General features: G+C 45.1%; 5 protein-coding genes across 5 annotated transcripts; all 5 read left to right on the forward strand.

The window, feature by feature from the left end:
• The first annotated feature begins 9,891 nt into the window (after positions 1-9,891).
• On the forward strand, positions 9,892-26,239 carry LOC115331936 (glycine-rich protein 5-like). The gene is made up of 4 exons (XM_042287225.1): positions 9,892-9,907; positions 15,139-15,260; positions 25,589-25,673; positions 25,797-26,239. The coding sequence occupies exons 1-4, from the start codon at positions 9,892-9,894 to the stop codon at positions 26,237-26,239; spliced, it is 666 nt and encodes a 221-aa protein (XP_042143159.1).
• A 3,779-nt stretch (positions 26,240-30,018) lies between these two features.
• LOC8037983 (acanthoscurrin-2-like) lies at positions 30,019-30,642 on the forward strand. The gene is made up of 2 exons (XM_040206108.2): positions 30,019-30,057; positions 30,214-30,642. Exons 1-2 carry the CDS (start codon positions 30,019-30,021, stop codon positions 30,640-30,642), a joined length of 468 nt encoding a protein of 155 aa, XP_040062042.2.
• A 12,575-nt stretch (positions 30,643-43,217) lies between these two features.
• Positions 43,218-43,904, forward strand: LOC8052891 (acanthoscurrin-2-like). Its single transcript, XM_029994210.3, has 2 exons — positions 43,218-43,292; positions 43,476-43,904. Exons 1-2 carry the CDS (start codon positions 43,218-43,220, stop codon positions 43,902-43,904), a joined length of 504 nt encoding a protein of 167 aa, XP_029850070.3.
• An 11,052-nt stretch (positions 43,905-54,956) lies between these two features.
• LOC115331937 (adult-specific cuticular protein ACP-20-like) lies at positions 54,957-55,985 on the forward strand. The gene is made up of 2 exons (XM_029994211.3): positions 54,957-55,031; positions 55,557-55,985. The coding sequence occupies exons 1-2, from the start codon at positions 54,957-54,959 to the stop codon at positions 55,983-55,985; spliced, it is 504 nt and encodes a 167-aa protein (XP_029850071.2).
• Positions 55,986-61,221: 5,236 nt separating this feature from the next.
• On the forward strand, positions 61,222-63,636 carry LOC115331939 (acanthoscurrin-1-like). Its single transcript, XM_029994212.3, has 2 exons — positions 61,222-61,233; positions 63,175-63,636. The coding sequence occupies exons 1-2, from the start codon at positions 61,222-61,224 to the stop codon at positions 63,634-63,636; spliced, it is 474 nt and encodes a 157-aa protein (XP_029850072.3).
• The last annotated feature ends 7,816 nt before the right edge of the window (positions 63,637-71,452 follow it).

Raw genomic sequence — 71,452 nt, forward strand, 5'->3', positions numbered from 1 at the left:
CGTACTTCTTTTTTTTTTATTTCTTATGTCAATTCAGTTGAGAAGCCATTGATTGGTACGACGAGTGCGCTATGCTGCACTCGAGCGTTCGTTGCAGCATTCCACACGTAAGCCACGTCATTTATGAAAAACTTATCATGAGAAGTTTATCACCTGGGATGCAGATTACCATCCGCATCCCGAGTTCATTTTTGTCCTCAGGACTAAAATCCACGCTGTTTTTAACTTCTGAAGTATGTACCAACTCGCCCAAGCCTCAACTTTAGCTCAGGACTAAAATAAGAAATAATGGAATCGAAAACTTCGACCGTCTGAGGTTACCGCGGTTGCAGCGTAAATAAATTGTACGCCTCCCCCCCCCCCCCCCCCCCCCTTCCCTCCCTTTTTTTTTTGTCAGGTGATGTTTTAATGAGAGGCTTTCCCAATATATTCGCCGATGACATTTTCCGTTTCTCGTGCGGAGACTACATCGCCATTAATTATTCCAGGGAAACCTCATTACTCGCATCTCTGTCTTCTCTATTCTTGCTGCACAGCGCCATTGATTTTCGTAACACTTTCCTCTTTCATTCAGGCACTATTGCGTCTAAGTCCGCCTTCCGAGGACGACAAAAAACAAACAAAAAAAAAAAACGCCTAGTTGGCGTAACTGTGCCGAAATCACAGAAGCACTAAGCCGACACTTGCTACAGCGTGTAAGCCGGACATGCATTATTGGGCCGCAGTAAGGCAGCAAAAACAAGATTCCAAAGCGTCTCCACGAGCTGAAGTTTTACAGCGGTAGCTGTTAGTGCCTCTTCCCGGGAAACAAAAATACACATGTACGAACGCAAACCCCACTCTACAGACAGGCACTGCTCTCGCCCGCCACGACGTTTCTCACAGATCCACGCCAAATGCGGCAAGACTCTCTCTCGCTCCCCCTTCCCCCCCCCCCCCCTCCCCCCCTGTAGACGGCCGCTGTACCGAAAAACCCACGTGATCACGGCGAGAACGCTTACCGCCTCCCGATCGTTTCTGCTACATCCACGTACTCTCCAACAACGCTCCCCCTTCCGGCAGTCGCCGTTGTGAAATACCCACGTGGTCGCGCAGTGCGGACACGCTCCCTCGCCTCCCCACTGCCGCCGCCCATGTTCCGCTCCCGTCTGCTCTCCGTACCTCCACAGAATAGGGGCTCTGACCTCGACACTTGGCGAAAAGTTGGCGAAGAATCCGGTGGCCGTGATCGTCCGGAGACGCGCTTGATCTTGGCACCGGAAAATCACGGTAATCGAATTCCTCGAAAGTGTTTTTTTTTTTTGTCAAGTATCCAGAGCCCTAAGGGCTTTTATCTGGGGATCTAATTTGGACAGTTGGGCCTCTAAACTCGTCCAACACAAGTTTGGTGTCGAAGTTGATGGAGCGCACCGATTGGCTTATAACGATGATGACTTCGCGCTTTTTTCGCCGACGTCCAATCGGCGCGTTTCGCGAACTTTCAGAGCCAACTTTGTGTTTGACGAGTTTAGGGACCTTGGCAAAAAAGTCTGCGAGGAATTCGACCGCCGAGATTGTCCGGTGCCAAGGTCAAGCGCGGCACCCGCCAGTCACTGCCGCCGGATTCCTCGGCGACTATTTCACCGAGTGTCAAGATTAGTGTCCTACCTTGCGTACGTACTTTCGCTTCAACCTCCGCAGGCGTGATTCAACACCCCCCCCCCCCCCCCCCGAAAACGAAAAAAAGACAAAAATACATACAGATCTTAATGTTTTTTTTTAACTCATGCAATATCTCGCACAATCGTTCCACCAAAGCACAGATCTCCTCACCACACGTCTCCTACATCCATTCCACTGAAAACAAATAACCCATTGCAAACATTGTAGAGCACACTGCCAAATCTCCTTCACCATGTTTTTCCACAATGCAGCTCAACCGCTGTCAATCGCAGCGCACTTTGTGTGGTCGTTTGCCATTTTTTTTTTGTTCTTTCTTCCCTTTCTTATAAGTCGTCGATATGTTAAAATGCTCAAGATGTAATCTGTTGAACGCCTAGATCCTAATAGAAAGTGTAATCCAAGAAAGCTATGCGGTTCGCATGAAAGATTTGCTGGAAGCACTGTAGGCTGGAATGAAGCGAAAAGTAGGGACTCTAACCAAAAATTTAATAAACATTTACCCGACGTTTCGGGACCAGTTCGGTCCCTTGCTCACGGGCGAGTGACGAAAAGAACACGTGTCGTCTAAGTGCACATACGGATGTAGGGGGCTTTGCTCACGTCGCACAGACCCGAGACGTAGCTGCTGGGCTGCCCAGCAGCTACGTCTCGGGACTGCGCGACGTGACCAAAGCCCCCTACATCCGTATGTGCACTTAGACGACACGTGTTTTTTTCGTCACTCGCCCGTGAGCAAGGGACCGAACTGGTCCCGAAACGTCGGGTAAATGTTTATTAAATTTTTGGTTAGAGTCCCTACTTTTCGCTTCATGTCTACTCCTAACCAGGCAGAGGGCTACCGAACGTTTACCTTCTAGGCTGGAATATTCTGTATGCATATTTCGTTGCATCGCGCTTTGGCGTTTTGGCGCCTTGGCTGTACGTGCTTTCTTTCTCATTTTCTCTTGCCCTCACTCTTTCTTGGTCTTGAACTTGCAGAAAAGTGGCGTAATATTTTTAATTATGTTTTGCCGAATCTGTGTTCCGGAACAACAAAATAAACAAAATACATTCTTAAAACAGAAACGCGACGGAATATTGCCACATTCTTTATACATATTACCTATGTAAATACTGAGAAAAAAGCCTTCGGGAGTTATCAGACCATCTAAAACATTTCTCGACTAAGCGTGCTAAACAAAAACATGTAATATCAGACTGAGCGTTCGATTACCTAGCGATGGGTGTTTTCTTTTTGTAATATAAAAGCGGCATTAGGCGCAGTGTCATGATTTTGCCATTATGAATAGTCACAAGCCAGCTTGGTTTTGTTTTCTTCTTGAGTATCACTAATTTTTTTCTTATTTGCTTATTTTTGCCCGAGGTTAATTGATATTAGAATTTCACGGCATTAACTTTGTGTGCATTCACTGCGTACCAGGCGCCTGGCGTAATTTTTAATTGGTATCGGGTTCTGGCGACCTCCTTAACGTCGGGTCTAATTGAGGCCAGTCAGTTTTTCTTTTTTTTTACAATCCCCAACGATTTTCTCCTTTTTTTTTCTTTTTTGTTAGCTGGTGGCGAGGGACGGAAAAAAGTTCTCGGGCAGCGACTCTGTTTTTAAAGGTTCGATCACGACCGGGAGATAATCACGAGCGCTCCTGCAATCTAAACGAGCAGTTTTCCTGGTCACTTTCTTTGTTTTTAAGAACGTGCACATGTGTTCGACTTCTCGGATTCACAAGAGCATTTGGAGAATGGAGCAGAATTCTTAATAATTGCGTCGTTCGAACACTGGACTGAGATCGTGACATCTTTTAGCGGCGCGATCTGGGGGAAACACAAATTGGTAAAATTTCCATATCGTCTTATGTTGCTGTTGGCTTTTAACTCTTCATTTCGTTTCTGAGTTCTCTTCACATTTGTATATAATACAACAAAAAATAGTCTGTGTGTGCTCCCGAAGGGTCGCCGTTAAATTTAAATAAAAACAACTCCGACGCGTATCATTAATTGAAGGATTCTTATATTACAAGTTAATCCTCAATTTGTGGTATGCTATTTGTACGATTTATCTCACCAATGTGCTAGTTTTTTTCACACACAATTTTTGAGCTCCAAGGACTGTCTGCGGCAGTTCCAAATCCCAGTAAAAGTATCAGTAATCTGATTAAAGCTCATTGCTGGGTTGTTTGCTTCAGTGAACAATCTCAAGAGGTTCATATGAATCCGTGCTCTTTCACTGCGGCGTTTAGGCCCTTCGCGGGTTCGGAACATAGACTCTTGAAGTTTCAATTCATATTTTGTATTAAGTGTATTATCTCGGCTTCATTTGGCAAGTCTAGATTGCTAAACGCCATTCAAAGTTTCAATTCCACAAGAAATTTTAGTTGCCTTGCGTTTCTGTCAAACAAAAGCAAGATCTGAATTTTGAAACTTCATTCTAATTTCGAACTTTCCATCAGAAGTCGTTGGCCTTGCTGCTAAGCACGTGCCTTCTGAACCATGCAATTGACACATTGTTTTTCTCGGGAAAAATAAGTAAATGGCCACAATCATGGTACGTTGACGTAACGTGCAAGCACGCGTTTGCAAGTTGCCGATTGTGTGTCACAAAAAAAGGGTCAAGAATGATACAAATTCTTTCTTTCCGAACTTTGTATGGTGCCCTCCGGTGAACGTGCTGCATTCGTCAGGTCATCTCTATCAATCCTGTGCAAAACGACTGCAGACCGACCCGCTGATGTCAAAGAAAACGACCGGAGCAGTGTTTATTGAACAAAGAAGTGATCCAACCAGTCCATCAATATACTAACGATGTTTGAAATCTAAGGCGTTAAGAAGAAATGTGCTCCTCTGTTTTTCTTGAGAACATAAACAGTGTATCATGACTTGAGCTATAATTACTTTTTATTTATACATTTGTTTAGAATCTATATATGTGTGTACACCGTGTCTTCCAGCGAAGACTGACAGAAATTTCTAAAATTAGTATATTCTAGGGGAAAGGATAATTTTCTCGGGACCGCAGTGCGGACGTCAGGAAATGAGTGATACTAATTAGTTCGCTAATGAATTAAAACTGACTAGTTAACTTTTCAATTGGTGAAAGTAGACGTATGGTTCTAATTAGAAACTTGCTGAGCGTCACCGAAACCCACTAAATCTGTAATTTTCGGACAGACTTTGAGCCTGTGAGATGCGTAGTAGTGCGTTAAAGTTACCACTCCTGGAGCAGGTACAAGGATGTGGCTCTGAGAAGAGACAGAAAAATCCGAGCGGGGGCCTCATATATATTCCTAAACGCTCGCCGCTATGGAACCTCATCGAAGTTTTTGTGAAGTTTAACCTCTCGATGGAAGGTCAGTGTCGACTTCGGAAACAAACAAGCTTTCTGAGGGCGAAAACCGCCGAGAACTGTACTTCGTAAAACAGTGCGTGTCTGCCTCCTCGCCACTTGTTTCTTTTAATATTTACCCTTTCGGTCTCCCGTGTATTGATCCGCTACTTGTTGAAAGAAAGATACGTCTGCACCGTATGCTGTCAATTGAGCGGCTTCCATATCTTACAGAGAATTGTAAGTTTGTGATTTACAAGAACTGAATGCTTAATGTGCATGGAGATGATCACGTACTGTTACTCTGGTATTAAAAATAAAGTCGCTAAACGCCTAACTTTGTCGTTGTTGTCAACTTCCAAAACACGGAACGTTTACCCTTAAAATACGTTGCTACTATTTTTGATTAGTTTGTTTCGTTCATTTTCCTCATTTCTCATCGGAGCATCATTTGGCCTTGAGTGAGCATGTTTCTAAAGCGGCGTCAGGTGTACACAGCAGGCAAATTTCGTAGGACAAATTCTTCTTAGCATAGATTCCCTCTCAGTAAAGTTCACTTGGTGAGGTGAGCGCCCAGTTGCACCGAGCTCATTTCCACGCCCCCTATGTTTCCCCGTGGGGTTAGGACAGGGCCATTTCCGCGGCAATCTTGAGCTGACGGAACAATCCCTGGGCGAAACCGGTGCTTCTTGGCCGTCTTCGAGTCTCGCTCCATACAGTATAGACGTCGTATGCGTCTCGGAAACTGCCTCCGCGGCGTCTCTAGAATTCCGTTCTCTCAACCCCAGCCCTTTCAGAACAATACGCGGTCTTGGTGGGCACTCGAGAGGGAGAGAGAGAGAAAAAGAACGCACAGCTACTGCGTTCGCGAAGTAAAGCTGGGGACGTAACGCGCGCGGAGCACGGGGTTCCCCGCTCGGAGCGCCATCTTTAAGACCACCAGACACGACTTGAACTGGTTGCGACGGCGCAGGGACGCTCCTTATTTATACGCCAGGCGGATGCCGCCGAGCGCCCGACTCCGTCTGCTGGCACGGCGCTTATCGGCCGCCTAACGGAAACATTTCTGAGCCTGATCGAAATCGACGTTCGGTACTCGCGTACGTGCGGTCCTGGTATAGGCTTCAGCAACATCCTTTCTAGCGAGGTACACTTTACGATTCCGACGTGACCGGGCTTGCCTTAGATTCTGCGCGCGGTTCGTTTCGAAATAGCTTCGGGGCGAGAGACTGCGCCCGTACGATTAGGCTGGTTCGAATATCAAGCAGCAGCGGGCTCGCCGAACGTCATTCTCCTCCCGTGCTGTACGGAAATGTGAGAACAAAAAGTACAAAGAACAATGGACTCTTTTTTTTTTTTTCGTTAGTAAGAGTTTAGCGCACGGGCCTCGCATGTTTGCAGGACAAAGCCGATAGTCTAGGGATATAATTCAGATCTCCAGTATTTTCCTATTTCCGCGAATACACACAGTGTCTGTTAGCGGCCCAGACAAAACTTCCCGCTCTATTTAAACTTTGGTTACCAAAAGGTTCGAAAACTATTTATCCGGCTCAGCTTACTTCAGCGCCCTATGGCCCTCGTCCCACCATGCACCAACAGACCGCAAAGACTGGTCACAGTCGTCTCGAATGCACCTTGGAAGCAAGTAATTTTACACTTGAGCGTCAACCAGTCATCACACTATAACACGGGAGTAAAAAGGATGATCTGCGAACGCCAAATATTTAGTTATGTTCTGTGAATAAAGGTAGGTATTTAACGCTGTGGGGTGAACTTAGCTGAACGGGTCAAGAAGGTTGGGTTCTTTTAGCCTTGAAGCCTTGTTCAACTGACCAGAGGATTTTCTTAAATTTTCTAATTAATACGTACAATAGATCGAACTCACCAAGCGTTCGGCGCATGCGTGACGCCGCCATAACTTTACTTCACAGGAGGCAGGCGCCGCGGCAGTGCACATGCCGTCACGTGCTCTGCTCACGCAGACCTTCACCGAGGCTGTCGCACGCGGAGAAAGACTAAAGTTCCGTCCATGCACTGTAGCAGCAGTGGCGTAGTCAAACTGGCTGGTGAGATTGGTATATTGATCGCATTCACTGACCGTCATAGTTGTGTCCGCTGCCGAGGAATGTGTGCTGGCTACAACTACACATCCTGCAACATGCTTTTCGCGCCATAAACACTGTCAACTTTGGTAAACGCTGAGCAACCTTTTTTTATGAGAAGGAGGTGATCAACAACAAGCCCCCCGCGTCTGCAAGCCTGCATGGGGAGATATCTCCGGCCAGATTACTATCGCGTGTGCTTGCCCGCTCGAGTAGGACATGGAAAAAGACGAAACGTCTTGTTGTTTAATGGTTCGCGGCACTATGTACTAGCCGCATCGAACGCTGGTCGGAGCGGTCAAAAAATTGCCTTGATCATTCTGATAAACCAGGGGAGCACAAAATGTGTCGTGCGTGTATTAGGCGTGGGTAATGGTTTTCTCTGCTTGGTTGTGGGAAACGTTTGGTGGTTTCGGATGTGCTGCACACACGACAAACTCTCGTGATCTCCGGGTTCATCACCATGATCGAGACAAGCTTAAATGTATTCAGGAGGGGAGTGTGTCACGATCATGGTGTTAATGAGAAGCTTCCCATTAATTTTTTGTGCTCTTGGATTGGGAAGAGCCCATTGTGGTAACTAAAATAATCACGAGGGGAGGAGGTTCACCGTGTGCTTTAGACTATCAATTGACTGCTATCAGTAGTTGTGACGTCATACTCCCGCAGCGCTATCCCTTCACTCTAAGAAATTCCTGCGCGCCTAATTACCCACAAAACACTCAAAGAGCCAGTCTCTGCGATCTACAAAATCAGCTCAGCGAATGAGGAGGCGGAACATCTGTTTAAACCTCAAAAATAAGTCTGAGGCGTGCACTACTCGGAGATGTGAGGGTGAGATAATTTAACGGGTTGTGATCAGTGACCACATTAACTTTACTCCCAAGTAGCCAGGTTTCGAGCTTGGACAGTGCCCACACAATGGCAAACGCATCTCGTTCGATTGTTGCCCAGCGGGTCTCTGTCGGGGTCAACTTTATGCTCAGAAAGCTATGAGTCGTGTCCTCCCCTCCTTGTCCACTTGAAAAAGACAGGTGCCAACCACAAAGTTCGACACGTCTGTCGTCAGCAAAAACTCCGTTGCCACATCTGGCGCGGCCAGCTGGGGTGCCCCGAGGAGTTTTTCTTGAACGGCGTTGAATGCAGCATCAGCACTAACGTCCCATGGAATTTGGTTTGCCACTCCTTTTGCTTTCAGTTTTGTCAGCGGAAGCACCAGCTCTGCAAAGCGAGCTACGTTGTAGCGGTAATAGTTGAAGAGCCCCAACACGCTTCTTAATTCCTTCTTCGTTTTGGGTCGCTGTATATCCTGCATTACCCGTGTGCGCTCGGGGTCTGGGGAATAAGAGTCTCCTCCAATTACATAACCAAGATATTTTGCCTCCTTCTAGCCAAACTGGCATTTCCCCAGGTTAACTGTAAGCCCCGCCTCTCCGATGGTCTGTAGTACCGCTGCGAAGTGGCTCACGTGTTCGTCCCGAGTTTCAGAGAAGGTGCGACATTGTCTACATAGGGGCATACATACGAGGAGTGGGACGGGAGCAAATGGTTCATGACCCTCTGGAATGTAGCAGAAGAGTTCCGTAGCTCAAAGGGTATCACTCTCCACGGATACAAACGAAGAGGGGTCGGAAAGGCAGTACATGACTGTGATTCGAGTTCTACGGGGACCTGCCAGTTACCGCGAGTCATATCAAGAACCGAAATTAAGTTTGCCTTGGATGTCTGCCACAGCAGCTCCGTTGGCGCCTTCATGGGGAACGCGTCAGGTTCGGTCATTGAGTTCAGACATCGGTAAACAACGCTCATTCTCACCGTGCCGTCTTTCTTCATGACGCACACCACCGAGTGACTGAACGGACTCTCGATCGAATAAATTAGGCCCCAGCTGGTCTACCTATTTGTACACCTCTGCTCTGGGTTTCGTCAGAATCTTGTGCGCCCACAAGAAATAAAAAAATAAGAAAAGAAAAGAAAAAAAGAAAAAGGATTTTTTTCCTTTTTGCTTTTCCTTTTTTATTTCTTGTTTGTTATTATTCTTTGTTTTATTTTATTTAACAAATTTTTTAACTTTTTTATTTTTGCTTTATGATATTTAGTATATAATTACAAAAAGCATCCTTCTGTTCCCTATCTGATTTTTTTATCTTCCTTCTTGTTTTTCCATCTCCTTTTCCTGTCTTTGAAATGCCTCACTTTTCGTCTTCTTTTCTCTTGTAAATAAAACGCCAGTTGTCAGTAGCGCCCTTTCCTGTCTCTCGTCCTTCCCTCCGTCGTCCTTGCGCTATTTTTTAATTATGCAGTAACAACACCCAGCAAGTGTCATACCTTCGCCCAAACATAAATCAGTTTGCGAATTCTTTTTTTATTAAAACAGCAAAAGATTGAAACGATCTTCCTGAAAACATAGTAGAGCTTAGGAACTTGGATGAATTCAAAGAAGCTCTTATAGCGCTGGATCACTCATAGTTTCATAATTGTGAATTTCATGCCTGCAATTCTGTTCTCTCTTCTGTCCTTCTTAATATAGATGTTCTCTTTTTATATTCTTTTTTTATTCTGTCCACCTCAATTTTTTTGTTCTGTCCACCACACAGCAATTTTGCTGTGTAACGCCCACCTCTCATGTAATACACCCTCTTTCGGGGGCCTTTGAGGAAAACAAAATAAATAAATAAATGAATTTGCTGGTTCACCATTGCATTCTCACGTGGCAGATCGTCGGCCTCCTTCATCCCTCCTCTAAGATGCAGGAGATATGATTCAGCGGAGGTGTTAAGTCCCACTGGGGCAACCCATTCTCCAGTCGTAATGCCGGCTCAGCAAGGTAAGTGGACCGCGTGGAGTTCTGCCGAACAACATCTCAAAGGATGACACACCTGTTGTCCCATTGGGCACTTCAATATAGGCCCAAAGAAAACATGGAATGTACATCTCCCATTGTCTCCTGTGATCTTGAATCATGTAGCGTAATATGGCCTTTAATGTCCCATTCCGCTTTTCAATCAGATTATTGCTTTGAGGGTGATCTGAAGTTGAGAACCTCAATTCCACCCCCATTCGCTGTGCCAGCAATCACATCAATTTGGCCACAAAGTTTGTCACTTGATCTGAGCAGATCAGTAGCGGCGTTCCGAATCTGCCGAACTCACTTATCAAAGCGTCATACGTAGCCTCGGCTGTTAGAAATCTCAAACACACCACATCCATCCACCACGTGCACATATCGACTATACACAGCGCGTACCGTTGACCTCGAACTGAGGGAGGATAAGGTGGCCCCCTTACAATAGACGAAGATTGTTTGAAATGGTATCTCAGGTCGGCGAAAGTGGTGTGATTGGCGCTCTATGTTTGCTCTCGACGGCACCTAACATCCGTGACAAGACTGGCAGTGCCTCTTGACATCTTGTGTCATTGTCGGCCAGAAGAACGCGCTTCTAATTCTTTGTATGGTCTTCTGTGAAAAATGACCACCACAAGGTGAATCACGCGCCAACTCAAGCACATTTTTATGTCTGGAAGCCGGTAACACCACTTGCTCACATAGACGGCCATTAATGCCGCCCCGGTGATAGAGTAGCCCCCCGCGGACAACCATGCCATGCGTCTCGTCCTCCGTTACTTGAGAAGTAACCGTTACTTTTCTGATTACTTCAGATTTTCAGAACGACAATTCTTCTGCCGGTTTGAAAACGGTTATTATGAAGTGTTCAATATTGGATAATAATCACCGAATTATAAACTACTTACCTTTTAATCAAGCAATGTTAATGAACATTTTTCTTGTCGCAGACTTGATTCCAGGTTTCATTGGCAAGAAACTTGCCCAAACAAAGGGCGCCAGTTGAAAGGGGTGGACAAAATAGTGGCGGTTACAAGTAATTTTAGTACTTCCAAAAGTAATCGGATTACCCTCAGCCAGGGCCGTAACCAGGGGGGGGGGGGGGGGGGGGTTAGGGGGTTCTGACCCCCCCCCCCCCCCCGAAATTTTTTTCTGGGTACAGCCCTGGTCGGTGCACTGGCAGCCAGCCTATGTTAATCTCCACCTCTGCGCACGCGCAGTGGCGCCGGTCGGCTACCGGGTACCAAACCGGGACCGGTTCTCCGGTTTGCTGTAACTCTCCATTATATGCCACCGATGCACATGATTCATAGGCGAAAATAAGACAATAGACACTTTCAAAATGGCCGCCATTGTCCCCGAAACCCCCCCCCCCCCCCCCCCCCCCCCCCCGAAATTTTTTTCTGGGTACGGCCCTGCCCTCACCTCCTAATAAATGTACAAATGATTCCAAAATTACTCCAGAAACTAATCGATTGCAAGTAATTCCATCACTTGTAATGAGTCTGGCTAGACGGCTGCAGAGTGGAGTTGGCTGAAATCGTCGTACCGCAGCAAACATGTGGGATTAAAGGTCGCAGTATTTGCACAGACATACACACAGCGTGAAGTTTTATGGAATGTTGCGACGCTGAATACCGGAAAGTTGCAACGCTCCAGATTGACCTGGAAAAGGCATTTGATCGCGTGTGTCATGATGCTCTATTTTGTGTTTTCGAGTACATAGGGGTTGGAAATGTTATTTTTGAAGGGGTAAAAATGGCTTATTTATACAGTAAAATCAAATACCGTGGAAGCCAATACTGGCAACTCCCGCGGAAAACGGGCGAAAAGTGATTGCAGCGCCCCTGGCGAGCTCGGAGTCTCCGCTGGCAGACAAATTCTCCGAAATGCATTGGTTTTGCCTATCTCCGTGCGAGGTGACCAACGAAAAAAAATTGTCACGGACATTCGCTGCTTTGAAAGTTAAAAAATGGGTGCCAGCTCATGAGTGAAAGACATTCTCTTCCCGTGGAAAAGATGTTACAGCTTTCTGGGTGCAATTTCGGAGTTCTCCCGAAGAAAACATTCTGTCACAACTTATGTAAGCCAAGCAAAGCACGAATGTATGCCTTCGCGCTGTTTAGTGAAAAAGGGAAATGTACAAACATTTCAGAACATAGCTTCGTTTCAACTTTATTGTTCTTATCAGTCAATTCGTTTTGTCGTTGCTATTCCCATTTCTCATGAGTGTCTTGCTTTTAACCGTTTCGTCGAACAAGCGAGCTGGCTAATCCCGTTAAGATCGTCTCCGGATGAAGAAGCAGAAGTCAATTTCGAACCACGTACGTTACGGCGATGTCAGTATGCTCCGAAAGAAGGCGTTGTGCATATGCAAAGCTGACGCGATTATAGATTAACAAAAGCGGAGTTACGAAAAAAAGCAGACTTCTCGCGCTTCCAAAGAAAGAAGAGGAGAGCGTCGTAGCCCCGCGAAAAAAGATGATTTCAGTCACGTTATTTACAGTGCACAAATTCCGATTGTTAGCGCGGGGACTACCAACATCTTCTGCTTCGCTGCTTCTTTACTTCTACGATAAAGGCCGACACCCGTTGAACCGTCTCCACTCTTTTCATTTTTGAGTCTTCTTTCTTTTATATTTTTGAGGCGACGGCACTCTGCCGCGTTATTTCTTCCTTCTGCTTATATGTTGCTGTGTATATTTTTTTTTTGTTTGCTTTTTGCTTTTTTTTTTTTTTTTTGCACGACGTGTAAAAAATCGCGTATCCTTGCTTTGTTTGGCTTAGTTTTTACTCCCTTTCCTTCGCTTCGGCGCTTACTACCACCGCGGTTCGTCTGCGCTAGGCCCGGGCATTTTGAGGGCCGTCTGCAACTTTGCTGTTGTGTTTGTTGTTTTCTTCCACTGTCGTCTCCGATAACCTCTTATTTTCGCCTTCGATTGAGTTTCTAATCCAAAATCGTCATACGTGCTTTTTGATATTTATTAAATATATTAAGAAGTGTAAGCTCGTTACCCATATTTATTCGAATTTTATTTGTGTACTCCGGCCGGCACGTCTGCTACGGGTCATCGTTTGTTGATCAACCGGCCGCATTCAAGAACAAGTTTGTGCGATGTGGTGGAAAATCTTCTGCTTCCTACATCGACCTACGGACATCTACGCCAACAAGTACTTGAATGCACTTTTAAACTGCTTCGTCAAGCGAGCGAACGAACAACCCGCCAAAGTCACTGGAAAAAGAAATTCGAAAGCAAAAAAAAGGTTACTCACTGCTAGCACATATAGAAGATTGCCGCCTGCGACCAAAACATTTCTGCGACTCTTTTTTACCGGGCAGTGTGAGCTGCACTACGTTATTTATTTCCCCTGTTTTGTTTTTAGTTCGTACCTACGCCGCGAAAGCAAATAAAGAAATGTACAACAAGCCGCTGAAAAACAAAAAGGGTCGCTTTCTTCTTTTTTCATTGGTTTCGTCTGTTGCTTCCGCTTTGTTTGTCGTGAACTCAACACCGGTGGCGACCACCAGCTATTCATTTGCTGCTTTCCATTTTTCTTTCTTTTTTTCTATAAGCGCCGCAACGATCGTCGTCGTTAAAAGAGTTTTTTGCTAGCTTCTTTGTTTTATTTGCCGTTGTTCGCTTCTCTTTCCCGTTTCTTCTTATTTTCGTCGGGAATGGCGACACCATTTTTTCTGCAAAGTTCGGTAAGTGTTTGCACGTTCATTTTTATCCTTATTTTTTGTTTTGTTTTTATGCTCCAGCAGCTCGTGCGCTTGCTCTGCTAATATTAACATGCCGTTTTTGCATGTTTTAACGATTACGACGTAGTTCGAGTAGCTAAACGCCTTTTTTTCGCTTCCCAGACGCGTTTCAAACGCGTGTGATCCCCTGAGAGGCGTTTGAGACCGCTAAATAAACTGCTCTATCTTTGTTTATGCGCGCGTTGTTATTCGATTGTCGTTGCAGTTGCGATCAGTGGATTCCACTTTGCAAGCGAACTGACCGTAATAAGTTGTTTCTACTGTTAGGGTGACGATACGGGGCTTGTAAAGCTCGAGGACGTCGCGGAGCCTATACTTTTCCATTGCGACGACTGCTTCCGTAGACTCCGAGTCCGCTAGAGGCGCCACTGTCACGTTCGCCGCCGCTCCTATGTGTTTCCGGAGGAGTTTCCAGTATTGGCGAAGCTATATTGTATTTGGTAAAATGAATATTGTTGTTAACAAAAATGTTAGTACGGAGATAAGCATTCGTTTTTGGTGCAACGATCTCTGTTATTTGTTGCGACTTTTGGCAATCTATCTAGAGCCTCTCTGTCGTTATGTTATTTAATGTAATGAATATCAATGGTTTCACCTTGCACGCGAGCGAAGAGAAAATATTAGCCTACGAGGATGATGTCGTGATTTTTTGTGCTGACTCTCAAAGCGTCTCCAAGGTTGTCAAAGTGACGGAGTTTTCGCAAGGTCACCTGCGTGTACCACTAAGAAAGAGCTCCGATTGACCTTATCTGAAATCCGCTACATAACAACTGACATCGAACCGGTGCCGTACGACGTAATTATGCTCATTGGACTCCACAGTATATGGAGTACAATGACAGTACGGCACTCAGACGTAAATGCTTGTACAGTCAAGGAGTATTTCATTGAAAGCATCAAGAGTTTGCGAGAATGCTACAAAAAGATCAACAACGAGACCGAGTGTTCGCTGATTGTCGATGAGTTGGTAACATTAAGACCCTTTTAACCCCCCCCCCCCCTCCCTCCTCCCCCATTCCCCCTGTTGCATAGCTATATCAGCCAAAACACTGGCTGGTTGATTTTAAAGTTGTGGTTGTCTATTGAGTGTACCACGTGTTTCTTATGCCACGTGGTTCCAGCTCTTTGCACTGTTTGTTACCGTCTGGCACTAAAACAAAATCCATGCTTGTGGCGCCATGCAAAAGACGTCAAACGGCGAATCGCATGGTCCGGAGTTGGATTGCTGTTCATTTCCTTCGTGAATCTCTCATGTTTCTACTAATTGTACCTAGTTATGATTATGCGTTACTTAACGTCTTCTGTATATTTTGGAAACTTATGCATTGCCTGCTACGGACTATGGAGGCTTGCCTTGGCCTGACGCTTTTTCGTCCTACTCGAGCGTTACACTTTTCGCATTCAATCCATAAGCACATTCTGTGTTAAAATCCCGCATCGGGCGCCCCAGGCGCCATAAGCCGCTGGGGCGAGATCGCCCAATTCATCAACGGATGGGGCTGGCAGTATTGGCAAACACTCCCTCTTCGCACTGTGAGCTTCAACTGCATACATATGCTTGTCGGGCCGAAGGTTAGTGCTGATGTAACATTTGGAGAGTCGCACGCTTATTATTGTTTTTATTTTCGTTCAGGATTACAAATAATAGTTTTGTTAGCAGCGGATGCGCGGCTTCTTAATTATACCAACACATGAATTCGCGGCGGTTCGATCCAGTCTCACTCCTAGTGGTTTATCGAACCGGGGGACGCCCCAGCGGGATTTTTATCCTTCCGGCCGGCGTTCCGTTAAGCTACATAGTGCAAAAGACTGTACAAGCTCTGAAATGCACAAATATACAGAAATGTGTTTTATGCACATGGAAAAGAGAACACGTGCTCTTGAAGGACTGAATATTCACAAGTGGTCTACCAATAAATGGAAAACATGAAGAAGGGGCGATCTCTATACGCGCTGACCAGGAAGTCAAGCCAGCACCGTCATTGCATGAGATAAATGGGAAACTACATCACGTTATTGCGTTTAACTGATATATGTATATACTATAATAAAGCACGACTGCCAGCCCCTTTTCCTCTAAAACAAAAACCAGAACAGCTGCAATCAGCGATCGCAAGATGCTGCTGTATCCGCGCTGCCCAACGACGCAACGAATGGGTACGGCGGTCGATTGCTACAGACAATTCCATTTATCCCCACTAGAGGGTGTTGAATGGCGCATTGAGCAAACAGGTATGAAGCGACCGGAAGTAAGCGACTTGTCCCGGAAGTGAGCGCTTGGCAGGCTTTGTAACCCTTCCGAGTGCTGGTTCAAAAAGCGTCGAGGGCGCAGGACAAGAGAGCCTGCTTGTTGCGCAATAAGGGCGCATGCGGACCCGAGAAGTACCATGGGAAGCCATTCAATGTAAACATTTTGAGATTTTAGTTGATCAAGTGTGCATATGTCCCAAATTCAGATGCCTCATTTTCGGAATTCAATTCGGAGCATGATTAATAAAACCCACTCAAAGACACCGGAAAGTACGGACCAAAACATCCACTGAATGCATTAGAAAGCCCAGCAGACGCCCGACTTCCGGGACAAGCATCAACGTTCCGGTGGCTTCACTTGCGCCCTGCTTGGGGAGCAGCTGTGCGCCATCCAGCCCCCTATATAAGAAATCAGTGGACCAATCATGAATCAAGAAGAGTTGGCCTCCAACACCCTATAACGAAACTATGATGCGCAAAATGTGTGCGGCCGATTCCGGGTGGAGCAGGAATATTAACATCAAGCTTAAAGTATCAAATTCCATGTGAAGCTATTAGATTCAAGCCATTATTTTAACGCGACAGCGTTATCGAGCTCGTGTCGCAGAAAAGCCGGCGTCGGCGTCAGCGGCGTTGTGACCGGAAAATCCTGATTGTTCGATAGGGTCATGACGTCAGAGCCACATGACCTCGCGCGGGAGTTTCAAACAACCCACAACGCTCACGTGAAACGTGACGTCACACGTGGAATGAAAGGGATTCCAAAACATGACATATAATACGAATGAAATGTCGCCGCATGTCTCAAATGATTTCACTTTATAGAGTAATAATTTTCCTTAAAGAAAAATTTGAAGAATCTTAGGCGGGATTCGAACCCAGGCTGCTGACTTGGCCACGCAAGGCACGCTTGCACGGCATGGAAACTTGCGGGAGTTAATATGTTTATGTGTTTCGCTCTCGCGTTCCACTCTTAAAAGAGTAGCTGTGTTAAGCGTCTTCCTGTAAATTGTATAACCTTTTTTTAAGGACGTCTTTTTATTAGACGAGGAGGGTGTTTTGCCTCATGGACTGTTGCCATGCGAGCACAAACTGAGAGAGACAAGTAGACGAGTGCGCGTGCGGGGGGACGTCAAAACATCAAACTCTGGTTGGAATGATTAGTGACTAGACCCAAAGCTAGCTCAATATGTCTCCTCTTCACTCGTCCAACGTGTTCGAACGCCAAGCGCCGGACTCCTGCGATCCGTGTTCTAACGCGTTCGGCGAGTGCAGCAGAGACAACGACAGTTAGATTTGCATCTACGGACTAATTAATCATTTAAACCGGAGCTCGGCGTTCTGACCACCCCGCGCGCACTCGTCTTGTCGCCTCCCTCAATGTTTGGCCGCATTGCCCCGCGTACTTGGCGATGACTACGTGCTGACTGCCCTCACGTCGGCCGCCTCTACTGCACGATCCCCCGATCGTTGGCGCATCGCCTTATACCACTCCACGAAAGAAACCATTGGTCATTGCATGGTGCAGGTTGCGCGACAACCCTTTAGGTATTTACTGGTCTATTCGCGCATTACGGAAGTCGCGCTGCCGCGGTCACTTTCCGAAGTATGCGCCGTCTAGTAGCTGCTGCCAGAATTCTACATTGTATGGGCAAGTACTCCGAGCATGTACTGGAAGCTGCATCGGCGTTCGGAGTTATCAAACAGGTACACAGTCAACCTTCGCTTTGATAACAAGTAATTTAGTTATAGCAAAAAGTAACTTGGCTAAAAATGTTATACACATATGATTATACGCGTATCTTCGTTGCCAAATTCATTTTGTTAACAAAATGGCGGCTCAGGTCTGACAGTGACAAAATAATTTTGAATATATTTCAAACGGAAACAGCCAAAATGCGAACAATGGCGCTTAAAGGCTCATCAAACCCGCTATCTCGCGGATAATTTGTTACCTCGTGCGCACCAGTATTAGCGTTAGAACTAAGACACTGGCAATGGCGTTGTCTTTTTACTTGAGAGTACGTGAGGTTGTGGTACGGTCTCGTAAAAGTGGCGGTAAGTTCGTGTATGACAAAACGAATATACTGGCTGATGCAATCTCCACCTTAGACGGAAACTCGGTCCGTCTGTATTTGTCTGTCCTTATACGTCGCGTCCCTTTTCTTTTAAGTCTCCTCTATATATTTTGTCCTTATACGTTGGGTGGTACACGAAGGAGAGGACTTTATTTTTAAGTTTTGTTTAAATATCTCCACTTAGAATTCAGTAATTCTGTCCTTCCCTTTCTTCTCTTTCTTTGCCGGTTTGCGTTTCTGTGTGATTGTGCTCGCACGCTTACTTTTATTGTTTTCCCCGCTTTCGCATTTTGATTTTCTTTCAATAAGGCACCACGTAACTGAGCAACGAAGTGGAGGGAAAGACTGAAAGATCGGCGGTCCGATTTGCTCAGTAGAGCGCCGCTGTTTGCTCGTGTTCAACCTGGTGTAAATTTTGTCTTGCTCCATTATTCCTTCTTATTGAAGTTTAAAATAATGCGAATGGGAAGCATTAAATGAAAAACAAAAAGATTTGATTCGTATAATCAAGTCGGTATGATTTAAATCACGTCTTTAATGTTAATTTAAATCGTGATATAAATTATCTAGATTTTTACTCCTCATCCTGGTGCTAACGTAAGCTTATTCAACGGCCGACAGATAATGCAGAAAACATTTCACTGTTAGAGTCAATTGAAAAGAACGAGGACGCTTGAAAAAATAAAAAAATAGGAGTGTGCGAACAGGGGTTTGAAGCGAATAGCGCAGTATCATCCCTGGCTTGAACAATATTAAAATAACTTGTTGTAGTCGCGTTCTCTTGAGCTCTGAAAGCTATCAATGGTGCAGCGATATTCGACTCGATTAACTATTCGCACATCGCTATAACATTTGTTGAAAGTTATTTCAACTTTGCCATATTTGGATCATCTTTTAATTTCTTTATTTTTATTGTAGGGTAAGTGCACCTATTTAGCTACCAGGTGGTCCTAAGGTCCCTTTACTTTAGACGCTGTCTTTTACAAGTACGGACAACCAACATGCATGACGAAGCACATTTTACTGAAAAGTAAGGGCGTTTGCCAGTTAATGCTTATGCAGTCATTTTTTCCTACAACCTGCACCGTTTGTTGGCGTCGTCAGTCGGTGCCGGAAATCATGTCAGGAGTTCTAAGGGGCACGAAGTAATCTTTATATCGATTAACTTCGAGTGCCCTTTTGCTGAGATAATCACAGGGGCGTTGTCCCCAACCTAAGTCGTTCCGTGTGACAAAAAAGCAAGGATAATTGTTTTATGTTATTAATCAAGCTGCACGTAAATTGGATTGCATAATTACGCCTCCTGGGGAGTTCAGTGATACGATTCGCTGCCCTGGAAGAGGTGCCAGCTTTCGAAACTGCCATCCCGTAGTGGCGGTCTGGAGCACGTCACGGCGTCCACTTAAGGATGTCCTCCACGTCTTTCGTCCGTCGCAGGCAGGACTGGGCTCTCGCACTAATCCCTACCTACACGTTACAGCTGACTCGGAGGAGATCGAAGTGTCCTCGAGACTCCGCGGATTCGAAATTCTCGACAGACAGCGCTTTTTGTTTGCTCCGGTCTTCCCAGCTCTCTTTACACCAAAAAGCACAGTTCTCACCACGCACAAAGTCAGAGCAGAATGGTATTTTCCTTTTTTTTTTTTTTTTCACTTCTCAAGACGAAGAAGTGCTCCAGTGTCTCATATTTCACTATATTTTCGACGGAATATGTGTCGCCTTTGCGCGTGACTTATACAGAAACGCTTGCTTTTGTGAGAACCATTGAGAAAAAAAAAAAAAAAAAAGTGTTTAGACGAAAGTTTTTTTTTTTTTTTTTTTCATCATTTCTGGTAAACATTATTAAGGCGAAAGCCTTATATGTCTCATCGTTCAGTCGACCTTCAAAGTCCTTGAGCGAAAACACGTCGGCGACACGGAAGGTACCAAAACGTTTGTGACCACTCGGGTGAATTGGAGGCAATGAAATGAAGCAGGATGACAAAGCGAATTAAGAGGAATCAAAGTGAATTAAGAGAAATTAAAGAGAAGTAAGAGTAATCAATGGGAATTAAGAAAGACTATCAAGCGAATTAAGAGGAAAAAAGTGAATTAAGAGGAATTAAAGCAAATTAAGTTGATGACTAAGCCAATTAATTGGACGACTAAGCAAATTAAAATGGTGACTCACACATTGCGAAGGATGACTGCGCACATTGAGAAGGATGACTCCGCACATTCAGAATGATGACTCCGCACATTGAGAAGGATAACTCAGCACGTTAAGAGGGGTGTTTGTCTTTAATGCACCGGCCACTTGGGCTTTCGCCTTCAATTCGCCTTGGGGATGGCATAAGAAACCGTGTGAATTTTCTCAACGTGTTGTATCACTTGACATGTCAATCATTCCAATAATCGTCTTCTGCGCCATCTTTGTACCAGGGCGTGGAACACGTTCTGTGCAAACTGTCTTCACACAACGACTGGGAATAATGAAAAATAATTACACTCGAAATAAAGAAACTATTCCTTCGGGATAACGTTGTTGGCCGCGGCGAACGTCATGCAGGGTACGAACGATAAATGATAATTAGAAATTCACTTAACTAAAATCCACTCGTTAAATTGTTAATTATTCCTAGTATCTGGAACATTTCAATTTGAGATTGGGGACCCGTCTTCTCAATGTGCTATATCACTTTCAGTGATAGAAGTCAGGAAACTAAATTCTCCGCGCTGTCCTATGTTTTCTTTTCTTTTGATGAAGTAATAGTCGAATACCTTCTTCGGAAATTTAGACGTCTCGCAAGTGGTTTTTCTTGAACAATTGTAAAGCCCTTTTATCGCGTGCGTTTTTTACGACGATTGAAAACATACTACTCCTCTGACTTCCAAACAGTTTTGGCGGTAACTCGGTACAAGTAACGGCGTTAGTGGTAACGAGTTCCTTTTTTTATCGGTAACGTAGTAATGCACTTGTCACTTTTTCACGACAGTAACGGATAACTTATTAACGTCACTTACTTCAAGCAACGGGTAACGTAATACGTTACTCGTCACTTCTTCTTTAAACTTAAAAAAATTACACTTAATTTTTTTGTGTGTGTTTTTAGGCGCCAAGCCATGTTAATTATTGAGGACTTCCGGTAAATGGCGCCACGACAATTTAATAAATTTTACGTATAATACTAGACTGTTCACGCATTGCTCTATGATCAAACGACCATATTTTTAGAAAATAATCTTAAATTGAGCACACAATTGACTAACTTACAAACGACATGCATCCCCCAAGCTACGTCACAGAGCAAGCTCCTGTAACCGCCATTCGCTGCTGCTAATCAGCAAATAATTCGTTTTTTTTTTCTCTCGTGATTAAGCAGCGTAAGTACAGTGGTTCCCACTGTACTTACGGGGAAGGATGCAGGTTTCATTTGCTTGTGGAAGGATAAGCAATAAAAAAATACAAACGGTAAATACTTTCAACCTTAAAATCGATACAACGCCCCTTAAAGCGTTTTAGGATGACGCCTTGAATCATTTCCAGTCATTTGCAACAATAAAAAAGTATCGATGGTTTTCTTTAAACTCTTTAAACTGAAGCTAGCAAGCGGATATTGGACCCGAGTATTACCACCAGCACCCTGAATAATCGAAGCATGTGAACAGTCTCCTCTGTGTACACATAATGTCTTCCCACTCGGACGCCGCCAACTCAGCAATTGGGCCAAGTGTCCTTCAAGGCATTCACTGGACAAGCCGAACGCTGAAGCACTATTCGTGCACTGTTCGTGCGAGTCTGCGCTCTATTTTGCTGTGATGACGTCGAAATGCTAGTGCACCGTTTCTGATTCTTCTAGGCGGTGTTGGCTGTACTGGCCTTGGGAGCCGCTGTTGTGAAACCACTTTTAAACATTGCTTCGTTTCTAGGGGCGAAGCTCCTTAGTGGCTAGCCATGTCCGTATGTCCGTCCTCCGTCGGGTCACGAGCACGTGAGCACGTGCTCCCGTGCTCGTGTAGGGCAAAAAAAGAAAACCGGATCGCCACGTGGTGAATGATGTTGATTGGGGCGAAGCTCTGGGGTGCTTGTCTGCGTAGACGGTGAGCCGCAGCATGCCGAGCCTTTCGTTCGTTTTCATCCATGTCAGAAAGAGAATGTGTGGTATGGCACGTGGTTATATACGCATTCGAGCATTTGACCGCAGCGTGACATGGATGAAAACGAACGAAAAGCTCGGCATGCTGCGGCTCAGCGTCTACGCAGACAAGCACCACCAGAGCTTCGCCCCAATCAACATCATTTACCACGTGGAGATGCGGTTTTTGCACCAGATGGCACCTTTAGGGTCTTCAGACGATGTGACGTTGTCCTTTAGTTTTCGTAATTCTCTACAAAAACAAACAAAAAGAGACGCGTAAATGAGTGTTTCACGCCTTGAGTGGAAAACCGAAACCAAAGTGAACATAGCGGTAATGACATTTTTATACCATTTTTTAGACCACCTGAGACTGGGTGGAAGGAACACGACGACGTCTCAAACACAGCTAACCACTTTATTCAGTTCTCTCTCCTTTTATACAACCTCAATCAAAAATCGTCACCATAAAAAACACTCCAAAGAAAGGCACCAAGGAGACACGTCTTGACTTCGCAGCCACGATAACATAAAAAAAAAAAAAAATAACGAACCACTTTGAACTGACAAAAGCTACACACACATCAAAACTTCGGCCGAAGGGAACAAAACTTCGGCCGAAGTTTTGATGTGTGTGTAGCTTTTTTTAGTTCAAAGTGGTTCGTTATTTTTTTTTTTATATTATCGTGGCTGCCAAGTCAAGACAAGTCTCCTTGGTGCCTTTCTTTGGAGTGTTTTTTATGGTGACGATTTTGGATTCAGGTTGTATAAAAGTGGTTAGCTGCGTTTGAGACGTCGTCGTGTTTCTTTCACCCAGTCTCAGGTGGTCTAAAAAATGGTAAACTTACACCAGCTCGCCTGCGCGCCAACTGTTTTTGCACATTTTAATAGTTGTTTCGATACATAATGCAAACAGACACTCGCCCACTAAAAGTCCTATGTCATGCACAACTTTGAGCATGATTGAATTAAAGGCGATAACAGCCGACGAACGCCGGTGTTGCTACTAATCGAAGAACGCTTCCTTGATTACAGAGAGACTTCTAAGAAGGGGTCTATGTCGGGGACACCTTTCTGTGGCATTTCTGAGGAAAGGAGGGGAGCGCGCGCGCAGCTTTCTTTGGCGCTCAGTCTGGGAGAGGACACGCGCGCCAGGAACGTTTACCCTTACAGAGTATACTTGTTTTCTCTCAAAATATCATAAGATTTATAAAATCAAATAGGGGTGTGCGTATAGTGATTTGAATCGAATAGTGGTCCGTCAGTCGTAGCCTTCACAGTGATATGAGAACACACTAATACCGGATTTCTTTGCAGTGTCTAAGCTAGGCATGACGCTACGCTATTTTATTCGAAGCAGTATTCACACACGCCTACGATCAGGCTATTCCTCATCTTGCTTTCAATCCCCCAGTAGCAGATATTTTCACTTGGGAAGGAGGCACATGTGTAAGTATCGCCTGCTGGATCGCCACTTTCAATCTTAGCGGGGCTTCTCGAGAAGAAATTGATGTATACGGAAGCCCTCTCCGTTTTCATCGAGGTCGAGGAAAAGAGAGAGTGAACGCTGTACGTCGCTGAGAGGGAAGATAGCCACATGATCTTTGTGTTAATGTTGTCCTTCTTCGATGTTTGTATCTTCAAAGTCGCACGCTCTTAATTCTTTGATTTCCACCTCTTCGTTCCCCTCCGGCTGCCGTCCCCATTCTTAAACTGCTCGAAATTCGCCGTGGTCCGGTCCTTAGATTCCTTCACCCATTGTTATTTCCCTCACGGAGCCAGTTTGGTTATGAAATGCACCATCCTCGTCATGGTCTTAGTGGTATCTTTCTGAGGCGCGTCTACAATGTGCAAGAGAAAGCACGCCTGTCCGCCCTGAGTACATGGAACTTCTAGCCGAGCATCGGCCCGATTGGACAGATGTGGCCAACCTTGATGGCAGGCTCCTCCTGCCGACGGCAGAACTATAAAGGCTCGATGGGCTGCTCTGGTTTGATCGCACTCTTTCGAGACTTTCCGATATTTCCTGCGGGACTTGAGCCATGAACACATTCGTGAGTATCTTCTGATCCGTCTGTTGCTTTATCCACTTAGCTTATAGTATGAGAAATTGTATCTTGGCCGCGTTGAAAGTACTGTAGAACATTCATTGAGCGACTACTGAATGCCGCTATGAGCGTAGATGAAAGCACTGTAATGTCAATGTCTTCGACATCTGTCTGTCTGGTTTTGTTCTCCCTCTCATTGTTCGTAAACCTTTTCTTTTCATAAGTTCTGGCCAGTCAAAGGAGCAATCTGGTCATCAATATGCAGCAGCAAAAAAGACTCTTAATGTCGGTGTTGGTTGTAATGCGTATTTTTTATTTCTTCTGTGATGAAGAGCTCCTGCACTGTCCTACTTCATATGTTGCCGAAACAAAGTGTGAGGTCAAAGCAATAAGTATGCAAGCGAGCTGATTCAGAACAGCGTTTGCAATCCTGGAGCGTGGGGAGCGACAGTTAAAAAAACACGAAGCTATTTATTCGGGAACTGTATCATTATCGAATTAAGACCGCCAGCTCGGTTAGTTGGTTCCTATTCATACTGAGGTTTTACGCCAAAAAAACACAGAAACAAGAAGTGCGATGCAACACAGGACAAGATGCTTTATCCTGTGTCGCCTCTCACTTTTTGTCCCTGTGTCTTTTGGCGTGAAACTTCAGTCTGTATACCATTATTTTGAATTTAACGTCTTCTCGACGGGCGCGTTTGGGACTTCTGTTTAGTGTCGTTCTTTAAGAGAAAAAAAAAATCGAATTTCGGGTAAGTTTAGCATGCTTAACCTGAACCAGCAAGCTTCCACCTTTGTTTTTTGTTCGTCAACTCTTGCTTTATTTGTTCTTAGTTTTCTCAAATCTTGACCGATAAAAACAAACTATTTCCTTGTCCCTCTCAAATGTACTTTTTTATGCTTATATAGAGCGACGAGAATCCCACCCGGGAGCCCGCGCTCACCATGTTAAATCTGACGGTGTAAATAGTTTCTTTGGCAAAAGCGTTTTTTATCGTTTACTCGAATCAGCCATATTAAATTAAACCGAGTCCCTGCGCCTTCGCTATTAACGAAAAAACGAACTGTCTGTAGAAAATCTCTTTAGCGACCATATCCACTCCTTCCGTACACCTCTTGTTCTGCCATGTTTTCTTCAAAGACAACGACATGGTTAATGTTTTCAAAGTGGATTGACTTCTAGATTTTGAAAACCCGAGACTAAGGAACAAACAAGTGGACAACACACACACACACGCAGTTTGAAACTTGTGTGTGTAATGTGCACTTTTTTGTGATTAAGTCTCGAGTTTCCACGATGTCGAAAGTTCACCAGCTTGCTTGCCGGTGTTTTGTTATTTCTGCTTTCTAGAAGTAACGTCAGGCATTCTTTGTATTCGCTGAAGTGTAGGCGTCGCAATGTCCAGGTCGTCGTCTTTTCTGCCCTTGTGGCGTGCGCATCTGCGGGAGGCTTCTCCGGTCTAGGGCTTGGCGGTGGTGGTGGCCTCGGAGGTGGTCTCGGCGGTGGCTACGGTGGTCTTGCTAGCCTCGGAGGTGGTCTCGGCGGTGGTGGTGGCCTCGGAGGTGGTCTCGGCGGTGGCTACGGGAGTCTTGGTGGCCTCGGAGGTGGTCTAGGAGGTGGTCTCGGCGGTGGCTACGGTGGTCTTGGAGGTCTCGGCGGTCTCGGCGGTCTCGGCGGTCTCGGCGGTGGCCTCGGTGGCCTCGGTGGCCTCGCCCTGGGCGGAGGTGCCCTGAAGACTGGCACCGCTTTTGGCGCCCTGTCTGCCCAACCAGTGGCTACTGTCGGCGTCCTCAAGCAGCCCGTGGTCAAATACGGCGTGGTCGCCAAGCCGGTCATCAACTACGTCGCCCAGCCGTTCGCCACTGTGTCCCACGTTGCCAGGCCTTTCGTCAGTTATCACGGCGGCGCCCTCGGCGGTGGTCTTGGTGCTGGTCTCGGTGGTCTCGGTGGTGTCGGTGGTCTCGGTGGCCTCGGTGGCCTCGGTGGTCTCGGTGGTCTCGGTGGTCTCGGCGGTCTTGGTAGTCTTGGTGGTCACGGAGGCAAGCTCTACAAATGAACATACATATGAAGTGTTGGACTGATGAATGGGAAGTAGAAGCTGTATAGCGTCATCTAATATTTGCGACTGCAGTCGGTTTCTTTGCCGCGTGCATTCCTCTGTACTATAACACGACTTTAATAAAAAAAAACTATATATCGTTTTTTGTGTGTTCATGCGTGCTTGATTTCCCCGCTGTAACGTTGCGGGTGCTTTGTCAACAGACTCCAGAGTTTACCCTATCTGGGTTGACTCTGCGAGCCTACCCAGACAGGGTTATTGTTAACACGCGCCTAATATTTGTTTCCCGACACAGAATGTCGCGATTTCACTTGGGTTTTACATTCAGCTTTAGAAATCAATGGACAGACTGAAAATCATTGTGTTCGGACAATCTAGTTTACAAAATATATGTATACAAGGTGTTCCAGATGACTTGCACAAAACTTTGCAAAAAGAAAAACGGAGCACTCTGTGAGTGTGAAACAAACTGTATGTTCTTAAAAAGCGTCTTGGGAAAGGGCACAGTTTTTCAGTACGCCTAGTTAATTAGTTAATTAAGACTAATTAGCTTTTTGTTTGTTTTATTCGTTTAAAAGCCGAGGTCTGAATTGGAAAGTTGTAGGGCGCATTAAGAAACGCCAAATTAAGGTGTTTTCTCCATGATACGCTTGGCGCGCTTCTTTTTATTTGCTTAAACAGTAAGCCCACGAAATATTAAAAAAGACCACAGGACAACGCCCCCGCGCGTCACGCTTGCTGCCCTCTCAGAGGTGCTCTCAGGGAACGAAGTCCACCTTAAAGCGCCGTTCACACACTTGCAACCGAGTAGGACGGAGGTAGACAAGACCGGTTTTTAAGCCTCTTGCGACGTCTTAAGGCCGAATGCACTGTTGCGGAGCTGGTCCTAAGACGTCGCAAGAGGCTTAAAAACCAGTCTTGTCTCTTTCGGTCGTCTTCGGTTGCAGGTGTGTGAACTGCCCTTTAAGCGCCGTTCACACACTTGCAACCGTGTAGGACGGAGAGAGACAAGACCAGCTTTTAAGCCTCTTGCGACGTCTTAGGACCAGCTTCGCAGCAGTGCATCCGGTCTTAAGACGTCGCAAGAGGCTTAAAAACCGGTCTGGTTTCTCTCGGTCGTACTCGGGTGCAAGTTTTGTGAACGGGCGCCCGTTCACACACTTTCAACTCCCGCTGTTCGAGCTCCCGGTTTGCTCTAAATCCAGTTTCCAGTAATGTCACAGATAATTCATCGAAAGAATGCTCTGGGAGACGGAGGTGTTTTGAAAGAAGGAGGCTTGGGTTAGATTTAGAGTGAGCTCTGCGGTTGTTGAAGCGTGTTTGTTTGCTGAATTTGCAGATTAAACGCTGCGGTGTATTACAGGGCCTGCATTCGTTGTGTCGCATGTGTAGAGCTTAACTGAGAATTTAGTAGCGTGTCTTTAATGTTGCGTGATCGTCTATAGATCACCCCCGGCGCGGCTGGAAATGCGCGTTTGAGGCGGTCAGTTTGCTCGAGAATATTGTAGTGTCGTCTTAAAATATTATTTACGTTAGGATAGTTAGTGCTGTTGGTGAGACATAGATTTGTGCGTTGTGTGTCGCTCTGCGGAGGACGATCCTCCAGGAGGTCGCTGCGGTTCAACATTCTGGCTTTATGGCTTGCATTACCAATTACACGTGGTGGATGTTTTTGATGTGACAACGCGTTCTTAAGATTTCGAGCGCTCGCGTTAAAGTCATTTTTATTTGAACAGATGCGTTTGAAACGGTGGGCCTGGCTATAGGGTATGCTGTTCTTACAGTGACGTGGGTGGTCGCTTTTGTAATGAAGGTAATGTTGCCGATCTGTTGGCTTGCGATAAAGCTCTATTGATCGTCATCAAGCGCCTATTGAGCGTCTATTGAGCGTCATCAAGAAAGCAAAATAGATGTCAATGCGTTTGTCATGATACACGTCTTTCCTTCTCTCCCCTTTTGCTTTGCCTCTCTCGTTAGAATCTTTTACTTGACAGGGACACTGATGATACTGAGACGTGGGTCATTGACATTCAGTCATGTTATTTATTTTTTATTTAATTCAAATAGAAGGTAAGTTGTTTTTACCTAGGATGCAAATTATAATTCAAATCTACAGAAAATAAAAACTTATAATAATCAAAAAAAGGAATTTCAGCCAAAATACCTGGGGCATCAGCATAATACCTTGCGTCTTCAATCCTTTTATCGATTTTCGTGAACTCGATGAAAAGTTTAATCACGATCGATTCGACTTTCTTTTTGACACCACTTCAAGAAAAGTAAAAAGTGGAAAATAGGGAAATTGATCAGCTTTGTATAGAAGAAAATCAGCGTACGATCGCTTTTGATCTATGATATACAAAGTAGTGAACTGACTTATAGTTGGTAGGCTTCTCGAAGCATCAAATGCTGCGAGAGAAAATGGTTATAAGCTTATAGTGGTGATTTAGCCGACACGAGGAGCATTATTTTAAACAAGAATATGTTAACACGCTGCCATCCTGACCAGGCTTGACCAGGTTCCAAACTTCGTTGAGACGCTTTGGGTCACTAAACCGGGAGCGTGAAATCATTAGGCCGACAATGTGACCACTCTTTCAGCACGTTGGGTTGTCTCTTATGAGCCATGATATATAATGTTGCTGAGAAGCTGCACTATGTCCCAATTTCAGAATACAATTTTTCTGCTTTGTTCACATATCTAGGTACATAGTCCTATGACAGTGTACCGCTTTTTAGGCTTAATGCTGTTTGTGTACACATCAAAATAAAGATTATTATACTCCGTGACAATGCAGACGGGCTAAAATATCAATCAACTCATCGGTGCCGAGAGTAAGAGTAATAAAACTATTTATAATGATTTCGTGGAGTTCCCATCGACAGTGTCTTGTTGGTAGTAAACCAACTCCCCTCCGTGGGAGCGGAATCAGCAGAACCTGCGCGTTTTGTCTCCACTGTCACTCGGTCCTAGCAGGAAGGCAGTAGCAAATAATCTATTCCCTCGCGTATCACTTCCAGACGAAACCCGCCGGTAATGCGTTGGCACTAAAACCTCTAAAAAAAATAAAAAAATAAAAAAAAAAGATTAGCAGTGCGTTGACACGTTGTTTATATTCGAACTGCGTAAATAATCCCGCGAATCCTCGTACTTCTTTGAATTCATTGTAGCGGTTAATCTCCACCCAAGAACACGGGGTATCCCCTGCTTTATCGCTCCCTCTGGATGGCAGATGACCTTGTGTTGGTACCTATCCAAGACAAATTCATTTATTCTAGCGCAATCTCCGCTCTCGTTCTAGCTGGGGAAGGAAGGTGGGGGATGATATATATTCCGATGGAGGCGAATATGGCCGAACGACTCTTTTATTAATGGCGACCCTCTTTCTTTCCCCCAATGCCTGGTGGCGCCGATTTAATGCTGCTCTTGTCGCCTCCCCTCACCTCGGAGTGCTGGAAATTCGCAGCGGTGTCATGACCGCATTCCGCCATTTATAGGAGTGGCATTCGGCGATTGAACTTCCTCGATTGTTGCGTGACTGTTACCTTAACATGACCCCCACTGAGATGCATATGACAAGTCCAGGAAGAGACATGCGAAGCACTGACAGGGAAACTCCTTTCATTGGGCAGACCTGACCTTGAACGCAGGCTCCTCCCGCTGATCGCAGAATCGGCGACTATAAATGCCCAATAGTACCCTGTGCAAGAAGCACACTCTGTAGAGACCTTTAAACGAGATTTGAGCCATGAACACCTCTGTGAGTATCTTCTAAATGTTGAGCATAACTGATCTCTGTTTGCTGTGCGGGCACGTGAGAAGCACCCCATGGTCCGTACTCCATAGGCTAGAGTGACTAAAGAAAACTTCGTGTCCCCCAATCGACTCTGCCACTTTAGACTGACAGTTTGGACATGAATCCTTCTTGGTGCTTTGGCTCGCTATATAGGCTTGTTCATTCATTCTCCAGATCATCGTCCTTTCCGCCCTTGTGGCCTGCGCATCCGCCGGTGGCTTCCACGGTCTCGGCCTCGGTGGTCTTGGCGGCCTCGGCGGCCTCGGCGGTGCTTACGGCCTTGGAGGTCTCGGTCTCGGCGGTCTGGGCCTAGGTGGAGGTATCCTCAAGACCGGAACCGCGTACGGTGCCCTGTCTGCCCACCCAGTGGCCACCCTCGGCGTCCTCAAGCAGCCCGTGGTCAACTACGGTCTGCTTGCCAAGCCCGTCGTCAACTACGTGGCCCAGCCTTTCGCCAGTGTGTCCCACGTCTCCAAGCCTTTCGTGAGCTATCACGGCGGTCTTGGTAGTCTGGGTGGCCTCGGTGGTCTCGGCGGTCTCCACGGTCTTGGCGGTCTCGGCGGTCTTGGTGGTCTCGGCGGTCTCGGTGGCAAACTCTGGTGATGAGCGGACGTCTAAACCAATAGATGTATTAATCAAAAGGACAAACAACAAGGCATGATCTCATATTGTGGGACTCTGATGTCGGTTTCTATGCCGCTGTATTATTCTGTACTATAGCAAGACTTCAATAAAGATTGGATTACAGATATTTTGGTGTCTTAATATCAAAGTGTGATCTTATCGTATTCTACGCTTTTTTCAGAGCGCAGCTCTTAGGCGCCCGTTCCTGGCTTGAGCGGCGTCGCCGTCGGCGTAACCGCGAGTAACCCTCGTAACCCTCGTGAGGGTTACGGGGGTTACGAGGGTTACTTTCACGAGGGTTACCCTCACGAGGATCACGAGGGCTACGAGGGTTACTAACCCTCGTAACCCTCACGAGGGTTACAAGGGTTAGTTACACTCAAAATGGTTACCCTCACGAGGGTCACGAGGGTTATGAGAGTTACCCTCACGAGGGTCACGAGAGTTACCCTCACAAGGGTTACTAGGGTTACCCTCACGAGAATCACGGTGGTTACCCAGGTCACGTGACCCCCCTTCTGAGGTCACGTGACCCCCTCCCCCCGAAGTCACGTAACTCCCGTTGACGTCATCGCCACTGATGACGTCATCAGTGACGTCACTGATGATGTCATCGGCATCCGCACCGTCATCGTCATCATCACTGATGACCTCACCAGCATCCGCATCGTCATCGTCATCATCACTGATGACGTCATCAGTGACGTCACAGATGACGTCACCGGCATCCGCATCGTCATCGTCATCATCACTGATGACATCATCAGTGACGTCACTCATGACGTCATCGGTATCCGCATCGTCATCGTCACTGATGACGTCATCAGTGACGTCATTGGTGACGTCATCGGCATCGGCATCGTCACGTGACCCCTAGGTTACGTGACCCCCGACGTCACGTGACACCCCAAGGTCACGTGACCCCTACAAGGTCACGTGACCCCCCCCCCCCCAAGGTCGCAGGACCCCCGCCACCCGAGGTCACTTGACCCACCCCCCAGTACCCTTCCCTCCTCCTCAAGAGCTGCGCTCTAATTCGGCGTTACAGGGAGTTGTAAACGGCTTTCATTTTTTAATACGATATTTGGTTTTGTTGCGACAAATTTCACGAACTTCGCGTTTTGCCTTTGAAGGTATTATAGTAATTTCTAATAGTTTTTTTTATTATTATTATTATGTACCACGGCGCTCCATATCGCGTGGGAAATGTAGAATGACAGCGTGAAATAAACATACAGCCTGGTTATGAAAGAGGTGTTATATATTTTGCAAAAAGGCAAAATATCGACAAGCTGAGGCAACCATCTTCGCAAGACCGGCAAAGTCACTCACGGTGGGTGGTTATTGCAGCATAGAACGTATTTTGCGATGACATTTTTCTGTAAGAGGGTGTTTTCCTCTGAACGACTAGATACCTATTGAAAAAATGCAGTGTTTAGTGATGTTTCTTGGCCGTTCGTGATATTTGTAACACTAAAAACTTCTGAGCACTAAAAAAGGGGAAGGGTGCAAGAATGGATAGATAATTAGAAGGTGAATTTGACGAATTTTTTTAACCATGTAGCGAGCTCACACGCAGCGCGAACGACAGAGCAGTTTCCTTATGGTTAGCCACAGAGTGCTAGAATATCTGCCCCCCCCCCCCCCCCCCCCCCATATTCAGTTCAAATCACTTCTTAAAAACACCCGCTTGTGACACCGAACTATCTTCCTTTAATCCCTCTCATGTGTATTTGTTCATTCAGGCAAACGAGCAACGGATAACACCAGTGATACTGAAGCTCCGCTTAACAATCGCCAGGTATCCCAGAATCCCGCACCTCTATGTTGTCATTTTCACGGCAGTTCAACTCATCTAATTAGCAAATAAACAGACATTTTTACCACGCAACTAAGACAAAAAAACTGTCATTCACATGTTCTCTATGAAACAACTTTGTGCTTCAGCCAATCAACTTGAAGTCAGGTGTACAATAAACATTTCCAATTACCTTTTTTAGCTTAGTAAAGAGTCTTCCATGTCTCATGAATGACGCTGTGGTGCTCACATCCAGTTATTTTGTTCCACTTGGTCAACAGTGACAACGAGATTATGGCTACTGACTTCACTAGTACCGATTTATGTAGTAAAAAAACAAACGTCAGGAATTGGGCTGAACGACAATCCAAATTTTAACTGTGGAGTTATTGCGTATTATGTTATTGATTAAATTAAATACGATGGTTTCAGTAACAAATAAAAAAATTGAAGCTGAACTCGCCTGTTGACCGACGTTCCCACTCTTCTTCGTCTCTTTCTTTTTGTTTCAGAGCTACCTTTTTTTTGTGTGTGTGTTTAGATTGCACTGCCGTTTGAGTTTGGTATAACAGATTGTAAAAACACTTGCTTTCAAATAATTTTTCGATCAACTTATGAAGGAAAGTAAACAGCTTGAGGTCAGCATGTTTGTGGTATGCCGTTTCACTCTAATTTTATTTGCCTCCTTATTGGCATTATACGCTGATTACTAATTTGAATGAATGAATCAGTAACCATTAATGAATCAATTATTCGGTTAATGGGTCTGATAGAGCTGCTGAAAGATTAAGGAATTTTAAGTACGACATTTTTAAAGTTCCAGTTGAAAAACAGAATTGATAGTATTGCAGCGTGCGTGGTGGACTTGGCAACGCACGCTGCTCCCACGTGGAGGAACGAGGTTCGAACCTCACTAGGTCCTTTTTTTTTTCATCTTCGCTATTCTGGAATGTTCTGAACCATTCTTAGCTGCCATCATGCGTTCTGGCTCAGAAACTTTCAGAACCGACCCGGTGTGTAAAGGCAGCAGTAAGTCGTCCTTCCGTTGCTGACGCAAGATGCGTGGTTCTTTTCTCTTTGGTTTGTAGGCAAACGTTCTCCTCATTAAACGTTCTTTTTCAGTTTTACACTGATTAACGGTGTCGGGACAGTACATTCATTTGAATACAACTATATTATAAGAGCATTATTGGTGTTTTTGGCATACATTAATTTGCTGCTGGCTGATGCGAGAAAATATAGCAGAGGAGAAAACAAAATACATACCTTTTTATCGACGACCAGTTACCGGAATAAAGAAGTGTGAAATGTGTATTACTTAGCTATAAATATTTATTTAGGTAAAATATAAGGCAGTGAATGTCAAAAGGCCGCGCGGCACTTTATTGGTCTCTCATCCACCTTACAGCGGGCAGTAGCAGCATGGAAAACGGAACACCATGTCAGTAAAAGGAAATAACCTCCAGGAAGCAGCCGCAAATGTAGTATTGTTCATTCATATTTTTTTTTTTGCAACGCAGGTTGCAACTGAATGCCAATCTTTTATTAAAAATATATAAATATTGTAGTTTTAATCATTTAATAATCGGTAAGTGAATCGAATAATTTCTTAGCCCTACGTTTTTATAAATATAGACTGTTGATATATAAAAGTCTATAAGTGACGCATAACTTTAATTATATTAGTAGGAGTAAGAGTAGTTAGTAGAAGTAGTAGCAGCAGTAGTATTAGTAGTAGTATCAGCAATATTAGTATTACAACTAGTTGAATTAGTAGCAGCAGCAGCAGCAGTAGTAGCAGTAGAAGTAGTAGTGGCATTAGTAGTAGTAGTAATAGGAGAAGGAGGTGGTGGTGGTAGTGGTGCTGGTGATGGTAATGATTTATTTACCATTTTAGGCAATAATAGTCGCGGAGAAAAAAATCCGCTGCGAACGGCTTGACGTCCTCTCGGCCCAAAAATACATTATACAGCGGCAGCTGGGAGACACTGCAAACAAAGATGAGCACGTATAATACAATAATCGCAAGAATACACCACTAACTCTCGTTGGCAGCATAATTCCCGCACAGAAATATAGGGTGCCTCAAGTCACCAGGCTCGATCTAAAATGGGCCGTAAAAACCGACGCCTGTACGTACCAGTCTAAACGTTTCGTCAAAGCTGTATTTCACAGGTCGGTTTTTTCTTGTAAAATTACAAAGAGTAGCTCCCTTTCTGTAAAAAAATAGGGCCAAAAAACTTGCCAGGGTCCACTGCGGGCGGCGACGCAGACAACCAAGTCGAGTGGCGGGTCGCGTTTGGCGCTCGTATTGATAGATTGCGCTGCCTCTTTATTGAGACTGCTCGCGACCACCGAGGTTTATTAAAATGAACATAATATTTTGTAATGTAGCTTTGGTTAAGAAATAAATGCGGACGATAAAATCAAAACTTTTTTTGTCGGCTTAGGACCTGCAACTAAAAAACGCGTTTGCCAATCGACGGCGCTTTTGCTGCCAACGGGTTTCTTCTGCGTGTCGTCTGCTTTCGTTTGCTGGTCGGCTACACCTTCGGACGCTGCTCCCGACGCCATCTATCAATACGCGCGCCAAACACACCCCGCCACTCGACTTGGTCGTCTGCGTCGCCGCCCGCCGTTGACCCTGGCAAGTTTCTTGGCCCAATTTTTCACAGAAAGGGAGCAACGCCTTCTAATTTTAGCAAGAAGAATCCGATCAGAGAAATACACGTTTGACGAAAAGTTTAGCATTCTAGTGCAGGTGTCGACTTTTATGGCCCATTTTAGATCGAGCCTGGTGACTTGGGACACCCTATAAATGCTTATTGTCCCTGAGAGCTTAAATGGGTACGGAAACCAAATCGTGGAACTAATTCCTTTGTTTCAACGTCGCGTGGGTAGCAGTAGAACATCAGAAACATCTATGTTTTGGGTCCTTCGTCGTCGGGTTTTATATGTTTCAAATATCGAGGGGTAAAAATCGGGCGCTTTGATCCAAGATGGGAATCGGGGAGAAATCGGGTTTTTTAATTAATTATTATAAAATTCGAGTATTCAGGTTATATTTAGAAATATCAAAGTATAATGAACTATTTATCGGTATGACTACATATATTTTTTTATTAAAGTACTGTACACAAGATATATAGTATTAAAACATTGTAAGAACACACGTATTTCTTTTTAATTTTTCATGAATTTTTGTTAATATTATGAATGCGCAGCATCTCTGTCTCCTTCCTAGACCAGTTCAGTTTTCGGACAAAGTATCTGAATTGAGAGAACGTTCTCTTAGCATTACAGCTTACGCATACATTTGAAATACCTAGTTTCTCACTTTTTTTTTTCTTTATTTTTGCGCTGGTTGAAACGGAAAAGGGAGAAGAGCAAATTATACTTTACAATGGGGAGGGGGGGGGGGGGGGGGGACGCAAAGGCAATACTTGAAGGCTCCATTTTTTGCACTGCAGTTCACTGAATCAAAAAGGATCTAGAATTGTGCCCAATGTCTGGCGCTAGCATATGTGTCTGTACCAACAATTTGTTTCCTAGAAAATAATTTCGGCGCAGAGTAATTTGGAAAAGGCCGGAATTCAATTTCTAAATTCGGGGAAAAGTCGAAAATAACCCAATTTTCAACAAACATATCCGTTGTGTAAATAACGGGAAATATCTGGTTTTAGCCGAAAACGAAGGACCCTACCTTTTTCTAAGGTCCTGAATTTTCAAGTTTTATATTTTTCAAAAATAGGGGGTAAAAATCGGACGTTCTTATCTACAGTGGAGGGGAGAAATCGGTTATTTTTTATTAATTAATATAAAATTCGGGCTTTTCAGGTTATATTTAAATGAATACAAGTATTATTAAAAATTGATCGGTCTGAATACAGATGTTATTTTTAATAAAGTACTGTCCTAGACGTTAAAGTCCTAGACGGTGTTCAGACGTCTGAATTTAGAGAACGCTCTCTCAGCATTATAGCTTACGTACATTTGCAATACGTAGTTCACCCTTCTTTTTACGCTTTCTTTTTGCATTAGTTGAAGCGGAAAACAGTGAAGGGCCAAGCATAGTTCACAATGGACATAAAGGCAACCTTTTATGGCTCCATCAATGTTACTGCACTTCACAGAATCCAAAAGCATCTAGATTGTTTCCGTGGTATCCGCCAGCCCATATCTCCCTACCAACTTTGTGTTTCCTAGACAATTATTTCAGAGCAGAGTAATTTGTAAAATGCTGGAATTCAATTTGAGGATTCGGAGAAAAATCGGATTTAAGCCGATTTTCAAGAAACATGTCCGGGGTGTAAATATCAGGTATTACCCGAAAACGAAGCCTATCTATGTTTCGTTGGAAAATGCAAGAAAACATATTTTAAACTGAATCAAACGATAATCAGGTTATGACGCTTCGATGGAATGTCGTGGCGGTATTGGCCTCCCGACGGGAGCCCTCCTATATATGAAGTACCTTCACTAGTACAGATTACCTAGGCTAGAACGTAATATCGAAGGTTTGGTGAAGAAAGCCCAAATCACAGTTGGCCACATTAGATTCCCTCCGCCAGCCAACCGCTTTCACTTATTCTTTGACGTCACTGTCGTCAGGGCTTGATGAACTATCTGTTGAGACCTGTCTGTTTTTTTCTGTTACTTCTGCTCTTCAAAAAAAAAAAAAAAAACCCAGTCTCAGGGTAAACGACGAAATGGTTGACTTCCACCAGCTAGCCTGTACTTTGACTCTTTTCTTGATGAACTATCTTTTTCAACATGGCGTGTGCTGCTTTCGGCGTCGTTATGACCGATGGACGCCGACCTCTTGAAATGAGCCAAGTTTACGACTTGTGCGCGGTAGTTTCTGTGCTACGACGTGAGCATTTAACGATCGTCTCGCCGTCCAACTTAGTCGCCGTTGTCGTGCTAAGTGCCCCCCGCCCGGACGATCGCGTAAGCTTCGTTGGACGAGACCGACGAAAGCTGTGCCGATCGCTTCTCTTTATTCCTGATGATAAAGCAAATAATGCAAAGGTGCAAGCGAGCTGGACAAGAATGACGAAAATAATGTTCGTTTAGTGTTCGCCATTGAAACAAGTCGCGTTGCAAAATAATGGTGATGTGAGCGTTTTGTGTGCCAGTTTTCGTGTGACGATGTGAGAATTGTACAGTCGTGTTTTCTGTGCTCCGTGCTCCCGCTTAGAGAATCGCGCAAGCTTCGCTCGTCGAAACCAGCTCGAGCTTCGTCTACGCCGATGCCTTCCCTTCGTCCATTTAGCGTTCGTCCCTGTGACTAGGAATGTCACAAAATCGTCGCCATGTACTCGTTTCTTCGCAATGGCGTGACAATGCTGCGGTCACACCTCTATTGATGCGATACGCTGCGGGAAGTACTCAAGTGATGCCACCGCCGTGCTGCCACCGCCGTTCTGCCTTGCCGGACTCCGCCTGCGTCCCTGCTCGCTTTAATAAATGAAGGATGCCTACCGGTATGGCGTCTTCAAAGCGATACTTATTTATCCGCCCTCGCCGAGTCTGGTCGTTGTGATCAGTCGGATGGTAAATGAGGTAAGCAGCGACTGCCTCGTCCTACCATTGTCACCTATTAAGGTGTCGTGCCGTTACCTTCGACAACATGAGGTTGGAAATCTTCCAGCGTCTCGCCTCGTGCGAGATAACGCAGGTACCTTAACCGCCCCGCGACGATGTCATCCCATTTAGAAATTCGGCAGAGACTCTTAAGACTGCTTACGTGTGGGAATGCGAAAGCATTATAGGCTCGCGCGGGAGGCAGCGCGCTCATGCATGACGTGGCGCCACCTCCTCCCTATTGGTCGCGCCGTCACGTGCCCAATGACGCACGCACTAGGCCGCAGCTTTAGTCAGCCAGAACCGTGGAGCCGCCGTGGCGTCGGGGAAGCGTGCTCGTCTCGCATTCCGAAGGCCCGGGCTCCCACCCAGACCGAAATGTACCAAATTTTATTTTCAAAGTCATTAATTTACTTGGTCTAAAGGAACCTCCCTGAGAAATGGGACGTCAATCCGAGCATCGATGTGACGTCAATGTGACGTCAATCCGTGTTTTTACTCTTTGCGCCGTCGGCCATACTTGATGCATCGTTCGGCCACGCCGCCGACGCCGCCGGATTTTCGCGTAATGGTGCATATAATGCTTTCGCATGAAAGAGCAGCGAGCTGGCGCCCCAAACCGACGTTGTCGATGTCGCCATATCGGCCATATCGCGGAGCAGACGATGCACACTACATTTCGACAGAAACATCCACACGGTGTCGTCAGTCTCGTGGTTCCATCGTTCCGCTTGTTCCGCGGGCGTTTGTTATGTTATCGATACCTTCGCAACAGTTTTCGGTGGGTTTTCTCGAGGAGCCTACGGCGGGATGCCGAAACACTGTGTTGCAGACGGCTGTGGGAAGAAACGTGGAAATGTGAGACACCGGTACACAGGTCTCGCGCGACTCTCCTTTTTCACTTGGACTTCTGCGGTAGGTGATCAATTGTGTGGTGAGCACTTTCGGGACGAGGAACCCCGGTGTGCTGCAGAGTGTGAATTGACCGAACAGGTACAATCGGTTGAACTCAGGAGTTATTCCGAGCTTATTCTCCAAAAAGCGCACATCGGAACAGCTTGCTTTCGGAGAGGTGCCGGTCATGGTGTTATAGCGCGCAGGGCTCCGCTGGCTGCGCAATCTCCCGCTGATCTGCGACTGACTATGCGAAGTATTACGATTAGTGATGCAAAACTATCGATAGTCGCCAGAAATCTGACTATCAATAGTTAAAAACACTATCGCTAGTAGTATCGATAGTCAACTTTCGAAAAACTATCAATAATATCATTGATAATCGACTATCGAAAAACTATCGATAGTAATATCAATAGTCGACTATCCAACAACTATAGATAGTACTATCGATAGTCGACTGTAGAAAAACTATCGATATTAGTATCCATAGTCGACTATCGAAAAGCTATCGATAGTACTATCGATAATCGACTATCGTCAACCATCGATAGTAGTGCCGACGGTTTACTATGGATAGTTTTGCGACACTAGTAGTTTTCGTCGCTCCCTCTTCTCTTTTTCTCGCTTTATTTTTTCAAGTGGGACGCTAACTAGACCAAGCACTTACCATCCCTACTTTGGTTCAGCTTTCAGTGATGACGAAGACGAGAGTTTTGGTCGACCAGAGGAGGGAGGGAGGCGAGCGGCGGCGCGGCAACTGTGTTCGCTCCGCACGTGAATACTGCTACAAATGCGCGCGAACGAAAGCATACGGCGGCAGCCTCGGCGGCACTAGCTGACGCCTTTTGTAAGAGTCGTCGCCCTTTCTACCACGGAACAATTAGTAGAAGGAAAACAAAAGTCCCCCACTGTTGCAAACCTAAATTTACTATGCGGTAGCCCGCTGAATCTGGCTGCTTACGGGTAAAAACAGCGCGAAGAATGACAAAGTACAGAGAAGATGTGCAGAGACGGAGCGCTGTGTACATCTTTTTTATCCGTAAACATGCTTCACTAACTAGCCCAAATTTCAACAGTATTACGAATCTGGCTGAACCTTAAAGACAAGCAGGCAGAAAGGGACCCGCTGCTAGTGGTGCAAAACTATCGGTAGTAGGGGTGTCGCGAACTTTTGTCGAACCGGATTTTTCTGTTGAACTTTCGGAGTTCAACTGATTCGAACTGGTTCGACGAACCTCCGACCTTGTAACCAGATTCGACCGGTTCGACTTTGTGGACAGTCTGTCCAGACCTTGAAACAAGCATGTCTAGGTTTGAAGAATTTTTTTTTATGCAAAGAGTTGTTTTAATTTCATGAACAATTGCAATTAAAAGAAACTAATTCTGATCACTGAAGAAGTTAATAACTTAATTTTTGTACTGTATTAACTGAAATAACCAATCAGTGCTGCCCCTAATTCATCTCTTAGCCATCACCATCCAATCAGAAGCCAACTGGCCAGCCAGTTGCGCATGCCCATAGCAGTCCAACCTGAGTTGAACCTTTGTCGAACTTTTCACAAAAGGTCAAAAAATTCGAACCTGGTTGAAATTCGAACCTCGACCGGTTCGCGACATCCCTAATTAATAGTACTATCGATAATATCGAAAGTCGCCAGAAATCTCACTATCGATAGTAAAAGAAAACTATCGATAGTCAACTATCGAAGAACTATCGATAGCACTGTCGATACTCAACTATCGAAGAACTATCGATAGCACTGTCGATACTCAACTATTGATATCACTATCGATAGTCGACTATCGTAAAACTATCGGTAGCTCTATCGGTAGTCGACTATTGATAGTTCTGCGACACTATTGATAGTTTTGGAAAAACTATCGATAGTATCGATAGTTTTGCATCACTAACTACGGTACACTTGACCCTGGGGAGGCCTATGACGTGGCGGGCAAGTTGCGGGCGCGACGGATATCCCCAGACCCGACGGATATCCCGAGATGGTTGATTTAGAAGTGCTCGCCAAAATCGAACATTTAGAAGGAAACATACAGCCATCCGTTTGAAATGCAAGCGTCCGATTTACCTTAGCAAATAGAGTTGATCATGTTTCCTTTCTTTCTGAACGTGAGAGGTTTCGATTCAATATTCCTTGAAGAAATGAAAGGCAACGCGAGCAGCGAGCCTCTCGCTCCTCTTCCGCCGATGAGAATGAGGCGTTAGCCGATAAGGACGCCGAAGAAGGAATCACGAAGTGGAAGGCGGGCCAGTCTCCAGCGGTCGGGGACAACATTTGACGTTAATGGGTTCCCAGTAAGCAGTGACTGACAGTAGGGTCTCTAGCCGCCATACTGACAGCTCAAGAAGCGCGGGCTGCATTTTGCTTGAGGTTTCGGTGTTCTCATTATTTCCCTGTCTCGTTGGCTGCCTAATAAGATACTCGGCACATGTTCCTTAAGCTATATGCAGTCGGCCATAAGAAAATTTTGCATCATCGCACATCACTCCTAGAATTGCCAATTGATTTAAGAATATCCCTCGAGCGAAACAAGTTGAAAAGTTTAGGCACTCTGTAGGAATCACTTTTACTGTGCCAAGTCACTTCATATTGCACTGGTCGCCACTGTGTGATGGAACCAATTTACACGATTTTATTTCCACTTCAGCCAGATAAACACATTATGTAGCAGAGTCGTTCTACGCCACACCACACAACGCTCGATCTTTTAAGAACTTTACGAAAAACTCGAATTTGTCGCCACTTCTCTCATAAGCAGTGGGCTGAAATATTTCCCCTCAATATTCGTTTCGTTTTGTGGTATTTCTAACTTGAGAAAAGGACCTTTACTCGTCGTCATTCAAACATTTTTGTAGGAGAGCGTAAGTGCCACAAAGCAACTGTGGCAATGCTAAGACTCTAATATGTTGCCTTTTAACTTCATTTAATAATGTATTCGCATACAATGTTTCACATATTTTAAGGCATAACACATCTGAGCCACATTTCTTTAAATCACTTTAATTTATAAATGAGCGCAAAAACTATCCTCTTATAACTAAACTTACATTAATAATAATGAAATACACCTCTGCAATGATTATTTTGGGGTTTAAAAGTATATAAATATTGTAGTATATAAACATCTCCAAAAAATATTAAAAGATATAAATGCACTCATAGCGAATTTTTACATATTACTGCTGTGCCTGAACCCCTTGGCGCTAGTAGTCTGTGACGCTTTCGATTTGAAACTGCAACGTTTATATGATAAATAAAAAATGTTCAACAAAATTGGCCGTTTTTATGTCTGCCTATGCAGTGGTGCCATTTTACGGATTATATGCCTCGGCCACCAGCTTTCTTGTGGAATCACTTTCGATATCCAATGTGCACACCCCGAACAGAGCTGCAGTTAAATGGGTCATGACATGAAAACGCAAAAGTTCTATTGTTTTTATATAAAATTAGCATGTTGCTATGAGCTACACAAAATCGAGTTCTATAATTTTCAGCGGCATATTTTATCTTATAATATATATATATTTTTACGGCGTTAGAGGAAAATTACATAAATAACGAGGACGAGTCCTGTCCTCGTCATTTATGTAATTCTCCTCTAACACCGTAATTTCAGCAGCACGCTCCCTTTACACGAGAAATTTTGTGTTTCCACCCTTCAGCTCACGACTAGGAAACCATTAGAAACTGACATAGTACAAAGGAAAAATATATTCAAATTGCAGTCGAGCTGTTTATGATGGTGATAGAGCGACCTGAGCTTCGACTGGAGTGGAAAAGGAAGAAAGCACAGTCGTAGAGACTGAGAAAAAGGCAGACATTAACTTCCCAAACTCAGCGGCATACAGGGTCTATTAAATTAAATAGAATTTATAGAGCCCCAGCTCTCGGTCTAGCAGAAAATAGAATGTGGGGGACTCTATTCCGATGGAGGTGAATATGACCGAACGACCTCCTTATTTAATGGCGATCCTCTTTCCTGCGTCGCGCCGATTTAATGCTGCGCTTGTCGCCTCCCCTCACCTCGGCCAGCTGGAAATTCGCAGCCGTGTCATGACCGCATTCCGCCGTTCATAGGCGATTGAACTTCCTCGATTGTTGCGTGACTGTTACCTTAACATGACGCTCTCTGAGACGCATACGAGGAGTTGAGGAAAAGACATGCGAGGAACTGACAGGGAAACTACTTCGATTGGACAGACTTGACCTCGAACGTAGGCTCCTCCCGTTGATCTCAGAATCTGCTACTATAAATGCCCAATAGTGTGCTGTGGCACAAGCACACTTTGTCGAAGCCTTTCAACGGGATTTCAGCCATGAACACCTTTGTGAGTATCCTCTAAATGGCGCGAATTCCCAATCTTTATTTGCTGTGCGAGCACGAGAGAATCGCCACATGGTTTCTACTCAATAGACTATTGTGACAGATGGGAATATCAGAGCGACAGTTAGGACACGAATCCTCCTAGGTGCTTTGGCTCGGTCTATAGATTCCTTCCTTCATCCTCTAGGTCATCGTACTTTCTGCCCTTGTTGCCTGCGCATACGCCGGTGGCTTCCACGGTCTCGGCCTTGGGGGCCTCGGTGGCCTCGGCGGCCTCGGCGGTGGTTATGGTCTTGGAGGTCTCGGTCTCGGCGGCCTGGGCCTGGGCGGAGGTATCCTGAAGACCGGTACCGCTTACGGGGCCCTGTCTGCGCACCCAGTGGCCACCCTCGGCGTCCTCAAGCAGCCTGTGGTCAACTACGGTCTGCTTGCCAAGCCCGTTGTCAACTACGTGGCCCAGCCTTTCGCCAGTGTGTCCCACGTCTCCAAGCCTTTCGTGAGCTACCATGGCGGACTTGGTGGTCTGGGTGGCCTCGGTGGTCTCGGAGGTCTCCACGGTCTTAGCGGCCTCGGCGGTCTTGGTGGTCTCGGCGGTCTCGGTGGCAAGCTCTGGTAATGAGCGGACGTCTGAACCAATGGATGCATTAATCAAAAGGACAAGCAACAAGGCATGATCACATATTTTGGGGCTTTGTTCTTGGTTTCTATGCCGCTGTATAATTCTGTACTATAGCAAGACTTCAATAAAGATTGGATTGTAGATACCTTGGTCTCCTAGTAATCTAACCGCTGCGAAATCTGATTGCATCACTCGTTGTTTAATAGACCCTCTTTAAAAGTGAGCCTCCTTGAGTAGCTGCTGGCTTCGATTTTCCGAGGCCGTCATACTTTCGACATTTACGTACTTGGAGCAATAATTGGGCACGAGTGCTGCTTCAGCACTCGGTGTGAGCTTGGATCCAATCACACGCTTCGAGCAGGAGCGTGTCAGCAGGGGCCGCTATATAGACCCCTTTCGGAATTTTGGCAACACTAAAAAAAATTTAGCCTGAATAGTAAAACATCTAGCAACATTGGGTGATCGCCGCCATTACGCAGGGTTCGACTCGTTCGACCGGTCGGCGTGCAGCGTAGCCGCCGTAGCGTTTTGAGCTATGGCTTGTGCGGGTGTTTTCCCGCGATCACCTGTTGGTCTAATGATCTTTCGATACTGCCAAATATAAGTGACAGAGAGGTGGAGCAGTTCTACAGGAGCCGGTCAGGCACAAACCGGTGAATGGAAAGACGCTACAACTTCTTCGTCGAAGCATACGCGGTCCCCGCATCGATAAGGGCTTATTACTCACGGAACAGGCAAGTTCTTTCTTGTTTTGTGGTGATTTTTTTTAGTAACATTCCATAATTCTAATACAGTTAATCATAGCGATCGAGCTTTTAGTGTGGCCACTCCGAACGACCCGGTACGCTGCCCCCGTCGTGAGCTTGTCGTTCGGTGACAGCCGAGAACTCGCTCGTTTCGTTTTTCGTACCCCTCCAATAAACTTACGACCGCGTACCAGTAACTGCAAAATGTGCCTCACGAGTCACAGCCTTGAGTGTTCAAGAAATCGCAGATCGTACAGAACAGCAGAAACGGTTGTACGGGTGGGTGGCAGGCAGCATTTTAAATTCCTTCCTCGGTAACCTTTTAAAGACTAAGAAGTTAAGCGGTTTATGGCATTCCTCACAAAGCTACAGAGTAGACTTTTCATAACCACTGATGTATTGGGTTTATTTCACGGCGTTTGTAGACGTACCACGTTTGTTTGAACCCACTCAAAATGCGACATTGCAAAAAAAAAAAAAAAGTGTGCTGGAACTGATCTTTATTTGCACAGAAAATATGCACAGCTGTTTTAGTGTAAAACCGGTGTATAATTTGTTTTTTATCCCATTCAGTGCAGAAAGTTTCTTCATCAAGGGTTCCTGCTACCGAAGCAAGAGGAAGACCCAAGAACAACATACAATATGTTCAGGAATAAAAACCGTTTAACAGAATAACAATTGTTGAACATGCTCTAAACACCAACTCTTTGGCTGCATTCTTACAAATTTCCTAACTGATTATTAGCGTAACGTCCTTAAACGTCTAGCGGTACGTCCTTGGCACTCTGTTTAGGCCACCAGTCCAAAAGTTCCCACGATCGCAAGGCGGGTTCGAGTGCTCTTCAGATTCGGTGTACAATCAGCACGGAATGAAACCCGGACGCCGGAACGCGTGGCCATCGATACAGGCTGCTCCACCTGGAGGGCCCCTGAGAACTAATGAAAATGCACCTGGGTGCGAGGGTGCGGGTCCTACTAAGATTTCCTCAACCCTCGCGCAGGGCGTCTGGGACTTTCGCTTTTCGCCGGTGGCGCGCTGTAACCGCCGTCACTCGGGGTGCTCTTCTGTCGCCGCACTGTCGCCCGGTCGACACCGGGCGGCCGCCTAACCAGGCGATAGCTGTTTGCGATAGGCCCTGCTCAGACAGGGTAATGAATCTATTCCACTCCGGAATTGATACGCCTGGCATATCGGTGGTTACCGAAGAGAACCTCAGCGAGCAATTTCTCGATTTCTTTAAGAATCGACTGATAACCTCGCACGAAAAAATGCGCATTGCTCATAAAACCGAGGCATCCGCGTCGGCCTGTTGCAGCATTTTTTTTTTTCATAAAGAATATGGGTGTGCGAATAAACGAAATTTATTTCGCGTTTATGACGTTTCACTATTTCTCAGAAACCGCGCGTGGCACGTTGTTTCCGGTGACACGTCATCGAGCACTACGGGTCTTCTTTGCACGAAATGTTTTAACTTTAATTTCGTCCTTGCGATACACAAAGTGATAATGAATGACAGCGCTGAAGAGATATCGCTGGGAATCCGATACACAAAGCGAGTGACAGTGCTTTTTGTATCGAATGTGACGGCGCTTACAGCGCGCCAACGGCGAAGCGCGGAACTCCCAGACGCGCCGCGCGATGGTCGAGCTCATCTTAGTAGGCCCCGCACTCTCGAACCCCGTTGCATTTCCATTAGTTCTCAGTGGCCCTCCAGGTGGAGCAGCCTGTATCAGCGGCCACGCGTTCCGGCGTTCGGGTTTCATTTCGTGCTGATTGTACACTGCATTTAGTCTGTATACCCCTCCACCCGACGTCTGTTTTCTGTAAAACGTTTTACCGGCGTGAGTAAAGGAAATGAACTTCCGGAAGAAGTAATCATGCATCTACACGCCGAAAAAGTACCTAAAATGGCCTCGGTTGCAGTGAAGAAGCACTGAAGGAGGGAGCCGCTCGCGCATGCGAGCCGCGCACTGAACCGCGGCCGTACCTTTCTAGTTAAAGACGGGGCTCGACACACGGCCACACTACTACAACATATAATCGTTTGCGATGCTTCCGCTTACGGATGATAAAAGCGTTTTCTTGTCTAACCCGCGAAAGTTTTGTAAACAACACGAGGACTCGGTTTTTCTCTTTGAACACTTTAGAACTTGTCTGACACGTACCTTTTTTCCGTCTCCGTCAACGTATCCATCGTGCGTACACAAAGGTGCGCAGCCATGCGATGGCATATTGATGCGGCGCGCGCAGACTGGGACTCAAAGTGTAAGCAGCACCGTTGTAGGCGGTAAGATGCAGGCGGTTCTGGCGGGACCCCTGCGTGATGGCGGCGGACCTAGTTGCAGTTGCGTGCAACAGGTGGCGCTCTACTTCGAAAGGGGTCTATTCCTAAAATATGGTGGCCTACAATGTCGCTGGATGTATTCGAGAAGGTCCGTTGCAAGATATTTAGACTTGTGAAAGGGTTCACATTCTTGCGTTAGGCGGTTAAACACAATATAATTATATTTAAATGTATACTCTTGTTTATTTGGCATCACGGTGATCCGCATTTGGCGTTTAGTGTTGTTTTGCGAAAGAGATTCGACATGCGGACAAACAAAAGTGGTGATTTGACAATATGAGGCAACCAACTTGGCAAAACGGGCATGTTGTAACCGTTTTGACGGCTGAAAACGACCCTTAAAAGGGTCATGACATGAAGATAAAAGAATGCAGAACAGTTCGATTGCTTTTATACGAAAGTTACACGCGTAACGTACCACACAAACCGAGTTTTCTGACTTTTGAGCGGCCTTCAGAATACACCATCTGACACCTAGTTAGACCGCAACCGCCGCTGCGACGGAGCGCGCCAAAAGGTGATCGTCGCGGGGCGCCTTTGGGCGTTCGCTGTCACCTCGATCGCGCACAATGAATTCGCCACAAGTATGCCTGTTTCTCCGCGTGGTTGGTTGAGCCGGTGATACCTAAAAAGACGACGAAGCCCCGTTGTTACAAAACTGACTTAGCAGAACACAAAAATGTTCGAAGTGCAGTCGTGGTGTAGGTTCATTATGATTGTAAAACCTGAGACTGAAGTGGAAACTAGAAACAAACTCGGCGGAAGAGACCTAAAATTGGGAGGGCGGGCAATAACGTTCGAAACTCAGCTTGAAGGTTCATCTCAACCGCGCGTTACAGGCTCTCTTCTATGGGCGCCGCCATGTTTGTTTATGCTGACGGCATGACGCAGTAGATGGCTGCGCTTTTCGCAAGACTCCGCTTTTTTTTTTTTAGACTTTGGCATTTATTGTTATGCAAGAACGTTATATATGCATAGTCACTAGGCTCCAACAACAACACGGATCCCGAGAGTTCCGTAAAAAGCAAAAAAATATTGTTACAAAAATATAATTTGGAGTGGAGCGACCCAGGTCTTTCCGAGCTTGACTAGATAGCGCACCGACAATGAAAAATAATCACTTTAGGACTAGATAGGAGTATAACACAATCTAGTTACACTGCAGCTTTCTTATCTAAAGTGGCTAATCTTCATAACAATTGATCGACGCCCTATGAGATCCGGGAATCGTCTTTTGCGGTATTACGCAGAGCAATACCTCAATGTTGACTTGAGCGTATTTATTCAAGGCGACAAATCGATTTTGCTAAAAAAAACAGGGCGCGTCGGACGCTATTTCATGCGATTTTGAACATTAGGCTGCCTTAGAATAGCAGTAACCAGGAATAGTTTTTGCAGCATTACACTGCCTCGAATGGCGACTTTAGCGTGTTTCCTAAAAGTGGAAAATTACTTTTGCTGAAAAAAAGAATAAAACACGTCGAGTGTTGCTATTTTATGTGACTTGTCTTTCAATATTAGGCTGCATTCGAATAGCAGTAACCCAGTCATGAGGAATGTTTACGGAAAAAAAAAACACTCAACGTAGCTTTTTTTTTATGCACACAACCTGACAATATTCGTGCAGAGGACAGGAACCCTTCGAGGCAACAAACTGGAGTTTTGTTTCCGGACTTTCTCAATAATGTGTATACGAATATTCATTTGATTTTATTTTATTCGATATTTGTATTATCAAAACGCGTAAGCATTATCCACAACGATCATTTTTTGATCATTGCAGCTAGCCTTCGTCGCATTCATAAAGAATCCCTATATTACAGATACACAGACAAGAATATAGGACCTACAGAAGAGCACACGACAAAACAACACGCGACAAAACAGCATGGTCAAAACAGCACACGTCAAAACAGCACAGCGTCAAAATAGCGCGCCGACGAAACAGCACGTGCCAAAATAGCACGCGACGAAACAGCACAGCGTCAAAACAGCACAGCGACAGGAGAACACGTGCCAAAACAGCACGGCGTCAAGACCGCACAGCGTCAAAACAGCACTGCGACAAAACAGCACAGCGTCAAAGTAGGACATTGACAATAAAGCTTGGGTTTGGCGTTTTCGTTTTTTATAATTTTGAAATTCGGCGTACGTTTTTCGTTTTTTTTTTTATTCTAAACAAAAGTTTTCGGTTTATTGCGGTGAATATTTGTAGACTCACAAACTTCTCAGTACTTTTCGGTTTATTGACGAAACCAGTATGCTAACGAAAATGTAATATTTAAAAGCGTTTGCTTAAAATGTATAGTGAGTAAACCAGGCACTGGTTTTCTTAGTTGTTGCTGTTTGGCAGCCGACGCGACCTGTTCTGCAAGACTCACTCGGGCCCTATCGCGATCGGACATTATTGTCGTGTGCTCGTATTTGTACACAGGTCGAACATGAACTTCACTATCACTTCGGTCGGAAAGGCAAATATCAAAATCCAAAGATTTGCAAGCATTGTACTCAGTGCGTTTTTCCCCATTTTCACGACTCCGAGAGGTGGTTAATTCGCGCAGACCACAGAAACGGTAATAAAACAATCGTATTTATGCCTTCCTCTAGTAGACGGAAGCTAGGGGTGTTAACAAATGTGCGGCATTTACGGACGCCCTTGATTTTCATTGTTCAGTTCAGGAGTAAACTCTCATCTTTGAGCAAAGAATTCGTCACACAAATCCCTATCAGGTGAAAAACCCAGATTTCGGCCTGAAAACCCCTGCGCCGGAGCTTTTGTTGAAAGTTGAACCCTTCTGGGAGACGAGATGAAGACTGCGAAAGGAAGTAGTTATATCGACAATATTGAGTCCTCCCGCCCCCCCCCCCCCCCCCCCCCCGCACACACACACACACATTCCTCCAAACGCCCTCGAAAATACTCACCCTTTTCAGTTAAAACCGAATTTGGAAAAATGAATTCGGTGGACTTTTATAGGTTTTATTCAATTTAAGGCGAAAACGCTGAACCTTAGATATAGCGTTTTGAGTTAAAAGATTAACGTCCCAAAGTAGACACTGAAAAGGAATGGATTGCCTGACAAATTCGTCAAAAGCCAACTCGTCGACGGCCATATTGTCGAATACGTTCTCTTGGGAGCAAGTTCGGAGTGGGGAGTATACTCGATGCGCACATGAAGGCTCCCTGGGCAGTACCGAAGCACCCGCTAGTGCGTATTCTGGCTATTTTTCGAGCAGTTCTGCTGAATTTGACGCGCAAGTTTGCTGGTGATGTACAATAAATGAATCAATCGCACGGCAATGTGCTGTCGTTAGTTGTTAAAAAAAAAAAAAAAAACAGAAAGCGTGTGCGGCAAAGGTGTGCTGCGCTCAGCCCATGCTGTACGGCAACAGCATTGAGGCTGTGGCATGTTTCTGCTTCATCGGTTTTCATTCGATCGATGCCTTCGTCGGCAATAATCTGTGAATTTAACTCAAAAGAACTTATCACCTGGAAGCTGCAGCCGCGCGTTTCCGGGACATTTTATTCACGGCGTATGAACCCCGCAGAATCGGTGCCCATGGTACACCTTGAATACGCTCGACATTAAAGTCGCTTCATCTTACCGGTTCTATCAATGCATCTGTAATTGGCATCTCCCGCTTTTTTTTAGGGGGGTGGGTTGTTTTACGCTTAGGTGATAATTACAAAACGACGAGTACTACGGAACCTCACCGGACCGCCGCAAACCAGATGGTTCATAACTTGAACTTTTGGATTTCTTTTTCCCAATAACGTTTCCTCTTTCGATGGTTCTACAAAAAAGACCAGAAAACGCGGCCTACATCCCGACGCGAAGATATAACCTCTAACTATCCAATCTCTTCAGAGATCACCGTAGTTAAGTAGTAGTAAGTACTGCTAACTTTATTTGTTTTTAGCAATCACACAGCAGCAGCACTCAGGACACTGACTTGAGTGCGATCCCGTCGCCGCTAACGTACTTTTTTTTCTTAATTGTTTCTCAACTAGCTGTTAAATAATGCCATAAAATGGCCAACCCTTTTATTTTTCGTTCTGTCTTGTTTTCACAAAACGCTACCTATTACAGCCTTTTAAACGCTCAGCACTGACGGATTAAGATAATTATCGAGCTGAGAGAGGTGAAGACCGCGCGCGAAGTTGCTACATGAGTGCTGTTTTGTCGCTATGCTGTTTTGACGCCGTGCTGTTTTGGCACGTGCTCTTCTGTCGCTGTGCCGCTGTGCCGTTTGGACGATGTGCTGTTTTGTCGCGTGCTATTTTGACGCGTGCTGTTTTGTCGCCGTGCTGTTTTGACGCTGTGCTGTTTTGACGCTTGCTGTTTTGACCGTGCTGTTTTGTGGCGTGCTGTTTTGTCGCTATGCTGTTTTGACGCTGTGCTGCTTTGGCACGTGCTCTTCTGTCGCTGTGCCGTTTGGACGCTGTGCTGTTTTTTCGGGTTCTATTTTGACCCGTGCTGTTTTGTCGCCGTGCTGTTTTGACGCCGTGCTGTTTTGACGCCGTACTGTTTTTACGCTGTGCTGTTTTGACTCTTGCTGTTTTGACCGTGCTGTTTTGTCGCGTGATGTTTTGTCGTGTGCTCTTCTTTCGCGTTCCCACGCACCTTCATACTCAGGTCGAATCTGGCCTAGAATTTTCCGTACCCAAGAGAACATTTTCTTATACAGGATAAACTGGCGCAGCCTGGATGTTGAGGTTTGTTTCACGCGCCCCGGTGTACTTTGTTTTTGTCCAGCCCACATGCATATAAAATTGCTGATCATCGCATTAAAGAGGCAATAACAGACTTCTATATATTTGAGATGTTATATGTGCGTCTATAAAATTCGCAAAGAGCGAACTTACATGAGGAAAAAGTAAAAAGAAAAAAAAGGCTTAACTCCTATGAAGACGCAGCGAAGCCACCGGTCTTCAAACCATAGGGCGCTCTATGGTTTCCATTCGGCCGGGCTCCCGCCCAGACCGAATTATACCTAATTTTATTTTCAAATCCACTAATTTACTTGGTTTAAAAAAACCTCCCTGAGAACTGTGACGTCAATCCTAGCATTTTTGACGTGCTGTTACTCTTTGTGCCGTCGGCCATTTTTGGTACCATCGCTCGGTCACACCGCCGACGACGCCGGATTTTCGCGTAATGGTGCATATTATGCTTTCGCATCAAAGGACAACGAGTTCGCGTCCCAGACCGACGTTGCCGATGTCGCAATATTGGCCATATCGCGGAGCAGGTGACGCTCTACTTTTTGACAAAAACGTCATCACGGTCTCGTCAGTCTCGTGCTTCCGCTGTTCCGCTTGTTCCGCGTGCATTTGTCGTGGTATCGTTACCTTCGCAACAGTTTTCGGTGGGTTTTCTCAAGGAGCCTACGGCGGGATGCCGAGGCACTGGGTTGCAGAAGGCTGTGGGAAGAGACTTGGGAATCGTGAGACGCCGGTACACAGGTCTCGCGCGACTGTCCTTTCCCACTTGGGTTCCTGCGGAAGGTGATCACTTGTGCGGCGAGCACTTTCGCGATGAAGATACGTCACAAACCCCAGTGTATTGCAGAGTGTGAATTGGCCGAACACGTACAATCGGTTGAACTCAGGAGTTCTCCCGAGCTTATTCTCCAAAACGCGCACGTCGAAAGAGCTCGCTCTCGGAGAGGTGGCGGTCATGGTGTTATCATAGCGCGCACGTCTCCGCTGGCTCCGCAATCTACCGGTGATCTGCAACTGACTATGCGATGTACTACGGTACTCTTGACCCTAGGGAGGCCGATGACGTGACGGGCAAGTTGCGGGCGCGACGGATATCCCAAGTCCCGACGGATATCCCGAGATGGTTGATTTAGAAGCGCTCGCCAAAATCGAACATTTAGAAGGAAACATACAGCCATCCGTTTGAAATGCAAGCGTCCGATTTACCTTAGCAAATAGAGTTGATCATGTTTCCTTTCTTTCTGAACGTGAGAGGTTTCGATTCAATATTCCTTGAAGAAATGGAAGGCAACACGAGCAGCGAGCCTCTCGCTCCTCTGCCACCGATGAGAAGGAGGCGTTAGCCGATAAGGACGCCGAAGAAGGATTGACGAAGTGGAAAGCGGGCCATTCTCCAGCTGTCGGGGACAACATTGGTCGTTAATGGGCTCTCAGTGAGCAGGGACTGACATCTCAAACAGCGCGGGCTGCTTCTTGCTTGAGGATTTCGGTGTTCTCATTATTTCCCTGTCTCGTTAGCTGCCTAATAAGATACTCGGCACACGTTCCTTAAGCTATATGCAGTCTGCCATAACAAATTATGCATCATCGCACGTCATTTCTTAATTGTGAATTGATTTAAAAATGTCTCTCGAACGAAACAAGTTGAAGAGTTTAGGCACTTTGTAGGAACCACTTCTTTAGAGATTGTGCCAAATCACTTCATATTGCACTGGTAGCCACTGGGGATGGAACCAATTTACACGATTTTATTTTCACTTCAGCCAGTAAACATTACGTGTCAGAGACGTTCCACGCCGCACCACAAAACGAGGATGCTTCATCTCCTCAAACCGTTACAAAAAGCTCGATGTCGTGGCCACTTCTCTCGTGTTCTGTTGGATAAAATATTTTGCCTTAATATACGTTCGTTTTGTGGTATTTTGAATTTGAGAAAAAGGGCTTTACTCGTCGGCATTCCAACATTTCTGTAGGACAGCGTAAGTGCCACGAAGCAACTGTGGCAATGCTAAGACTGTAATATGTTGCTTTTTAACTTCATTTAATAACTTATTCGCATACTATGTTTTCCATATTTTAAGGCATAACAAATTTAAGCCACATTCCCTCAAATGGCTTCAATTTATAAATGAGTGTCAAATGTATCCTCTCATAAACTAAACTTACATGAAAAATAACGAATTACATCTGAGCGGTGATTGTGTGTGTGTGTCTGGCGCTTTCACTTTGAAACTGCAACGTTTATATGATAAATAAAACAAGTCAACAAAAACTGGCCGTTTTTATGTCTGCCTGCAGTTGTGCCATTTTACAGAGTATATGCCTTGTCCACCAACGTTCTTAAGGAATCACTTTCGATACCCGAAATAAACACACCAACTGAACTGAACGCAAAAGTTCGATCGTTTTGATACAAAATTAGCATGTTGCTATCTACTACACAAAACCGAGTTCTATGATTTTCAGCGGCATAGTTATCTTAAATATTGTTTTTTAGGCGTTAGAGGAGAATCACATAAATGACGAGGACGTGTCCTGTCCTTTTCATTTATGTAATTCTCCTCTAACACCGTAATTTCAGCAGCACGCTGCCTTTACACGAGAAATTTTGTGTTTCCACCCTTCAGCTCACGACTAGGAAACCATTAGAAACTGACATAGTACAAAGGAAAAATATATTCAAATTGCAGTCGAGCTGTTTAAGATGGTGATGGAGCGACCTGAGCTTCGACTGGAGTGGAAAAAGAAGAAATCACAGTCGCAGAGACTGTGAGAAAAAGGCAGACATTAACGTACCAAACTCAGCGAGCGGCATACCAAGGTCTATTAACTGCAATAGAATTTATAAAGCCCCAGCTCTCGGTCTAGCAGAAAATAGAATGTGGGGGACGATATATGTCTATTCCGATGGAGGTGAATATGGCCGAACGACCTTCTTATTAATGGCGACCCCCTTTCCTGCGTCGCGCCGATTTAATGCTGCGCTTGTCGCCTCCCCTCACCTCGGCCAGCTGGAAATTCGCAGCCGTGTCATGACCGCATTCCGCCATTTATAGGCGATTGAACTTCCTCGATTGTTGCGTGACCGCTACTTTAACATGATGCTCTCTTAGACGCATATGAGGAGTTGAGGAAAAGACATGCGAGGAACTGACAGGAAAGCTACTTCGATTGGACAGACTTGACCTTGAACGTAGGCTCCTCCCGTTGATCTCAGAATCTGCCACTATAAATGCCCAATAGTGTGCTGTGGCACAAGCACACTCTGTCGAAGCCTTTCAACGGGATTTCAGCCATGAACACCTTTGTGAGTATCCTCTAAATGGCGCAAATTCCCAATCTTTATTTGCTGTGCGAGCACGAGAGAATCGCCACATGGTTTCTACTTAATAGGCTATGGTGGCAGATGGAAATAGTGTATTCCCGCTATTCACCCCGAGATTCGATCAAGAAGGCTTATGTAGTGAAAAGCAGAACTAAGCTTCGTTTAATACTTCCTTGGAGCAAGACGAATGCTACGCACGCTGGGCGGATGCCTAGGGAGGCGCCCATTCAGCCCTCGCGCACTGGAATCAACTGCTAAGAGCTCGTGCGCTCAACCCTTGCCCATGCTTTGTGCCGTTAGTGTGGATGCTTTGTGTCCACCCGCGTTGTGGACAGATTAAATTACCACATGCCTCAAAGAGAACCATGCATAAGCAAAAGCACGCTTCCACACAATTCAATCTTGGTCTTGAGGCCAATTCATTCTGCCCCTTAAGAGCGACAGTTTTGACACGAACCCTCCTAGGTGCTTTGGCTCGTTCTATAAATTCGTTCCTTCAATCTCTAGGTCATCGTCCTTTCTGCCCTTGTTGCCTGCGCATCCGCCGGTGGCTTCCACGGTCTCGGCCTTGGGGGCCTCGGTGGCCTCGGCGGCCTCGGCGGTGGTTATGGTCTTGGAGGTCTCGGTCTCGGCGGCCTGGGCCTGGGCGGAGGTATCCTGAAGTCGGGTACCGCCTACGGTGCCCTGTCTGCCCACCCAGTGGCCACCCTCGGCGTCCTCAAGCAGCCTGTGGTCAACTACGGTCTGCTTGCCAAGCCCGTCGTCAACTACGTGGCCCAGCCTTTCGCCAGTGTGTCCCACGTCTCCAAGCCTTTCGTGAGCTATCACGGCGGACTTGGTGGTCTGGGTGGCCTCGGTGGACTCGGCGGTCTCCACGGTCTTGGCGGTCTCGGCGGCCTTGGTGGTCTCGGCGGTCTCGGTGGCAAGCTCTGGTAATGAGCGGACGTCTGAACCAATGGATGCATTAATCAAAAGGACAAGCAACAAGGCATGATCACATATTGTGGGGCTTTGTTCTCGGTTTCTATGCCGCTGTATTATTCTGTACTATAGCAAGACTTCAATAAAGATTGGATTGTAGATACGTTGGTGTCCTAGTAATCTTAACTGCTGCGGAATCTGATTGCATCACTCATTGTTTAATAGACCCTCTTTAAAAGTGAGCCCCCTTGAGTAGCTGCTGGCTTCGATTTTCCGAGGCCGTCATACTTTCGACATTCACGTCCTTGGAGCAATAATTGGGCGCGAGTGCTGCTTCAGCACTCGGTGTGAGCTTGGATCCAATCACTCGCTTCGTGCAGGAAGCTATTCCTAAAATATGTCGGCCGCCAATGTCGCTCCATTTATTTGAGAGTGTCCGTTGCAAGTCATTCAGTCGCGTGAAAGGGTTCACATACTTGCCTTAGGCTGTTAAATATATTATAATTATATTTAAATGTAGAATTATTTCTTTCGCATCACGGTGCTTTACATTCTATGGAAATTGTTGACTGACGGCGTGAAATGAAATTGTGACTTGGAAAGTTTAGTGTTGGTTTTACAAAGGAGATTCGACATGCGGAACAAAAGGGGGGATTTGACAAGCTGATGGAACACACTTGGCAAAACAGGCATGTCGTAAACGGCCGTTTAAAAAGTCATGACATGAAAAAAAAATGTTCGATTGTTTTGGTACTAAATTTGCACGTGTTACGTAGAACACAAACCGAGTTTCATGACTTTTGAGATGCTTTCAGAATACATCGTTTGACACCTACACTCTAAAACAAAAAGACCCGTGCGTCTGCTCTCCCGCACAGCACTCGGAGAGGCAATCACCACAACTTACGGGGGCAGCTCAGTGAATGACGATGCCGAAACATATATGTTTTGACCAAAAAACTCAGTCTAAGTTGTGACTTTAAACAATGCAAAACGGCACGCCTGCATTGCTTAATGTCACAACTCAGACTGCGTATTTTGGTCGAAACACATGATTGGCTCTCTGCTGCTCATCACATAAAAGAGGAAATAACAGACTTCTGTATGTTTCAGATGTTATATGTGTGTCAGTAAAACATAGTTATTTAAATCAGCGTCAAAATCATAAAACTGTTTAAAGGACTCCCAAATCACTTATACACGTCTATTGAGGTAAAAACCTCGGGAAAGAATTGCACAGCATATTTGAGATGATTTGGGGTTACATTTACTTATGATGTATATCTTTAAGGTGATCGACCCTACATTTATGTTGTCAAATCTTCAGTCCGTAATAAAATATATTACTGTTAAAATCAATAAATTTGATTGTATAAAGTTCACGTAACTGCTTGTGATCGACACGAGAGGACGATACTTGAAAATACGCCAGCTGCTGAGCCGATCAACGAAAATGAACGTTTTTTTTTTTCGTTGTTTGGCAGTGTGAAACATTAGATCGCGGGGTATATACCGAAAATTGCATTGTGCTCACATGATACATCTGAAGAAAAATACGCGAAATGTGCAGAAAGAGAAATGTAATAAATGGGGGGTATTCTTCAAAAGAAACCAACACCCAATGCCTCACTGAGAAAAAAAGTTAAATATGCAATAATATTCCTAATTACTCATAAATAGTGCGAAGGACAGATGAAAGTTCTTATAACCCTAACATAAATCACATTTGGGCTTTAGCTTGCATGAACTAGAAACTTCGGGAAATACTGTCTCGGGAGGTATGATACTATATTCGATTTGTCCACTTGTTTCGGGCCCTCACTTTACAGCTCTGTGCTTTATCGGTCATGCGATTTAACATTTTTTAAGGGTGCCGTATATCATCGTGGGACTGCTAAAATACTGCTCAACTTTATGATTTAGACATCTGTTGATAGTGTTGCGAACATCGAATTTCACCAGAAAACTGAACTGTTTAACATGGCTTCAACGTGACGTCATTGAACAACATTCTGGTGGTCATTTCGATTTGTTGTTGAGACATTTCCGAAAAATTCAGGCTGCAGAAGGTTCGCGCTCAGTGCAAGCCATGTATTTGATAGACACAAATTATTCTTGCTTGGTGCAGTGTTGTGGGGAATGGGGCGCGAGCGCCTGGTACCGCAAAAAAAAAAAGCGCTTTCAGTCAGAGTGTTTTTGCAAATAAAGTAGTTGTTTTGGCCCACGCTTCCTGGTCTGTGCGGGGTAGAGAAAACTTAAACGCGCGTTCGTACCGGCGATGTAAAGCACTCTCGCGATGTGACTATATCGCATCGCAAAACAATCAGATGGTCACGCTGGCGTGCGCGATGAGCGAGTCACTACCCAAGAACTCTCGCTTCGAACGCCGCTGATTAGTTCAGCCACTCCGCAACTAGATCGCATAGTAAAAAGTCGGGTCAGATACCGACTGGTCGAATCACGTCGCTTTTTTTCTGCGATGGTAGCTTTTGCGATGAAAGTTGTCGCGCGACTAGATCGCAACAGCGGTGTGAACGCGCCTTAACAGCGCAATATATTTTTATAAAGCCCCCCTCCCCCCCCCCCCCCCCCCCCCCCACCCCCCTTTTTTTTTTCGTTGCTCCTCCAGAGAAAACATTTTAATCCTAGTGGGAGACTCCCTCCTTGTTGGGGGTGTTAACTCGACAATTATATTTGTGTCACTTGTTAACAGTGATCCACCATTGCTTTTATTTTGCATCCAAAACTCTGAAGTTTAAACAAAGCTTGGGGAGGAACTTTACAACGACACTCTTGCAAGACTTAGAGCGGCTGCCAACGTCCGGCTGTTCCTCTGAAGCCACTAGGATCCTTCTTTTCAGTTATTCCTCTCGTACACACTTGTAGTTCTATGCAACGTCGGGTTGGAAAGTCACATTTAGTCCTTACAATGTTTCTATTCTCTAGGACAACTTACTGAGCCAGTTCAGCAACAACGAAAACGTGTTTCGGTGTAACAAAATGGGTCGTGCAACAATATTTGTGCTTTGACTTAATACGCCTATGAACTAATACCTCACGTTTATAACTTGCAAAAACACCCATTAGTTTTCTTCTCTTCGCAATGGTTGACGCATATAAAAGAAAGAAAACAAACATATTTCCCCTCCTCAGTTCGCAGTTAGAACAAGCGCGGCCCCGTGATCTGACGCTAATTATATACCGTCAGTGTTCATCATAATCATACGCTGGGTTTGGCGAAACATGAAGAATGAGCTGAGCTACAGACATTGTTAGAATTCGGCCTTTCTCATCCTCGATTGAACACGTGCCGTTACCCGAATGATTGGCGATTCTGATTGTCATGAACCTGAACACTCGACTCTGGTTCATAACAATCGAGTATACCACGGTGTCACGGGACTCGCAGTGCGAAGCCATGATGTCATGTGACGTCACGGTTTCAACAACGCTAATGAATCTAGTGACGCTTCAATTTAAACCGACTTGACGCATGTGTCACGTGACTCCGTCACTTGACGTCAAGGGGCACCATAACGTGACATTACTTGAGTGCATGTCTAGATACCATGATGTCACGTGAGCACGTGCCACATGATTAATCATAGTGCCAATAAAAAAGCGCCACGAAAACCCACAATTTCACACACAGTGCAATTCTGGATATGACGATTTGATCAACACATAGAAATAGAGCTGCTAATTTTGTAGTTTTAAAATATTTATTTTGTGATACTAACAAAAAAAAAAAAAAAAAACGCCGTGAACTGCTTTGAACCGGTTACTGTTATATTTTTTTCCGGCTTAGTTCCGGTACAGTTTCAAAATGGTGGCGAAGATTCCGGTTCGGTTCCTGTTCGAATTTCTACTACCGTATTTATTCGTGTAATAGCCGCACTATTTATGAACAAAACCCTTCCGTCTACTTTCCAACAGAAAACATATACGGCCAATCATTGCGTTGCGCATAAATAACCTAGCGAATAACCAGATCGAGAATACGATTCTCCATACAAATTCAATCTTCAAAGATGGGTTCTTCGCACAAAGGCGTTATCTCTGTCCTGTAAACAGCTGGAGTCATGCTGTCGATCGCGGTGATCGGCAATCTGCGTGCTCCGCGGAAAAACGAACCCTCAGGTTTTCTTCATAAGCAGTGCGGCTATTACTCGAGTAAATACGATATTGACAGTCATGTTAGTTCTGCGAAGTGAGACTTGGAAATCTCTGCCAGGAGGTGTATTTGGTAAGATACCACGAGGTTATCTACTCTTTGTCTTACTCTGCTGGAAATGAAGTCTATAAATTGTGGTGACCCTCTTAGCCAACTGCGATACTGAAAGCAAAGGGAAGGGGGGAGGTGTTGTCTTAAACAGATAAGAAAAAAAAAAACAGTTCAACATTTATGTACCTTATTCAAATATTCAATGATCATATATAGTATAATAAATATCACCATTAAAATGATTTGAAGGAGTGAAGAAAATTCGTAGCCAAAGCGACTGCTTCTGAAAAATAAAACAGCAAGGGAAATAGTACGACCTGCCTTAACCTGCACAGTTCGAAGTCTGGAAAAAGTAAAATTAAAAAAAAAAAAAAACTCGTTAAATGAGTGCCTGCATTGCTCTTGCCCTTTTGTGGGTGTTATCTGGAGCACTGAATTGCATGTGCAGTCCCAACTTCCGTTTCATCGCCCCCCTCTGGATAGCAGGAGGCCTTGCCTTGGTGCCTTTCCAAAACAAATTCATTTATTCCATCACACTCTCCGCTTTGGTTGTGGCCCAAAGGCTTGCTGGGGGCGAAGGTAGTCACATGAGCCTTTTGTTAATGGTGATGGTCTTTCCTCTAGTGAGTGCTTATTGGCTTCTTTTTTTTTTTTTATTACTACATCTTATACCTCTTCATCTTCATTCTCACTCAACCCTGCCCGAACTGCTCGAAATTCGCAGCGGCCCAATCGTTCGTTACATTCCTTCATCGATACAAATTTTTCTCACGATCGGACCATCGCCATGCGTTGCACAACCCTGAGTTTAACACAGTTCTGCAGTTCTTTAGAAAGTCACGATGATCACGGAATACTTGCAATTTTACAATCGGCACAAGGAAAGATCAGTGTGATCCTCCCGATTGGACCTCGCTGAGTAGCGCCGAAGGTCGACTCCTCCTACTGATTGTAGAACTATAAATTTGCGATGTACTGCTGTGGTCGGATCACAATCTGTCGAAGCTTTCCAACCGAGCTTGAGCCATGAACGCTTTCGTGAGTATACGTTTTCTTCGGTTTGTGGAGATAGTATCTATGGACACTAGGCATCCTGCGCTTTCTTGCTGTATAAGTGAGAGAGTTGTGGCGAAGTTAGTGCTCATAGATCTGTTTTTCTCTATATTTCTGCGACGATAATTGAAAGAAGGCATTCCATGCCTCTAAGAATTACGATCGTATTGTAAGGAGATATGGACGAAATTTCTAGAAATCAACCTACCCCAGCGTAAGTTGATCTCTAGAAAAAAGATGTCCCTATCAATGTGAAGTGCACGGTTCCTGTGATGTTGGGAGTGATTTTTTAATTAACTAAGTACTTATTTAATTTTTATTAAATAATTAACTAAATAATTAATTCAATATTAACTTATTTTAATTTAAATTTAAATTAAATAAATTAAATGAATATTTAATTAGTCATTAGCTTTCCCTTCCTTATGTTTTCGCTGTTGCTGTCATCGCTGATTGTGCGTGGACATTCCGCGCTGCTCACGATGCGCAAAAGCATTCTTGGTGTTTATGTCTGTTCTTAGGTTTACATGAATTCCCCTTTTCTATGTTTGGTTCTAGCCTGTAGTGAATAAAACAATTTTGGGTTCCACTTTTACGAACTGATATCCTGTCACCGCACATAATAGAGCAAGAACATAATTGAAAGAAGTCAGAAACGTGATTTCCTCTATACAATTTCAAAACGGAAAGCGGATTTTTTTTCTTTTTCTTTTTTGGAAGGAGCCGCTTTTGTCGTGATCCGCCCGAGTATAAATGGTTCCGGGCGCGTCACGGTCGAATTCGGCTCCCGTACTGGACACAAGCACCGCGTCACCAATCCGCTCGACAACAAAACAATCTGTAGGCGAATGCTCGGGTTCGCGCTATATAGTGACGAATCAATGCAGTGACGGAGATAGACGTACTCTAACGATGCGCGGAGCTGCTCTGAGCATCGCTAGCTCAAGCGCGTGGCTGAGATGAAAGTTGACAGTACGATCGCCGTACTCTAATGATGCCCGGAGCACAGCATGTGCTCTGAGCATCGCTAGCTCAACTCGTGGCTTGTTCTGGCCACGAGTTGCGGCGGTAAACGCTGCCCGACTTTCTCCTGTGTTTTCTGTAAAGGCTGGACTCGGCGGAGGGAATGTACTGCGAACGAGCGAAATATTTCGCCTTTGGGCATTCGCTCTGCGCACGGTGTCAGAAAGGTGGCTGTTGGGTAGCGCGAGAAATTAACGAGCCACGGGATAAAATGTGTCCGTTATTTGTAACAGACTATATGTTCGCTTCATTGAGTCCAGGATTTACATTTTGCACGTTGAGTTAAAATAGAATTATGTCTTATATATGTGTTATGGACATCAGGAATTAGGTCTAATGGCGTGTTTACACTCGCGGATTCACGGGCGGATTCGCGCGCGGATTCGCGCAGGCGGAAAGTGAGTTTTGGAGCCGGGTGGTGAAATCGACTCATCGCTGGAGGAAAATCTGGATATGGGTTCCGGACTGTTCCGGATCTGCCGCCAGCGACGAGTCGATTTCGCCACTCGGCTCCAAAGTCCACTTTCCGACTGCGCGGATCCGCCCGCGAATCCGCAAGTGTAAGCGCATAAACACTAATAACTGAAATAAAAAAAAAATAAAAAAGTTCTGTGACCCCTTAAGGCATATACATACCACTTATAGTTTATGTGATTTACCGCAGAATATGAACGCGGATTATATTTGCTGACATCGTGTCATTTCATCTATTATACATTCTTAAATTTATTTCCTGTCATAATTGACGAGTTTTTAGACGATAAAAAGTTTTTATACTCTGTATATGTACAAGGAACAACATCAGAGTCTTGATACTTGCTTTATCTTAGCATCGATGCTACCTTACTCACGTTTGGCTCTACAGTTACCTTTTCATATTACCTGCTTTCCCCAATTTCCCAGGTTGTGGTCCTTGCCGCCCTTGTGGCCTGCGCCTCCGCCGGGGGCCTCGGCCTTGGTGGCCTCGGCGGCCTCGGCGGCCTCGGTGGCCTCGGTGGCCTCGGCCACGGCTTGGGCGGTCTCGGCGGTGGCCTAGGCGGTCTCGGTCTCGGCGGCCTGGGCCTGGGCGGAGGTATCCTGAAGACCGGCACTGCCTACGGTGCCCTGTCTGCCCACCCAGTGGCCACCCTCGGCGTCCTCAAGCAGCCTGTGGTCAACTACGGTCTGCTTGCCAAGCCCGTCGTCAACTACGTGGCCCAGCCTTTCGCCAGTGTGTCCCACGTTTCCAAGCCTTTCGTGAGCTACCACGGCGGTCTTGGTGGTCTGGGTGGCCTCGGTGGTCTGGGTGGTCTCGGCGGTCTCCGCGGTCTTGGCGGTCTCGGCGGCCTTGGTGGTCTCGGCGGTCTTGGTGGCAAGCTCTGGTAACGAGTCGACGTCTGAACGGATGGATAAAAGGGTAGAATCTACGCACGAAAGAGCATTTTATGCTGTTTTCTGACTCTGCAGTCAGTGCCCCTGCCGGCTGCATTCTTTTGTACTATAGAAATACTAAAATAAAAATAAAAATGCTATATCATGCTGATGTCGTTTTAATCTGGATTCAATTGTTTCTATGTTTGTTTTAAACCGTTCTGTCTCACAATGTATTCGCGTCTCCAGCTCGACGCTCGCCCTCCCGCGGCGGAAACGGGAAGCGCTCTAGTAAGGGTCCCCCGACTCTCCTGCTCAGCGGGCATGGCGGAACTGCACGCGATCATGGCTCGCGAACTGTCGTTTCCGAATGTAAACAAGACTCTTCACTGTCCCAACGTAGTGCTGCAGCCGGTATGGGATTGTACCTTACTGGAGAGTTTTAGTATTGCGCATAGAAGCAAACGCAAGCGGTATGCGTTTGCGTTAGAGTTCCGTGCCCCACGTTGCGTGCGCCCCATCGCCATGCGCCATCCAAGACCGCAGTTTCGGGCTCCGCGCACGCGCAGTGTAGAACACGTAAAGCTAACGCAAACAGACAGGGCTTGAGTTCGCTCGTATACGCAATATTAAAACTCACAACTGTTTCACCGGCTTCCAACGCCAACGAAACGTGCTGCAGTGACCAGACGTGCAAGTAGGTAGGCGTTCCTTCGAACTGGAAAGGTTGAGATTGGCAAAGCAACGGCGACCAAATACAAAAGTAAATAAATGTTATGAGAAAACTAATAATTAAAAAAAAGCTTTTTCTTTTTTTCATTTTTTATTTTTTTTTTATTTTTGGGCATTTGGTTTAGAAGGTTATTGGCGGCGACTTTGGGCGTTTCGCCGGTTGTCAAAAGTCGCGACTTTGAGCACAATATACTTTATTCACGATCAATGTAATTTTACATGGATTTCTCACATTCGCTAAAATGTTTTCATTGATTTTAGACTATTTTTTTATTGGTAATTAAAATGCAGCAACTGAAACCAGTGATGATAATTAGCACAGTTTTATTGTCATATTTCTTCGCGCGTTTAAAATTAGATCATAAGCAACAAATTATATTAGAACTTGAAGAATTACTTATTCAAATATGTGACTTTTAATATTATTATTATTAATACAAATCGCGGCAAAGTATGCCTCCAATTAACGCCAAGATCGCGAGAATACGCTATTTAACAATAATAGTCTTTCCAGAAAGGTATAATTCTGTTTTCTTTTTAGCATGTGAAACACTCTGACATAGTTATCAAGATAGACAAACAGTCAAACAATGGATGTAATATGAAGTCCTACACGTCACGCGGTGCTATAAACACACACACAAACACACACTTCAGCTGTCTGACTCGGATTCCGTCTTTGGGTTGTTGCAGTGAGAGCAGCGTTTATTAGTTTATACGTTTCGTGGACATATTATAAAAATCAGAATTATTTTCTCATTCTTGTGTTGGAATAATTGTCATTATTTCCCATGACGATTATCTGAGCGAGAAAAAGGCAGCGAGGACGCACATATATCAGCACTGATTGTTTCAGCAACTACAAATATCACCCTGGATCGAACAATATGTCACAAAATAAAGTTTCCGCGAGCAACTTTTCTAAGTAAATAATTACGATGTGAGACACATCTTGAGTCGTGAAATAATTCGAAATTAAGGCCTATATCGAGAAATTAAATCCAAAATAGAGGTAAGTTTCGGTTTCGCTCCAAAATTAAAACGCGCATCCTTCCGTAAAAAATACGCTAAACACCGTTCTTGTTTTCAGGTTAAAGGGGTAACCTGCGCTCATAAAATATTAGCTTCCTTGTATTACCAGAAATAATTTATGGCGCTCAGTGACGCCAGCACACTAGACGGGCTCAACAGCGGCACGCATCTCTGACCCTCACTAAACCCGCCATCTTGGAAAATGAGTGGCGCCACCTATAGTTAGTTGGAGTCGCGGCTTCAGCTTTAAAACCCAATATTTCGATTTATAACTCGATTTTCAAGAAGAGCTTTTTGGGGTACAATAAAATGGAAAGCGTTCAACCATACTTTCATAAAAACTTATCACGAAGGTAAAGTTTTTCAGAGAAATATAGGTCGCCATTATCAGATTTTGCTGCGCATCCTTCTGAGTGTCCATTTGTCAGCGTCAGCACCTTTCTACCATTATAGACCGCATTTTGTTCCTTTTAAAAGTTTTTTTGCGAAAGCTTTGACAAAAATGCATTACAAAGGTAATTAAGCTATTGAGAAATGTATATGAATACAAATACAACCAGGGGAATTTTATCGTCTTCAAATACGTTTCCAAATCGATTATGTTCTCATAGTTTAGCATCTTAGACACAAATTTAACTCCGAGTGAAAAAAAAAAATCTCGTGCCCGAATTAAGAATGGAGTTTATAATTAAGACGTGCATAAAAAAAAATTGACTGCGACCTTTACTTTCAAGTACATGCATGAAATGCTGGATCAACATCACCTTGTTGCTCCTCTCCCTTGCGAAGTAGCAAATCAACTTTTTAGCAGGTTGACCTAGTCCTGATTGTAAATAAACAACTGTTCTCTTCTTTCTTACCAAGAGGGGGAGGGATGGGAAGAAGAAAGGAGAGGGGAGGGAGGAGGAGATGGATGGGGTGGGAGATTTGGTGTGTAACGTGGAGGTATATTTTCCCGCTAAATTTTGAGGGGAAACTGATCGGTTGTGTAGGTCACGGGGCGTCAAGTCACGTGACGTCAATTTCCCCCGCTAAATTTAGCGGCGAAACTGGATTAGTGTCTAGGTCACAAGACGTTAATTTTCCCGCTAAATTTAGCGGGTAACTTAATTGGTGTATAGGTCACGTGACGTCAATCTCCTCAAGGTGTATAGGTCGCGTGATATCACGTATCGTCACTTTCCCCACTTAATTTAGCGGAAAATGCACGGACGGATGGACAAAGTTTTGGGATTGGGGGGGGGGGGGGGGGGGGGGGCAGGGGGGGGGGCAGCGTTAAAAAGCATTTTCATGCTTTAAGTAAACTACCATCCTTCAAAATAAATTTTTTTCAGAATAAGAGAGGCAGATATTACATGAGGAAACAACTGAATCTTCGTCGAATGAGTCAAGTGCACGCTTCATTTCAAAGGTACACTGAAATTCATTGCCCTACTAGGCAAGAAATCCTTTTTCAAACAACGTTTCTTTAATGCGACGGTTTTTAGAGCACAGAAATAAACGCATTTTACAAATAAAAAAAAAGGGGCTGCATGTTGCGATGCTTCGCTACATATTAGGTCGAAATATGATAGCACTGCACATTTTCTCAGAAGGTTTTACTTCGCTCATTACATTGCGACGAACCATATATCGGGTAAGTGAACGCCGAATGCGCCTCTCCCTCTCTATCCCTATAAATAAAAAGGAGTTTTTTTTTTTCGGCATCTTTTGTGCACGTCAAGCACACTCCTACTCAGCATGTCGCCGCTTCTGTTCAGCTATCACCTTTTGTGTCCGCTCCTTCCTCTCGCAAGGCATTAGGGAGTTTTCGTAGACCGCTCTGCCCCCTCCGCTAAGCGTTCCGCAACGAAGACGTTGCTACTGCGCCTGCGCGCCGATAGCCTTGACTGTGGCGTTCCCGCTATCGTAGCGGGTTGCGGAGGGCCTTGCGGGGCGGCAAAACGATCTACGAAAACTCCCTGTTGAGGAGACAGCGGCGCATCCGGTGAGCGCGTCGTACCGCGGGTCCGCGACTGGAGCTTGCGAGTCGTGAGAAGAGGAGGACGGCCCATGTGCCTCACTCTCCCGCGCATGCGCGCACTTTTTAATCCAAGGACCAGAATGTTTTGGGGGAGTTGATATTTCTGCCCCGCTTACACATTTCTTGTTTGACACTTTGTTCGTCTTCGTTTATTTGTGCTCAAACCGGTTCATCACATCGCGATGAACGGTGTCCACAATTTTATTTGGTTACGTTTGCGTGTGAAATACCCAATCAACAAGTGCGTACGTTTCTTTAAATGTCGTTAAAAATCTAATAAAATATACTCAAGTATTTTGAATGTGTGTTTAAAATATTTGTACATGAGACACAACCGGGCCCTATAAGAAGCGAATTGCAAGTAGAGAAAGCGTGCAGGCGAGCTGGTTATATTCGCGAGGGAACAGCAATATTTATATTTTATCTCTAACAGCCATATCAGTTTATCTTTTGTAATTATCATCGTTGTGTGTCATCCATGAAATCTAATTTATCTTTGCCCCTTCTTTCTGTGCGCCGTAAAGTATCCCGTCTATCGCTTTTTCATAAAATTTGCTACCATATCCCTACTCTAAAAGAAAAACTTCTCCCTCCCCCGCACATCTCCTTTCGCCTTGATCATCAGTATAAAGTTGGAATTCCCCAGTGTCGCACCTCCGCCTACCTCGACTCTTTTATCGGAGTGGAACCACCTTCCCGCATCTTGAGTATCTATATCATCATTTGATTCTTTTAGAACTGCATTAACCAGCCATTTTTGTCAGCAGGCAGCCTGACTGCTTTTTCTCTTGTATATTTTTTGTATTTATTTTCATTTTTGTATTATGTTTTGTTACTCGCCTTTCCCCTCTGTGATGCCTTCGGGCCTTGGGGGTACTGAAATAAATAAATAAATAAATATAGCCGTCCACACGGGCGGAAAGGAGAGAAGACAAAAGACGTGCCGCCGGAAATTTTTAACGGAACTGAACCAGACAAACTGACCTCAATCTTAGACACCGCACCAGCAGCAGACACTCGTCGCCGCACCAGCCGTCGGTCTATTTTGATATAAACGACCAGTTCGGCTCACCCCCCCTTCCGCCACACACACAGACAAAAAAAAAAAAAAGAAAGAAAAGAAAAGAAAACAAAAAAACAAAAAAAACGGAGCTGAGGACCGTAGTACAACACAAGATTTTCAACAAAAACGCAAACGTTAACGTGCATCCCTCAGACTTTAAGCTTCGAAGATCAAGAGCCCTGAGCTACTGGGTTTTTGCTGGCTGCGTTTGAGGCATTTTTGTTCCCGGACTGCCTCATTTTGTTTTAACCTTCGTGCCAGGTACAATATAAATACAGGAAGATCTATTGGTGGATTCTTGGGGAATCCGTTGGCATGACCCTTGGGAAACGTCACACACGTTCCCTCTTTGGGAAACGCTAACACTGACCCCGTAACGAGGCCAAAAAGAGGCAGCAAAAAATAAAGGAAGCCAAAGGGAAAGTCAAAACAGAAAAGTGGAGGCGTCAGTATTAACGTTTCCCAAAGGAGGATGGGTGTGGCGTCTCTAAGGGTCATGCTAACGCATTCCCGAAAAAACCACCAATGCATCTTCATGTAATTTTTTTTTTTTTTTTACAGATCCGAAACAACACTTCAAGTGAAATCGCACACTTTATATTGAACCAGAACCGGAAGAAAACCGTAATCTCATATGGTGGTTACCGGTTTCATTGGAAAACGGTTCGACGTAATAAAATGGGAGCAGCGTTTTTGCGGGTGCACTGGTGGCACGAAGTCAAGTAAATATTCGCAGCGGTGGCACCAGCGGCGCAGTGTTGGCTAAACAAACTGCAGCGACCTGGAGCATGTTTAAAAATAATGAGCGAGACAAAAGTATTTCACATCTTTAAGCAGCATACCAGGCGTCGGCGGGTCGAGACGGTTCATTTTTCTCTGACTATGCCCTAGAGGATACAGTCATTCTGTCTCTCTCTCTCTATATATATATATGTATGTCTCTCAGTGTATGTGTGAGCGCGTGTGCATGTCTTTGTGCGTGCGTGCGTGTATGTGCGTGCTCACGTGCGTGTATGGTGTGTGTGTGTGTTTTGTCCTCCTTTTCATTTTGCAATGGACAGCAGCTGGAGCGTACATCCACCTCAGCGAATACAGTGCTGTGATTGTATCACGTGGTAACGCGCTTTGCGGGTCACTGTGTCCCTCCCGAAGATCACGTCACGCTCACACAACATGGGAGTGGCTTCAACGGATTCTTGCGTTATCTGCCGCTCTTCATAAGGTGAAACGAAGTATAAGTTACACTCCCTAAGGAAGCAAACAGAATTCCAGCATAAAAACAGATATAAGAATATCGACACCTGTCCGGGCGTGTGTTTGTTTCGCGGTGGCAAAAACTGAAGGCGCGGAACCACGAGGACTGCTAGGCCGCGACTCCGGGGCGCCGGTCACCGGGACGCCACTGGCCCGGCGCTTTCGGATCCTAAACTCGTGAAACACAAAGTTGGCGCAGAATGTCGGCGGACCGCGCCGATCGGACGTCGGCGAAAAAAGCGCCAAGTCATCGTCGTGATAGGTTAATTGGTGCGCTCCGTCAATTTCGGCCAAAACTTTGTGTTTGACGTGTTAAGAGGCCCTGGGACCCTCAACTCGTCAAACACAAAGTTGGGGCCCAAGTTGGCGGAGCGCACCGATTGGCTTATCACGACGATGACTTTGCGCTTTTTTCGCCGACGTCCAATCAGCGCGTTCCGCGAACTTTCTGCTCCATCTTTTTGTTTGACGAGTTTAAGGCCCCTGGGGCCCTAAACTCGTCAGATACAAAGTTGTAGCCGAAAGTTCGCGGAGCGCGCCGATTGGATGTCGACGAGAAAAACGCGAAGTCATTGTCGTGATTGTCCAATCGGCGCGCTCCGTCAACTTTGCCTCCAACTTTGTATTTGACGAGTTTAGGGCCCCTGGAGGCTGCCTGAGGAAAAGTTTGTTTTGTGTGGGTTTTTCAAATGCAACGCCGCCCGTTCCCTTTTCTTTTGTTTTTTCCTTTTTTGTTTGAATACGTTTTCGACTGCCCTTCTCTGTCTTTCTCGTTTTCAACCAGTCATTCGAATTACTCGAGACAAATTGTTTTGCGAGTAGGGTGCGTGCCAGGGATGGGCAAAATACATGCATATATGTATCGAAATACAAATACAAAATACTTCGTCAAAAATGTATTTAATTACACATTTAATTACATTTCCAAAAAAGCATTTAAGTACAAGATACAAATACAACCAAATGTATTTGGTCTCCTCCAAATACTTTTCCAAATACATTCCTCAAAATTTGCGTCAGCGAATTCAGGGCACCTGTAGCGGGTTTCTGGGTATCTCATTTTAATTTTGCATCGCACACTCAGGAGTTAGTGTGTGAGGCTCTAGTAACGTAATAGAAATATAATTTACAAAAATGTAATCAGCTTGGACTTAATAGGTGAAAAACGTACAGAGCTTCAAGCAGCTTTTTTTGTCGATTACATTTTGGTATAGACCAACGAAGAACCGAGACGACCAAGACGCGCAGCACTAGCCAGAGAATTTTTTATTGTTGCAACTCGCACCAGTTACGAAAATCTGGACGACCCGCGCATTTAGAATGTTCCAGGCAAAAATATGGATGGAAATCAGGCTGGAAAGCATCACAAGTTGTCACAGGCACTTATTTAGCCAGTCTGCCTGTGAACGTCGATTTCGTCACTATTCTTGCCCTGGACTAGCACCGTAGTCACAAAGTCACTAAACGCTTGTGCTTGATTGAGAGACACTGCATTCGGTGCAGAACGTAGTTTTCTTCCTGCTCTGGACACGTCTTAGGATGAGCAAAATGAGTCGTGACAATAAATTTGAGGGATGCATTTTCGCCCACAAAATTGTATTTAATTACAATTGTATTTGAAATACCCACGTTTTAGTATTTAAATACACACGTCAAATAAATTACCCAATTTGTAATTAAATAAAAATGCAAAATACACAAAGTATTTGAAATACGTATTTCAAATA

Source organism: Ixodes scapularis, unplaced genomic scaffold, assembly GCF_016920785.2.
Source record: "Ixodes scapularis isolate PalLabHiFi unplaced genomic scaffold, ASM1692078v2 PGA_scaffold9__187_contigs__length_104089568, whole genome shotgun sequence".
Classification (NCBI taxonomy): Eukaryota; Metazoa; Arthropoda; class Arachnida; order Ixodida; family Ixodidae; genus Ixodes; species Ixodes scapularis.

Coding starts and splice junctions, on each gene's coding strand:
- LOC8037983 (XM_040206108.2), top strand. CDS start 30,019: ATGTTGAGCATAACTGATCTCTGTTTGCTGTGCGGGCAC. Junction 30,058..30,213: donor TCTGTTTGCTGTGCGGGCAC/GTGAGAAGCACC, acceptor TTCATTCTCCAG/ATCATCGTCCTTTCCGCCCT.
- LOC8052891 (XM_029994210.3), top strand. CDS start 43,218: ATGCCCAATAGTGTGCTGTGGCACAAGCACACTTTGTCGAAGCCTTTC. Junction 43,293..43,475: donor TTTCAGCCATGAACACCTTT/GTGAGTATCCTC, acceptor TTCATCCTCTAG/GTCATCGTACTTTCTGCCCT.
- LOC115331936 (XM_042287225.1), top strand. Junction 15,261..25,588: donor ATATGCTTGTCGGGCCGAAG/GTTAGTGCTGAT, acceptor CGCAATGTCCAG/GTCGTCGTCTTTTCTGCCCT. Junction 25,674..25,796: donor CGGTGGTGGTGGCCTCGGAG/GTGGTCTCGGCG, acceptor GAGGTGGTCTAG/GAGGTGGTCTCGGCGGTGGC.
- LOC115331937 (XM_029994211.3), top strand. CDS start 54,957: ATGCCCAATAGTGTGCTGTGGCACAAGCACACTCTGTCGAAGCCTTTC. Junction 55,032..55,556: donor TTTCAGCCATGAACACCTTT/GTGAGTATCCTC, acceptor TTCAATCTCTAG/GTCATCGTCCTTTCTGCCCT.